Source organism: Amphibalanus amphitrite, unplaced genomic scaffold, assembly GCF_019059575.1.
Source record: "Amphibalanus amphitrite isolate SeventyFive unplaced genomic scaffold, NRLGWU_Aamphi_draft 000613F_arrow, whole genome shotgun sequence".
In the NCBI taxonomy this organism is placed as follows: Eukaryota; Metazoa; Arthropoda; class Thecostraca; order Balanomorpha; family Balanidae; genus Amphibalanus; species Amphibalanus amphitrite.
The window spans coordinates 123288-177070 of NW_024882107.1; the positions used below are offsets into that span (position 1 = coordinate 123288).

The window sequence follows — 53783 nt, forward strand, 5'->3', positions numbered from 1 at the left end:
CTGCACCATTGCAGCCTCAGCCGATACTACGGACAACACGCTCCGGCCGCGTCATACGACCTCCGGTAAGATATCGACATGTCACTTTTGTCCGCGACATGTCTGGCGAGGGGGTACTGTAGGGATCATCTATGCGATTTATCATCTATGCGATGTGTCATCTATGCGATTTGTCATTTCATGTTGTCATTTTCATTTATATTGTCACCGCCTTTTTAATCAATCTGTTACCTGTTGCCAATTGTGCGTCAAGTTTGTTTGTTATTTGTAAACCGGCCTGCCGCTGGCCTCAACCTTCCTAGTAACCGCTGTGCCATACGCTATAGAACGTGTCGTGCGAAGGTCATTCGGCGGCACCCCTGAGGCGGCCGCTGCCCGTACGTTTAGGAGCCCATTGTCGTGACGTCATGACTGAACAAAGGTCGCGGTAAGGGCTCTCCCGGCAGCCGGACGGTGACTCATACGTTAAGCTTGTCTCTCGTCGCGCCTGCGGGCATATTGGTAGTACTAGGGACGGCCAGCATATGACCGCGGCTTTCGGCGACATTGTCAATTCGTTTCTCGACTCTGCTGTTCGCTACAAGACAAATACACGTAGAAAACGGCTCGGGCATTTGGAGAAGAGCGGCTACTCTGAGGCGAGGGAAGAACACGGAGATTCACACAAACGACCTGACTAGGTTGCACCGGCCACAGTCGACCGAGGTGGGCTTCTGCGCCCTTAAAGACGCCTCTGACTGGCCATTGCGCTGACACCCTGGTCGGACCACGGTCATTGATCGGACCCTGCCTTTGGTTCGTGCTCAGGCTGCCTTAGCGGGTAGACCTGCTCGACCAGACGCCCACTGGTGGGCGAGTGCTCGGTTCCGACTTTCACCTCCGGTCCAACAGCGTTCTGCTGGTTCCCGCCGATCCGGTTACGACACCGCAAGTGCCGTACCGACTCGGGCGCCCCAGGTGGGCGTAACGGTTACCACACCAGTTTGCGACCCCCAGGCTCTGTCAGCCGTCGTACGGCTCTCGGACGGACACTCTAATAGATCAGCCACAGATCAATAGATTGTCACAGACCGTCCGTCCAGCCACGCGCTACCCACAGCGCAGTACGACAAGCTCTTCCCGCGAAACCTTTTTTTGGGGTCGAAAATGGCAGAAATTCATTAGCGGCCAACCTATCATAGCCTTTGGAAAAATTTTTGGTCACTATGTGCGCTAGCTACTCCCGGGAGGGTACCGAAAGTTTGGTGACGATCGGCGCGGCGGTTCTCGAGATATATCGAAAAAACTAGGGGGGGGGGGGGCAAAAAATGCCCCCCCCCCACCGCCTGGAAGGTTAAGTTATCAAGAGGCATTTGAAATGATTTCTGTTTAGCCTGGACGGGCCCGAGGGTAATCCCAACCACCGCAGCCCGGGGGCGTCTTTGCCCCCCCCCCCCCGTGTAACTCTGTTGATAAGGGAACTACGGAAACAAAAGCCGTACCAAAGAAAGTTCTTTATCCCGCGCCCCGCCTGGCTGTTTAGCCATAAGCGCCCTGCTGGGGGGGGGGGGGCAGATTCTGCCCCTTGTCTAGCTTGCAAACCGATGGTCGGTATAAAGACGGGGAAAATGGCAATCAAAAGCTCTCAACAAGAACAACATTTGGAGCAAAGAATTAATTTTTCTTCGGAAGATGTCTAATTGGTGGGGAAAACGTGCTGTACCTAACTCTCTCGCTCCTAACCCTAAGCGCTCTGGAGCTATCGCAAATAGGTAGGTAGGTGTAAGGGGCGGGGGGCGGGGCTGAAAACGTTTCCGCGGACTGAACGAGGGCAAAAAAGGATAGTCTCATTTTTATGACTTAGGAGAATGCAGAATAACTAGAGATCACTCTCTGGAGAGAAAGAATAAAGTGGATTTAGCAAAATGGTCGCAAAACAATTAGAGAGCTTAGGACGGTCACTAAAGTAAGAAAATAGGCGGCCTATCCAAGGCGGCCATTCGAAGCAACCTAAGGCCAGGTGGGAGACGTTTTTACACCCCGTCTATGTTATAACATACTTTGTGATCCCTCTGTCCCGCACATTCAGTTTTCAAATGGGTAAATGGGTATCAAATGGGTATTACCCCTTCAAGGGGTTTTTACACGCTTTGGCAATGATATTTACTTGTGCTTGAAGGGAAAACTTTAAATATGGTAGCAAAAATCTTGGTCTAGATTAAAATACTCGCAGTCTGACGGTCCCCACTAAATTTAGACAGCTGTTCAATCGAAAATATTTCAGCCATCAGTTGCTAGGCAGCTTGCTGGCGGTCACTCCAACCTCATCAACGATTGGACGCTTTTTTGGACAAGATTGGTCGTTCTTCGAGGTGAATCTTTTAGCGAACAGGTCCAAAACCAAATGTTTTTCTTCACGCTGACAGTCGCCGAGCGATATCAGTCGCTGAGGGGTGTGGATTATTGTGAGAATGTCTTATTTATTTGATTTAATATAAGTGCCTATGTCACGATGGTTGGGCTTGAATACAATGCAGAGTATGGAGAAGAAGTGTTTCCAAATGATTGTGACACTTCTGAAGCCTCCAATGTGTGTCTTAGCAAACAGCTTGTGGAGAATCAAGAAAAATTTGTTTTTAACAAGCAGTATTTAAAAGGATTACTGGCATCTTCTGTCCAAGCTTTGAACCTCTTCTCAGATTCCAAGCATCATGATCATGACCAGCAAGTGTCACATGGTAAGTAGACTGGTATTTATTTACTTAAGGTCCGCAAAACGGGTAAATAAAAGTCATTCACACGATACTCTAAGACCTCCTGATTTCATTTCTGATACTTATTCCTTCTAGAAATCAATTTGAAAGCACCAGTACACTAGTATCACCAGTATCACCACCAATGGCCCCACCTCCTGACTCCTCCTACCGGAACTGCACGCGTCAAAAGACCGTCTGGGCGGCGCACCCGCTACAAATGGTCCAACCAAGGTTGAGCGAAATTACAGATGATAATAAATTGTAAGGAAAGTGACATCAAAATAATCGCGGCGGAGCGGTGCAGTGCCGAAGGCAATGCCTTAGGAGAGATTACAGGCAATGGTAAGTCAAATATTTTGGTATATGTCAAGTTTAGGTCCTAACTACAACTGTGGCGCTTTTGATACGAATATGAAACAGCAAAAATTTTAGGTTTTTGGTTAGGTTAGGTTGTAGGTTTGTAGGTTTTAGGTTGTAGGTAGGTAGGTTTGTAGGTTAGGTTAGGTTAGGGTAGGTTTGTAGGTTGTAGGTTGGTAGGTTATAGGTAAGTAGGTAAGGTTAGGTCAGGTTTGATTATGTTTTTTTCTTTTATTTGCGAGACATATGAGTATCATTTTTGGATTCAGGATGTCAAATAATGTTATAATATGAAAAATTTATCAATGAAATCTTCTTAGGACTTAAACTTGACATTTACCAATATTTTTAGGTTAAGTGGTTGTGTATCTGGCTTCAGGCCGAAGGCCTGAAGCCTGATGCATAACCACTTAACATAAAAATATTTGACTTACCATTGCTTGCAATCTATTCATGCAAGTCACTTTTTCCTTTTCCCCCAGTAGGCAAACATCACTAGGTCAGGTTAGGTAAGGTTTGGTTATGTTCTGATCATTTTCTCATGCTCTATTACCTTTGCTAAATATTTTCTCTTTTTTATCCACCGTTTTCTTGTGCTTTGGTATTATGACGTCATTTTCATAACGTCAAAAACTAATGAATATCCGCATCATTTTTTTCTTTTATAGGGCAACGTTGTATGTTTCGTTTTCGTCGCGGAGGCATGCTTTCTCCAGTGTGTATTGTGCAGCAGTGCGGTGTAATGCGCTGGGGTTTTAGTATCTTATTTTACATTTTTGATGCATTTAACCCGGCAGTTGCTGGGGTATTTCGCCACCCACCGTTTGCTGGGGGGGGGGGGGGCGTTAAACGCCCCCAGCCGATAACTCGAGAACCAATAGGCGCAGCGAAACGCACGAGGCGGCAAACGAAAGAACGCGACGAGACGCTTCAGATGAGTACTTTAAAGTTGAATTTTGAGGTCACAGGTCAGGTCAAGGTCAGGTCAAACACCTGAAATCGGGCTTTCAGTAGCATGGACTTCAGGACTTCGCAATGGGCGCCTCTCGTCATAAACTCTGTCAAAACGGTGCACAGTCCATCATATAAGGCCTACAAGAGTGTCAGCTCCATGTAGGGGTCAGTCAAGCATAGGTCAGGGTCAAGGTCAGGTCAACCGGGCAGGCACATATCCCCGAAAATAAAAACTGATATTCGCAGCCTGTGACACATGTTTTATGGGTCATTTGGGGCGTAGAACACGATGGTGACATTCATTTTATCATATGTGTACGTGTTTGGCTAAAAAAGTTCAATTTAAGAAATTCATGTATCATGGTCGTGAAGTAGTCACGAGAAATTGCCAAGATTCAGTTCAAGATTTTGGAAAATGCGGAACGATAATCAATAATCGAAGATAACCATTTGATTCTCCATGGTATTGGCAGTCTAATGGCGTTTACGGCATGTCTATATGTCTATTCTGTGATTTTATATGATTTTTTGAACATATGCCGTTTTTGGTCGAAAACTCAGAAATCATGACGTCACTAAAACCTCGATATCTCAAAAATTTTCCGAACGATTTTTTTGAAACTTCGTCACAATAAACTTCAATCAATTCCCTACAGGTACTCAAAATTTGGCGCGCCTGTGGCGCGCCGTTTTTATGCTATGGCCCGGCGAAAAAAGTGGGGGCGTTTAACGCCCCCCCCCCCCAGCAACTCGCGGGTTAAGCATCATATCTGATTTCAGGACATCAAATAGTGTAAGAATGTGCATTTTTTCTTGTTAAGAAAATATTGCGGACCTAAAGTAAACATTTACCAGACTGTAGACTTCGTTGAAGCCAAATTATGCATTTTTTTTTTGTTTCCCGTTACCCATATGAAATGCATTGCCTATTAAAAATACTCACTGATACTAATATTTTTACATTTAAGGATTATTAGTTCTCACCTTAAGTCCTTTGGGCTTTGAGTGTGGTTGTTCTTCTGTGATGTTTTATTTCTTGGTTTGTGTTTAAACAGATATTAGTGATAGGATCAAATTTTCTTTTTTTAGTTGGTATTGCATTTTTAGGTCAATACCTATGAATGCTCATAGACTAGCCCCATGGCATAATCATAGGCTGCAAAATTGTGTTCGAGCTTTTCAGGAAACACAGGTTTAATAACTGTATGTAATTTTTATGGTGTTAACATAGCCTGGATAGTTTCTATCATGCTCACTTTTCTGGCTGCAATAAGCCTTCTAGTCTGTGATTGACAATAGAAGATTTCAAGATTATCATGTCATGCTGATAAGCAATGTTGATGGTTGTTTGCTTGTGTGCATCAGATCATCAGCTTGATGACTAGAAGGCACCTACCTATAATTTGTTTAGACATGCATAAAATACATTGGCAAGCAGACATTGGACAGAATGCAATTTGAGACATGATTGAAATTATTTGATGCATGATTTAAATTATTTGGTCATTGGTTGATCACATTTGATCCTGTCCAATGCCCATCCAATGATGGTACCAAAGATAAAACTAATCAAAACTGACATTTTCTACAAAATTTGTTTGAAAACTCATTATTATTATGCACTCTGCCGATGGGTATGATATTGACTTCTTTGACACACTTTTAACTGTGACCTGACTTGAGTCATTTGTCATTATAAGTGGTTTATATTTGATTCATATAAATCATAATATAGATATAATCAAATATGCAAGCAAAAGCAGGCAACAATGGCATTGCAAGATTGATATTGTATTTAGTTTGTCTTTACCAGAAAATGCATAAATTAACAGCACTAGTGACTGAAAAAATATCCATGGTAACAGTAACCCAGGAAGTGCACGATCATGGCTATGACTCATTTTGATTGATAGGTAGGTATTTAGCTAATAGTTATGGATATTACAGGTTGCATACTTGTACCTATTTGATTTATGATTTGGAATTCCTTGGAAAAGTGATATTGGAAAAAGTTGCTTCGAAATACTTCCAGGCGTGTTCATCATATTCGCGGTGCTCTCAAAAATGGTTTATTGTTAGGTTGAACTGGTACTTGTTACTTTGCATGTATACACTCCACATCCCCTAGATATGGTCCCATCTGCTACTCTACAGATATTCTCTCTTGCCTACAAAACTACTCCTTAGCTGACCCACAGACCCCCACTTCCGTCCACTAGACGACCCGATGTCTGCCGACCTGGCGGCCCAGTTCGCCCAGCTGGAGGAGGACCACCCGGTGCTGCGGCAGCCCGTCTGCTTGGTGGTGCTCGGCGCCGACAACGGCGCTCGTGCCGCGCTGGTGGCCGCGCTGCTCGGCGAGCCGCTGCTGCCGCTGGCGGCGCCGGCCGGCACCGCGCGCCGCTGGCCGCCGCTGGTGGTGCGCGGCGCGTGCGACAACTTCGCCGTGATGCTGGAGGAACGGAGCGGCCTGCGCCGCCAGACGGACCTAGTGGTGCGCGACACGGAGCGCGGCCGGCTCCTGGAGCCGCCCTGCCTGGCTGAGCTCGGACTCGCCGACACGGTGGGTGCCCGGAGGGGCCCTCGGGGTGTATCCTTCCGACCGGTGCAGACCCCGGACACCGCCGGACGGGGATACCAGCCGGCCTGGGACACTCCCTTACTTGGGGGGGGGGGAGGGGCAGTCTGGAGCTGTGATAACCCTTCTCTTCTCTTGGGAGCGGAACACTCAGTAGGCTCAAACCCACCCCAGACGTCCTTTCATGAATTCTCCTTTCCGTGTCCGATTTCCATAATTTTTCTTGTAAGTTCCGGTCCCCCGAATACCCGCAGCGCTGATGGTTCCCAGCGACTGATTGTCGCGAGTATCCAGTCTGCATCGAGCCTCGGCAGACTTCCCGGCTAAACCGGATGTCGGGATACCTGACAGCCATTAATCAATGCTAGCTGATGTTCGTAGGCACGCATCGATGACAGGTTGTGACTGATGCTCTTTTACGCACTGTTGTAAGCATCTGTCATTTGTCAATATAGCTACTCGTTATGGGTAAGCACAATCCCAACTATTTATGTTCACATTTTTGCAAAGTTATGGTAATTGACGTGTACGTGACAATGCCAATTAACTCCTTAATATTTAGCGAACCTTTTACCTAGAAATGTCTACGATATCTCCCGTAGTATGCTCTTCAGGTATATACGGTTGATGTGTGGCTCGATTCGATACGTGAGGCCCGCAGTGTGACAGGTGCCCTCTCCTCGGCCAGGACGGCACGTGTGTGTGGGTGAACGTGGGTCTGAACCACCCGCTGCTGCGCGGCGACCACGTGCGGCTGGTGGTGGCTCCCACCCACCAGGCGGCTACCGTGCACTGCTTCCTCGAGGATGTGGTGCCCGTTTTCCTGTACGGCACGGCCGCCAACTGCCTCTCCGAACAGGTGGGTCTGAGTGCGCCAGCTCAGTGGGGCTCTGTGGGAACGGCGTTAGATGTTTTACGGTCCCTATCTTAAACCTTCAGTTTCTTCGTTGAGGTGTCAACACGGGGAAGAACACACGCCACGCTGTCGGTCTGATTTCAGTATGGATATCGTAGTTTAGCATCACTCACACAGCTGAACCTAGCGCAAGTCTAAACGTTTTGTGGAAAATTGCCTGGCTTGCCTAACGCTAGTCATTTGAGTTGTCGGACATCCTTGCCATCAGTCCCTTCCACTCCTCCTCTGTGTGTGTGTGTGTGTGTGTGGGGGGGGGGGGGCTACTTAAAGGGACCCTCCCACCTTAACATTAGATTTGAGTTGAGATAGCCAAAATGGGGTCCCTGGCTCACAATTACCGGTTTCGGCACTCACAACATCGAGAAATGCCTTAAATCGGAAATATTGAATTTCAAAATTGCAGCATTTTGATTTAGAGGGGCTAATGCTTAGGAATACCCCTCTGAATGTGTGACGTCAGCGCAAATATCTAACGATTTTTAAATGTTTGACTAAAACGTTTTGTAGCACGCGGTGGTATATGCTATTTGCGCGCAACATCTGCCGCAAACGCCGCACTTCTAAAATAAAGTCGCTAGAAACAGCGGAGATACTAAAAAAGTAAACAAAAGTAAAAGTCTAATATCTTGAAAACCGGTTAATATTTTTCGGTGAAATTTGGTAGATATTCGTTTTAGCTCTTTCTGAACCGAGCGACATCACTTTCATGCCAATTCATAAACTTTTTTGAAGGTGGGAGGGTCCCTTTAAAGTAGTTGCGAGTTGGGACGCACCTGAGCAGCTGGGTTTACGTAGTCGAGGTGAACGAGAGGGGCGTCCTTGGCCGACCGACACCGGACGAATGCTCGGTACACGCCTTGCGCCGGCCGACACCGGGCCCATATTCACCACACAATGTGCGTCAAGGCCAGCCGAGTCATCGCTAGTCAGCGGCATCGGAGGCCGAAGCCCACGGAGGGTTCCGTGACTTCTGGGCTACTAGACTACTCACGTTTTAATATTTGTTCGAAGAACATCGGCGTTTGCATCTGGGGAAGTGTTTTCTGCGTACGCACGGGCTACGGATTATGTTACGGTATTGCATATGCTCAACTATCTATTTCAATTTAATCGGTATTCGGCTCACAAACACATTAGCGTGGAATTTGTCGGATTTACATAGGATGTGATCATACGCAAAGCGTGTTGCATCGCATAAAGGATGCAATCAATCAAGTCAGAACTTCAAATATTTGGAAACTTCGAATAGCGACCGAATAATTTGGTTGTTGAACAACCTCTCGCTGCAATTGCTCAAAATCGCCTTAAAGGGACTATCCCACCTTCTAAAATGTTGTTAAAACCAGTTAAATTGTGCCCGACTTTATAGATTGGATGACCAGGAACACGGTTCTGGCATTTATTTTTCATTAAACATCTTAGGCTTCCCATATTCCAAACACAAACTTTCAAATATGTGACGTCACAGCCCAAAATTACCTCCTTCCCCAGGCCACATTACTGTCATAAAGCTGATTCTTTTTACTCTGTAGGCACCACAACAAAGTTCAGACCAAGTTTTAAGCGATTTTTCAACGAACAAACCCATTTAAATCAGAATGACTAAACGAGGTGACGTCACACTAACGGTCGCTCCATGTTGAAGATAGGGCCTTGTACAAGGCCCATTTTCAAATGAAGGGAACGAATTTCTTCAACACCAAGAGGCCGCGGGGGTTGCAACCTAGATAGATAGTGGTTTCTGAACCTCGCCGCAAACTTGGCTATCTCAACTCAAACCCCATGTTAAAGGTGGGATAGTCCCTTTAAGGCCGCCCCACACTGGAACTCGCATGCGGGTTGCGGGTTTGCGGGTTTTAAGTTTGCGAGCATAATACTAATTCATAAAGTGATTAGACCGCTACCTTATGGTAAATTCATGAATGCAGTGAAGCCGGTACACCTTCAGAAACTTACATATAGTCGCAATACCAGCGCAACGAACCAAAATTCGACTCCAACGAAAAACCCGCAAACCTCGCAGAACTCGCAGACCTCGCAGCGAGGAAAATCGAAAGTTGACTCAAAATCAACTTATGGAATGCGATGCAAGGTCGCTCGCAAGCTAAAAACATGCAGACTCGCTTGTTAGATGGTAGTGTGGGTCACTCAGCTTGGATTGTATTATTTGATTTTGAAGAAACCCGAAAACCCAAAAACTCGCAACCCGCATGCGAGGTTCGGTGTGGGGCGGCCTTTAGTTGTGTAACCTTAACCCTCGCCGGCACAGGCCATTTTGCGTCCTTCGACGGCACAAGGGGGGTTGGTACGACCCCCCCCTCGCGTTTGGCCCCTGATCGAGCTAGAGCTTCGCGGAAAAAACGAGCGTGTTGCCCGTCACGAGACGAAGCCGATGATACCCAATTTTAAGGTCCTAGGTCATCGGGTGACCTTCCAGGTCAGGTCAATGACCCGAACACCGGGAAAATCGGGACCTGTTAGAAAGTCGTAAAGTGTGGCTGCTATGTGGTTTTCCGGGGTGCTGATCACGAATATCGTGTTAGTTTTGATCAGAGATGATGTCTTTAAGCATTTAGACCAGGTCGGGTCAGGTCAGGTCAGGTCAACCGGTAGGGGTTGTGACGGGTATTCGTAATACGTGTCAACCGCCTCTGACAGCTTCGTAACATGTTATGAAGGCACCAAAATTACTTCGTAAATGTTCAAATGGTTGTCAAATTCGAATTCAGCTCCAAAAACTAGCCTAGAAACATGTAAAACTCGACAAAGTGAACCGAGGTCACCCGAGGTCACCAAAGGTCAATGACCTGACCTGACCTTCAGGTGACCTTGAAACCAACCCTAATGTATGGGAGCGACATCAAATCACATGTTTGAACGTTTGAAACATCTAAAAGCTTGCAAACGCGCGGCTAATGTTAGCCGACATACGCCGAATCGCGATTCCGGCCAAACATGGTCTCGGAAAAGAGGTCACAGGTCAAAGGTCATTGGGGTCAGGGTCATGAAATTTTCAGGGTAGGTGTAAAATTGATCAATGCGAGGGTACTGAAAGTTTCGTCGCGATCGGCCGCTTTTTACGCGAGTTATTCGCGAAAAACCTTAGGGGGGGGGGTTGCATCAACCCCCCCCCCCCTGTGCCGGCGAGGGTTAAGACTTTTCACGGAGGATCTTCGCATTTATTGATGCGTACGCATGTGCTTTTCATCAGGAACAGGGCTTCGCGGCAGAAGTGGGGTTGTCCCCCTGTTCAAACTCCGACCCCCCCCCCGTCAGGAGCGAGACTGTCCCCTAACCGCTACCCGCTCCTCGCTCCTCCCCGTCAGGAGCGGACTGAGCTGGGCGATCTACACCGCATCACCGGCGGACAGGCGGTGTTCTTTGCGGCCCCTATCGACTCCCCGGCCGAGCCGGCGGGTTCCGCTCCGCCCCCGCAGCTCTCACTGCACTGGCCGCACCAGGCCCGGCCCGGCCGGCGGCCCGGCGTGGCGCCCGCTCGGGTCAGCCCCGAGCCGGCTGTGGTGGCCCGACCGCCGCCCGGACCGCTGCTGCTCCAACTGCGGGCCATAGGTGAGAGGACGGCGGCCGGTGGGGACTGGGGAGGGACGCCGCGTAGGGGAGGTTTAAACAAAGGTCGAGGCCAGCCGTAATGCGCTACGCCCGGAAGGAAACTGTTATCATCCTCATTATGTTTTCCTTTCTTCAGTGAAGCTCTACAGTTATCTCGATTTTTTTTTCAGTCGGTAAATACTTTTTTGTACGTTGTATATTCTGGTCTTAATCTCCTGTTTTCCATGTCACAAGTCATGTTTGCTTATCAGTAAAGAAAGTCGATAGCAGTGCATTCGGATCACTATTTCAGCCATTATTTTCGTTCATGTTTGGCAGGTTACGAGTTCAGCACGTGTCCTCCGGCGTCGCTGGGCCAGTCAGTGGACGAGCTGTTCCAGAACTGTCAGCTAGTGGCCGGCAGTGCCGGGATGCTGGCCTTTGCGCCCTACCTGAGGACCTGTCTGCAGTTGCAGCTGTTGCGGGCCGCGCATCAGGTCAACAAGGTAGGTGACGGGGGCTGCACAGTGCACACTGCTCACCGGGTCAACAGAGTGGGTATCGGGGACTTGCCGCCCACCGGGTCAACAATTTCAGTGACGGGGAAATGCTCACTGATAGGGAAGGTGGGGACAGCGAACCGCACAGCTCCCGTCAAAACAACACTGTTTAGCTTGTGACTGTGCGATTGACATAGCAAACTAAGACGGGGGACTGTGCATTCCTCACCGAGTCAAGGCGGTGAGACTGATTGAGACTCGGCCACTGATTGGATATTGGAGAGAGTAAATCTCTGCCGTATGCACCACCACAGTCGCTCCCCGTTATCGCACGTCATCGCTTGACAGTCACCTCACTGAGGACGGGGTGAAGAACTCTGCTGTCAGGAGGAAGGTGACAAGCTATCTGATAATGTAGCCGATCGGAATGTGTCTGACAATAAATAAAGCAGGGATTATGTTATTGTCGCCTGTAAAGTCAGGTGCCGTTGATCGCGAGGTTTAACAATTTTTAAAGTGGTTTTGGAAAGGAAGTGCTGGCCGTAGTTCTTGGCCGGAAAAGGTGGTATTTATTATGTCATAATTGTGTTGATCAAGCCGTTTCCGTTAGAATGCCGAATAATGTCACTAACTTGCCATTGACTCGGGCACAAATGTTCCGTGCTATTTCGAAGGGGAAAAAACTCAAATGGAGCCTTGCCCCAGCTATATATGTGAATAAGCTGCTATTAAATTAGATTACGGTTCTGGTGAGAACCGGTCGCCAAACGTCGCTATCAAGAAGCGTGATGAATCAAATAAGTTTTTTTTTCTCTAGTGTTTCCTAGTCATTTATCAGATTGACGTAAAATCGTCAAAACTCCTTATTTAGGTCCCTCGTGTCGAAAGCCTTGGAGGTCGTAATTCCATATCAAGGTGTAATGATTTTTTATTGTAATGCTTACAATAGACACGTCTGTCGGTAATTGTAGTTCTGACCATATTTCAAGTCATCTGCGTTTTTCATATTGTCATAATATATGCTGCTAGCCGCCCACAAGGTATACCCGTCCTACTCGTATACGGAATGGTTTATTAGAGAGCTGAAGCTGAAATAAGGAACCGAAGACGAGCAATTAAACCAGCTGTCAGAAGTCGGAACATGCTACCGAGCTCACAATGGTACTGGACTTTAACTTCAAAAGTAATTGTTGCGCTCGCTTTCTCACTAGGCATTGTAGCACAAACCGTAAAGGGGAGGTGTATTTTTGACGTAGGCGCCGAACCGTTACGCAATGTTTCTCCCGGAGCCGGTTTGCTATCTGCTACGCTCATACGTCTGTGCTGCGTTTAAAAACAGCACCTTGTTCGCGCCGGAGAGGTCAGCCTCCCGACCGAGCCCAATCATACTGATGCACAACCCGGACGCAAATTTCCGAAGGATGAATTACCAAATACCGTTTACATTTTTCCCCCGGAAGCTCTGAATGCATTCCTATAAACATTCCAAACCTCACCAAACGTATTCAAACAACCGAGACACCAAACCCATTTCTACGTACGAATCACCAACTTTTAACCTCTCCATCAACAGTCTACGGCGCGGCCGATAGACTAATTGAGAAAACTTGTAAAAGAAAACGCCTATCGCTGCACCCGTCGCAATTCAGTAGGGGAGAGTGGGGTAATTTGGCCGGTGGTGTAAATTGGCCGCCCCCACCTGTACGAAAGCTGATAAAAGTGAATGAAATAACTTTAGTCTCTATTCATTTGTCATCGGTAGAACTAACTCGAGAACAAATGTCAAAATTTTCCCCCTCTTAGTTTTATTCAAACTTAATAAAAGGTGAATTTCGTTAGAAAATGGTAACTTTTACTTCCCTTTAAAAATTTGTATACCATGTAGTATTTGGGCTTTACACGAATTCCAACATTATAGCGCCATTTTTGAGGGTGTTCAGCGGTTCCAAGAGCAATTTCATCTAGTTCTGTACAGCCATGACGACTTTATAGACAAAAATTGTCAGAATGGCAATGTGGGGTTATTTGGCCGGGACTAGCGGGGCAACTTGGCCGGTGCGCTCGGAGTCACTATGCTGGGACGGCCGAGTTGTCATGGTCAATTATACCATAAAGGACATAATTCATGACCAACTTTGACTACCTTGATGCCATATTTCCTATTGGACAGCTGTAAGGGCATGTGACGTCATCAAAAGTTACCTAACGCTTTTTTGCTAATAAATACAGAAAAAAGATACAGCCGCGCAAATGGTCTCATTGTGTTCAGCTCGTCAAGGCGCATCGAATGATATACATGATGACCTTGAACTCACGTAACCTTGAGGTCAAGCGACCTGAGGTAGCGTGACCTGAAGCCAACCTTTGACCTTGACCTGTCGAGGTCAACACATACATGTTTCGATGCGGAATGACGAGAGAATTACGATGATACTTTAAGTTTTGGCCTAGCTTGATTACTTCAAAAGCTATTCGTAAAAAGCTGTCATCGCATCTAAAGCCGCTATTTTGACTATTTTCGACCACTGTGACGGCTGAGTCAACCTCCAAAATGCTTCAAATGCGTCGTAGGACACACGTCATTGCTGAAAGTGAAGCTGACTCGCCTATAACAAAAATCATGGCCTCAAACTAACACCGGCCAAATTGCCCCACACCCCCGGCCAAATAACCCTGCTAGTGGGGCAATTTGGCCGCTTTGCAGACCTTTGTAATACGTCACAATTTCAATATAAATAGTTAATCTATCATTTCAAGTTTACTGTCAAAGAAAGTAAAATGTATGCCACACCTGTCAGCGTTGAGAAAATGCAGAAATGTGTTGTCGATTTTTAGTTACATCGTTTTCTAAAAAAAAAGCGGCCAAATTACCCCACTCTCCCCTAATTAAATCTAGGTAGTCGCGAACGCCTGCTCATTGCTCAGTGCTCATTTTTCCCTGTTCACTGTTGCCGACGCTGTCTCTCGCGGTTAAGAGGTTGAAAACACGGTCATTCCGAATGTTGCATTTGTGTCTGATCGCAATGCACGTGTGCCGCCGCTGGCATCCCTGCCACCATCGACCGCATCACCTCAGCCCCTGCCACCACCAGCCGCCCTGCCACCTCAGCCCCTGTCATCACTCGCGCGACCACCCCATCAGCTATGCCCGATAGTAGTGACGCAGAAGGGCGCCCCGGCACCCGCGCCCGGCCTCAATACACGGCATACGCCCAATGGATGGTCGCGACTCCGCCATTCATACACACCGCACAGGTCTGAAGAAAGGTTGATAAATAGACATTGAACTTTTAGCTGATATTGGTCTGACGTTCACTCGTGTTGCCGGCGTGAAATAAACAAAGAAATTTCCCGAGCTAAAATAAGGTAGTTTTTTATTCTGACGCATGTTTATTTTGGTGACCACATTTTCTGCGCGTGTCAAGGCCAGACGATGGAAGCGTTGGCCGAGGCAATAGGCCCAGTGAGCGAGAGACCACTGAATTACGGAGGGAGCTGGTGACGGTCGTCGAATATGTCTCGCTGCCGCTCATGAGCTTTTACATTCCACTCTACCTAACCCCACTCCACCTAACTCCACTCTGTCTAACTCCACTTCACCTAAATCCAGTCAAAATGGCCTCCCTACTTCTTCATTCCACTCCACTCCACTCCACTCAACTCAATTCAACTCAACTCAACTCCATTCCATTCCCTTCCTCTCCGCTCCCTTCTGCTCTGCTCCACTGTATTGGGTGAGATACGCCACTGGCTTGGCGCTATTCCAGCCAGTCATGGCGGCACCCGTGCGTCCAAAGACGGCTGTGCTGGCAACTATTCACCGTTTCTGCTTTAGGCATATTAATAATTGGAGCTTACTAGGTAGCATTGCTTGGTGCAAACCCCTTCCGCCTGCTTTTAGTGCACATACTGAATAAGCTGCTTCAGGAAATCTGAAGCACGCATAATTCACCAAAATACTCGATGGGGAAAATTATTCTACATGGATTAACCCGCGCCCTAGTGGCGGTCTCAGCCAACTTCGCCCTAGTGGGAGGGGGGGGGGGGGGGAGGGGCATATGTTACCACCCACCTCTAACTCAAAAACTAAGAGGGCTAGAAAGACGCGGTAAAAAGCAGTCGATAGCTCTCAATGCGTACGTTTGAAAGTATTTCGGACTTCGGTCATTTTTCACCTTAGAGCAATATTGGGGTCACTGGAGGTAATCAAAGATCATAATTTGCCAAATGTCATTATATTTTTCAGAAAACATGCATTTATCTCAGGAACTATGATAGATAGAAAAACGCATGGAAAAGCAATCGATAGCTCTTGAACTCTTCTTTTGATAAGGTCATCATCAATATTGACCTCAGATCAACGGTTTAGCCTCCAGAGGGCAAAAACTCCAAAAATAACTGTTTTTACGAAAAGTGTTTTTCGACAATAACTTTCGACTACAAAAAGCCACGACATTTCTATTGCCAGATTCGTGTTCCCCTCGCCGAGACGCGTCGAATGAAATATAATTTGTCCTTGAAAGGTCAACTTGAAAATTTGACCTCAGGTCAAGGTCATGACCTGACCGGAATAGGTCATGTTGCATATCAGTCGATGCGTCTCAACAAGACAAACACAATGAGACCATCCCCAGCGTTCTATCTCTTTCCAATCGCCAGTTATTGGCAAAAAACTGTTTGTAGCCTCAAATGACCTCGGATGACCTTTCTAGAGGCTATCAGCAAAAATAACACCTTGGTCATCACGAGTGGTCTAAGTCATTGTGATTCTGAAATATTTGGACTGTTCCAATGCTTACACACGGATCTAGAGGCATTTTCATTTTTCTCCATTGACTTGTAATGGAAAGGTCACGCCACTGACCTGACCTTAGGTCACGGATATAAAAAATCCGAGATATACAAATTGTAGGCGCCCATAACAGCATGCAATCCACCAAGTTTAAAACCTTTCTGACGAACATTGCAGGCTGGACATGATTGCAAACCTTTTTTTAGGCTTGGTCACTTAACTTGACCTGGTGACCTGACCTGACATGACCTGGGGTCAAAAATTTCACACATTGTCCAAAATTGATGTACCAAAAGCTATCCCAAGCGGCGCGGCGCTACGCGCCGCGGTTTTTTATTCACACGCAAAAAACGCGACAGGGTGGTAACATATGCCACCCCCCCACTGGGGCGAAGGTTAATTGAAAAGCGTGAGAGGAAACCATGCACTGCGATAGGAGGGTCGCGAGAGGGGAAGCCGTCGAACAAGTGCCGGTCACTTAACGATGCGGAGCAGTCAGTAGGTGTTGTTGACTGATTCGTCCCTGCATCTGTCTGCGCAACCTCCTCAGTCCTCATACGACTGAATCACTCCCAGGAGGATGATTCTACGTTTTCCATTCAATGAATGTTTTGCTCGAACGGTTTTTTTTTCTATGATATAAGTATCTCTTACTGATGAATGGAGTTTTGTCTCACATTTCCTAATGTGGAATCTTTTCAACCCTAGAAAACATTTAGACAGGCAGTAAACCATGCAAGAAACATTTTAAATGTGCAAGCGAGTTCTTCATGATGCCAATGAAGGCCATTGTCACTGGTCCTATTCAGTCAAATGAGCATTGAAGGTTAACACGTTTTTTGTGGGCCGTCCTCGATTATGTAACTGACTGGATAATCATGACGATTTCAAATTTGGTTTGAAGGTGAAGGAAACTCCGATCATTGTCGGCTATTGCCATTTAGCACAATGCATGCATTAGGTCGGTGGTATCCGGCAGAACGTTGCCGATTGCTCGCCAGTCGCACCGTGTCAACGTGAAGGAACTTGTTATCGTCTCTGATGTCCGCGGACGGCCGTTCTGTTCCGAGTGCAGTGATATCGTGTCAGATAGTTACATCGAGCTGCAGTGGTTAGCAGGTCAACCGGATCGGCGACAACCCGTGTTGGAGTTGTGCACAAATGCCGCAGTTGCAATAAAAATGATTTGCCTGACCTACATAGAATGAGAGCAGCACCGAGGGAATATATGTATACTCAGGGCAGTCTTGGCTCTGCTTGATTGACAAATTATAGGTAATGTGATTGGTGGTGTAATTTTTATACATATTGGACGAGGGAAAAGGTTATATTATTGTCTCTATATGCTTATTTGTCATTTGTTATCATTGGTAGGTGGTGTCTTTTTACAAAATAATTCATTACACTTGGATTGGTCATTTCGCATTATAGTCACTTTATTATCCATGTCTGTCGGTGGTTGCGTTTGTCAATGGTTTTCGTGTTCGGCGGCGGCGATTACTGTTTTGACAAGGGCTCGGAATGGCCACCTATCGTAGAAGAGCACTACTGGCACGTGATTAATAGATAATGAGTTAGGCATCCATGCGGTGCATTGCTGTGGAACATCAGCTTGGCAGGTCCTTGTGTTCGTCAAAACATTCCTCGAAGTAAATAAATAAGATAATTATTTTTTACTTTATATCATAAAACTGGAGGTCGGCGGCTGCCAGGGGCGCCCGTATCTGGTGAGAACCGGTTCCAGAGGAGGTGCCAAGTGGTTCGTTGGACGTCAGGTCTCGTGGGGCCGGGACCAGTGAGCTCGGAGCTATCCCACTGACGCTGATCTCAACATAGGCGGACGGAGATAACTCAGTGCCACAGACCCGAGTTGTCCGAACGCGATGATAGGTTCCCTTATCACGCTGCTATCTAGTGGACCACCGGCGCAGTTTTTGTGCAAAACTGGCTATCAACGCTTAGATGCAAAAAGTTCCTGCACTCACACACTACCCTCGTAAAGTGTTAATTTTCTTCGGTCAAAGTCCCCTCCATTATCTGGTATATATTCGCCGACCAGTATTTGGAAAAAGACACAAAAAATGATGATTTCAAGATGTTTTGAAGAAGTTACGTGCTTTGGCTTCTGTTATTCGTATCTGACTGTTCTAGTCCTCGTTATCGCGGGCTTTCACCGCCAGCTGCGCCACGGCCGGTCGCTGCGGCACAGCGCTGCGACCCGGCCCCGGGCGATTTGTAACTATTTTCAGCCCCGTATGATCGGCATGTAGCGCCTCGGCCATTGCTCTCTCCCGCATACTTCACTGAACTGGGCGGTTTTTCTGATGGGAAACTGCTGTGGATGAGGTTCAAATGAATTACGAAATTAGGATTATCTCAAATATCTGTCACATTTCCATCACAAAACGTCCGGGTCTTAAAAGTGAATCGCCATGCTGGCATGTGTTCCAAAGAAAACCTGTAGCAAACCATTTTCACCGGCGAATCCAAGGGGGGGGGGGCTTTTTGAGCAAATGCCCCGCAGCGTCCGAAATCGACAAAAATGTGCGTTTTTCGATAATATAACGAAAACTAAATAGCTTATTAGGATTTTTTAACTGCACAGCAGTGCGCAAGGAATCGAAATCCGATGAGTTTTTGGAATTTTGAGAAACTTTGGGAGGGGGGGGGGGGGAGATTGCTCCCCGTAGCGTCCAAGACCGCCTTTTTGGATCCGCCAGTGACCGCTTTATTCTTTTGTGTTTGCCTTTCTAATCTAGCTTTATCCGTGACAAGAGAAGTATGCAAAGGTATGCTGAACTGTGTAGGCGTTGCGGTGTAGTCGCAACTTACAGACATTTCCTATTGTTCCTGAGTTGAGAAGTCCCTTTTTCACTGTCACTCACTAAATACGGGAAGACGCTGAATGGCGGGCCAATTCGAGTGATCCTTGTCCAAGAGGATGGTGCCAAGTTGATACAGATTACCTGCTTTTCGTATATGGTCCACGCACCATAACTTTTTAATGAAACAACAACAAATTGTTCAAAGCCTTCCTAAAATGATGCGTTTTCACAAACAAGCTTCGTCGGGATCTGGCTGTGGTTCAGGAGCGCACCGCGTTGGCCGTTGGGTATGTGTCATTGGCCGTTTGCTAGCTGTCACGTGCTGTTTTCATGCACCTGACGCCTGGCGAAGCTGCTGTTTAGCAGATAGTAGTCATTGACACATGCCTACGTGACAGCATGACAGCCGGAACTCTGTGACTTGCTAGTCGGATTAATGATTTGCGGTATTGGTATTTTGCATCATTCGACAATGATGATCACAGGCCCATGGCGCAACAGTACATTGACCTGTGGTTTGACGCGTTAGCATATGACTCGCTAATCTGCTGCATGCCAGCGGGAGCTTGAATCGCTGGCTGTCTTTTATGACACACAAGCTATGTCACACTGGTCTTTATTACACACAAGCCATGTCAAGCAAGTCTAAATAACACACAGGCTATGCCATTCTGTTCTTTCTGACACATATGCTATGCCACGGTGGTTCTCATGACATCTTGCCTTTAAACTTTTCCATTTGTATAACTCGTTAGTCTGTATGACACTCCAGCCCTGACGGCTCGTATTCAAATGTCCCTCCGCTCTGTGTAGGGGAGGATGGGGTAATTTGGCCGGCAATATAATTTGGCTGCCCCCACCTGTACGATATCTGACATAAATGAACGAAATAAATCTAGCCTCTATTCGTGTGTCATTGGTGGAACTCATCCGTGGAAAATTTTCAAAACTCCCCCCCCTCGTAATTTTCTTCAAAATCAATAAAACGGGAAATCCATTAGAAAATGATAGCTTTTACTTGCATTTGAAACATTGTATAGCATGTACTATTTGGGCTGTAAACGAATTCCGACATTGTGGTGCCATTCTTAAAGGGACTATCCCACCTTTAACATGGGGTTTGAGTTGAGATAGCCAAGTTTGCAGCGAAGTTCAGAAACCACTATCTATCTAGGTTGCAACCCCCGCGGCCTCTTGGTGTTGAAGAAATTCGTTCCCTTCATTTGAAAATGGGCCTTGTACAAGGCCCTATCTTCAACATGGAGCGACCGTTAGTGTGACATCACCTCGTTTAGTCATTCTGATTTAAATGGGTTTGTTCGTTGAAAAATCGCTTAAAACTTGGTCTGAACTTTGTTGTGGTGCCTACAGAGTAAAAAGAATCAGCTTTATGACAGTAATGTGGCCTGGGGAAGGAGGTAATTTTGGGCTGTGACGTCACATATTTGAAAGTTTGTGTTTGGAATATGGGAAGCCTAAGATGTTTAATGAAAAATAAATGCCAGAACCGTGTTCCTGGTCATCCAATCTATAAAGTCGGGCACAATTTAACTGGTTTTAACAACATTTTAGAAGGTGGGATAGTCCCTTTAAGGGTGTTCTGCGTTTCCAAAAGCAATTCACCTATTTCCGTGTAACCGTAACGATTTTATAGACAATTTTTTTCAGAATGGCAATGCGGAGTAATTTGGCCGGGGCTAGTGGAGCAGCTTTCCCGGTGCTCTCAGGATCGCTATGCTGGGACAGCCGAGTTGCTAAGCTTGTGGTGCTTATCTGAGGCCTGTTTCACTAAAAACTTGCGATTACAAGTGTTTGAACTTTACAATTCATAAGTATTTTTGCAAACTATGTAAAATCGGATTTCACTAAACTTCATCACCAGCGGCACCTCCGATAAAAAGAGTTGGTAAATAAACTTGTAAACAGTAAAATTGTTTTTAATCAAGAACTATAACATGTTACAGATATTGCTTCTTTTTATCAACCTATGTCTAGTTTTCATGTCATAAATTGCAGGAATAAATTAAAAACAATGATGCTGTTTCTGAATGGTATAAATGATAGTTCACAATATCTTATTATTGAAAGAAAATAGCACGTAAAGCATTTGACAGCAGAAGACTGTTGAATGCAATTATGGCGCGCGAATGACAAAACATGACGATATTTATTTATTGCTCGTAGCTGGTTCGTAGGGAATGTGCTAAGTGAAAAAGTGCATATAATGACTCAGCATATCATATTTATTTTAAATAATTGATTCCTTTGCATCATTGCACAAAAAGTAATAAAATTCCAAACGTAAGGGCCACTGGAATTTCGGGTTTGTAAGTACAACGTTTTCTTTCAAGTTTTTGGTCTTCGTGAAACAGAAAGTTTGCGATTTCGATGTTTCTTACAAACTTTTTTCTTGTAAAAAAGTTGGTAAATCTTAAACTCAAAATTCATGCCCGAAGGTTTCGTGAAATCCAAATTTCAAATGTTGGTAATTATTTCTTTTAAACTCAAGTTTTTTCTTTGTAATTACACACTTTATTTGTTAGTGAAACAGGCCTCTGGTAGGGTGCACAGCCGCCGGCGGTGGCACTGCGGCACAGTCTGCCTTCTAGGGGCTGGTCAAGACACTGCACAACGTAGTACGACTTGGAAGCTAGGGAATTGCTCAAATCAAACTGATAGTCGCAACTGCATTTCGCAAAAAGTATCGATCACGTGTTTGCGGACATGGGAAGGTTACAAGATGTGAGTGTTTGATACCTACTCAGTTGAGAAATTGATTGCAAAAAAAAAAAATTGAATTGAAATTAGTCGAATATTTCCTAACTAAGAAAATAACATTTTTTCCATTAAAGTTCCCCCTCACTAATTAAAAGTTACATTGTAAAAATGGCCAATGTTTTGACAAGTTAATGCGAATATTTCATTGAACAGTGTGTGCAAAGGAAGCGCATTCTCAGCTGCGCAGGAAAATGTTAAACTCACTAACAAAGCCTGAGTCAAAGCCATTCGAATATAAGTCCGACACCGAGTCAACCTAAACAATGCGTATAGGACGCATGTCATTGCTGACGCTGAAGCTGACTCGCCTGTAACATAAAATCCAGGCTTCAAATTAACACCGGCCAAATTGCCTCACACCACCGGCCAAATAACCCTGCTGGCGGGGTAATTTGGCCGCTTTGCAGACCTTTGTAAAAGGTCAAAATTTAAGTATAAGTAGTTACTCTATCATTTTCAGTGTACTGTACAGCAAAGGAAAATTAATGCGACACCTGCCAGCGTTGAGAGAGTGCAGACATAACTATGTCGCCAATTTTGAGATACAACACTTTCTAAAAAAAAGCGGCGAAGCTGCCCCATCCTCCCCTAACCTTCCCACCCCTGTCCCTTACAGGCGCTGAACCAGCTGCTGCGTGCCTTCATCCTGTCCGCGTTCGACATGGCTCGTGAGATCCAGATCACACCCCGCCGGCTACAGTACGCGCGACAGACCGAGGCAGAGCTCTTCAGCAGCGTCATGGCCATCGCGGACAGCAACCAGCTGCACATGTCGCAGATGGTCAACCGCGCCTGCGTCAGCATGAGGGACGAGCTGCTCAGTCAGGCGGCCATGTATCAGTTCAGAGGTGAGGATTGGAGGGGATGGGACCGGGCAGGGGGGGAGGTGTCCGCTCGGAAAGATACTGGCTTGGGCGTGAGTTAAGTTGGATGTCTCCGGCGACTTGCTAGCATTGGCTGGAAGTGCTATTTGCGTCGGATGAGGAGTCGAAGTATGAAACGCCACCCGCCTGGAACCTGACGGGACTAACAAGGCTTAGGTCGGTGGACCGGTTCAGATGTCGGCACTCAAGACTGGGCCATGCCCGTTCTTGACACAGTAAAGTATGTGATGAAATATGAAGACAACATATTGTTCGGGGATATTCTTGGAAACCGACTGGAGCTAGTCTTACAAGGCTGAATGGTGTGGCAATGCATGTACGAGTACAGACGCCCAAAGTGGACCGGTTTTGTAATTCAAGTTTTTAACACCGTTATCAAAAGTAAACAACGTGCTTGGTGGCCCGAACTCCTAGCTAAACATTATCGCGCTGGCCATTGGGTTCGGATCGCCGTCGGTGGCGGTGGCACGCCATCGGTAGCCATTTAGTGCCTGTCGCCACCCCGGTCCCAGCGATACCCACAGCACAATCAGCGCACCACTCCCGTCCACCCCAGAGGCCAATCGGCTGGGTGTGTCATTTTTTTATAGTGAGATCTGTCTAGGAGTCGCGATAGAGACGCCGATGGCCCGGGCGTGTTTGGTGTTTGTGTCGGAATGGCTGAAGGCCGCGGCGGGCGGTGGTGGCCGGTGGGGTCGGAACATTCCTCGCGCGCTGGGGTGGGGCCGAGCGCCGGCCGCGGCCGGTGCACCTGGCTGTGCGTACGATGACCTTTGGCGGCTGGGGAGGGAGAGAGGGGCGGACGAGGTCAGACTCAGACTCGACGGCCGGTGCTGTCGCCAGGGCCCTGTTTCACGGCACGCCGCTACCCGCCGCTACCAGGTATTGACGTTCCGTTTTCCATGGAAAGGGACCCTCCCACCAGACATGTGCATGGATCCGAGTGATGGATCTATGATCTCAGTGGATCTCGAAGCAAAGTACAGGTTGGGATCTATGATCCCACCGGATCCGGCGTGAAAAATACATCCTGGATCTATGACCTCATATGATCTGACGATAAATTAAGAACATGGATCTATGATCTGAGTGAATCCCACCATGCACCATATTTGAAACCATGTTTTAAAGGGTTTCTATGCCAATAAGTGACACAAAACTATAGATTATGACGTGCGATCACATAAAATCACTAAAACAGAACGTTTGTGAGTTGAAACAAGTTTTTTTTTTATATATGTGTTGACAAAAAATAAGTGAGGATCTGTGATCTCACATGATCTCAAGCAAAAATGAGACTCGGATCTGTGATCCCTACGGATCTCTCGATAAATTACAGAGATGGATCTATGATCCCGTCGGATCCGAGATCAGAATCCGTGGGATCAGATCCCAGATCCATTTTCTCGGATCCATGCACATGTCTGCCTCCCACCTTCAAAAAAGTTAATGAATTGGCATGAAAGTGATGTCGCTCGGTTCAGAAAGAGCGAAAACGAATATCTACCAAATTTCATCGAAAAATATTCACCGGTTTTCAAGATATTAAACTTGTACTTTATGCGACCTTCTCCTCGTTTAAATGTATTTTATGTCTCGCTCGACTTGTTTAAGCACGAGTTTATAAATGAACGAGTGAAACGAGTTCATTTATAAACGAGTGCTTAAACAAGTCAAGCGTGACATAACATACATTTCAACGAGGAAAGGTCGCATAAAAGTCATTTAAATGATTTTTCCAGCCGAGACGTCAGTAAATTGCAAGAAATCGAACCATTTCCTGGTTACAGAACAGTAGAGAGCCAGATGTATTCCGTGGATTAAAAACAATTATATCAAGAAATATAGTACACGTTTATTCGATCACGCTTTCAAATTACTTTGGTTTCCTTCTCACCCCATCACACTAGGGGATATGTGGGAAGCCGGGTTACGGGTGGGGGACATTTATAAACATGCGCATTAACATTCAACGGTAAGCTTTTAACATACATGTAACCAGAAATCGTAGATAGGTGAGTGACATCACGCGCTGATGAAGTCGAATCACTGGCGCAGCGCATTGTATGTGACGTTCACCGTGATGGTGCAGTTGGTGAATGATCCAGCTATAGCACGCTGCGCCAGTGCTTCTGCGGCGGCCGTCTCTTCACCTGCCGCCGGCCTCCCGTCCGCCGTTTCGACGAGTGTTCCGCTGCCGCTTGGTCCCGCCACGGCGCTCCCGAGAACATCCGCTTCACGGCGCAGCTGGGCGTGCGAGCTCCGTCCGATGTACGGCTTCAGGCTCTCTGCACTCTTGTGGCCGGTTCGTGAGATGATGCTGGTCTCACTCACGCCTGCACGAAACAGTTGCGTGATGGTGGTGGCGCGCACACAGTGGTTTGTGTACGCGCCGCTGAGCCCTGCTTCTTTGCTCATGCGGGCCATCATCTGGGCTACGGTGTTCACACCAACCGGCAGGTTTTTGTACCAAGAAGCTTCGGAGCTGGCTTGAAGCTTCGGCTGCTGGAAGAACCAGGGGCACGAATCGTTCAGCTTCGACTGATACAGCCTGATCAGTGCGTGAAATGTCGTTCCTCCGAACGCGCTGTCGTATATCCGGGGCTGAGAGGACACCAGGTCGCCCCGGTTCAGTCCGCCAGGATGATTTTTTTCAACAACGCACTGGTCGATCGAGAAATACTCCTGACCGGCATCATCTTTGTGGAAGCGGACTCCGCTTCTTTGCAGCTGTCTGTATATCTCGCGACCCCTAGCGCCCGTGGAAAACGCGATGATAAACCAAACCGCCTCCTGCAGACGGCGCGGGTTCTCCATCGTTTCTTTCTCAGACAGGTACGCTGCTATTTTTTGCAGGTCTTGTTCCCCTATCTCTTCCTTGTGTTGCGGCTTCGGGTTACCTTGTTTGGCGTATAGCCGGCACTTTGCGTTGAGAATTTTGTTCGCGCGGGTGAACTCTCTATCGTTCACGATGTGCACATCGCTTCTGAGCTGTCCAATGGCACACTGTATTCCTGCTCTCAAACCGTTTAAAGTACTTGGGCTTAAGGATCCAGAAGTTTTCGTGTGTTTCTGCTCACCATAGAACTTATGCAGTATTTTCCCTAAATCGTCTTTTTGAACTGTTGCCAAGTCGCATTGAATTTGTCGTTTTTCAAGCCAGTTGTTGAGTTTTTGCATGGCCCATTTTGTGGCAGATGCTGTGCCTGCCTGTTCCGCTTCTCGTTCCAAGCGCAACAGTTGTTCTTCATCCATTTGTGAAAAACTTCTTCGTCAGATGAATCCATCTCTTCACTCGCTCTGTGACGAAGGGACAAGGGGTCCATCCGTGACAAGAGTCTGTGAACGTATGCCAGACAGGATGTCGAGGACGTTCAATCGTAGACTTATTACTTAAATAGGTCAATGGGTTCAATAAACCCAAAGTCGTTTAAATAATGTTTATGCACTAGTGCTTAAATATTCAGCATTGCTTCAGCATTGCTTGACCTTATTTATCACCCGGCTCCTCCGATTTCAAAGGATTTCCTTCAACATTGTCGAGGCGGGAAAAGTCATTTAAATTTTACTTTTGTTTACTTTTTGGGATCTCCGCTGTTCCTAGCGACTTTATTACGAGCGAGCGAGCGCAGCGAGCGAGCGAGCTCATACTGAATTAAGGGAAAATCCTGAGTATGAGCGGCCAGCCGGCCGGCCGGCCGGCCGGCCATGGGGACGCTCTTCAAAAGCTAATATCTTAGGAACGGGACATCCGATTGACAAGCGGTCTTCTTTACTGAATGTCACTTGGACGTAAAAGTTCTGTGGTGTGATGGCCACCATGCGTTCTTGCCAACCACCGCACGTGGCGCGTGGTAAAGTTGGACATTTTTAAGAACCCCAAAATTGCAACCTCAATAACGGCACAACGGTTGGGCCGATTGAATTGAAACTCGGTACACAGTTAGGGCTCCATCAGATAATTCATCTGCATGTGTTAAGGTTGGGGTGCTACTGCACGTGCGCACGTGCAGGGGGCGTTTCCAGATCTCGAGAACGGCTGGGCCGATTGCGCTCAAATTTGGTACAGGGCTGGGGACCGGTTAGTAGGGTGCCGTGCAAAAGTCATTTTGGACCCCGTTTGCACGTGCGCACGTGCAGAATGCCGCTTCCAGATCTCAGGAACGGCTGGGCCGATTGCGTTCAAATTTGGCACACCGCTAGCGACCGGTTAGAAGGGTGCTTTCCACAAGCCCGTTGGAAGTACCCTCTCGCCCTTCCGCGCGTGCAGGGCTCACTATCTCGCTCGCTCGTTCTTCGCCCAAAAGGCGTTTTACTGGTTAGAAAGTGCGGCATTTGCTGCGCGCAAAGCAGCATATACCACCGCGTGCTACCAAACGTTTTAGTCAAAGATTTAAAAATCGTTAGACCTCCGCTGACGTCACAAATTCTAAGGGGCATTCCAATGCACTAGCCCCTAAGAATCCGAAAACTGCAAGTTTGAAATTCCATATCTCCGAATTAAAGCATTTTTCGATGTTGTGAGTGCCCAAACCGGTATTTTCAGGCCATGGCCAGTGGCGTATCCAAGGGGGGATCCTGGGGGTCCTAGGATCCCCCCTGGAGCCTAGAAAAAAAAGTTTTTTTTATAACACGGAAAAAATTGAAATGACTTCAAGGGCCCTTTTGACCACTTCCCATTTTATTCGCTAAAAGAAAAAGTATTGTAGAACTCTCTAAGGGACCCTTTGAGGATTATTAGAGGACACATTTAGGCCAATGAGGGACCTTGTGAAGTATACAGAGGGCCCTCTCAGGTACACAGAGGGCCCTTTCAGGCACACAGAGGGCCCTCTCAGGCACACAGGGGGCCCCCTCAGGCACACAAAGGCCCTCTGAGACACACAAAGGACCCTCTCAGGCACACAGACGGTCCTCTGAGACTCACAGAGGGCCCTTCCAGGCACACAGAGGGCCCTCTCAGGTACACAGAGGGCCCTCTCAGGCACACAGAGGGCCTTCTCAGGCTCACAGAGGGCCCTCTCAGGCACACATAGGGCCCTCTCAGGCACACAGAGGGCCCTCTAGGGCTCACAGAGGGCCCTCTCAGGCTCACAGAGGGCCCTCTCAGGCACACATAGGGCTTTCTCAGGCACACAGAGGGCCCTCTCAGGCAAACAGAGGGCCCTCTCAGGTACACAGAGGGCCCTTTCAGGCACATAGAGGGCGCTGTCAGGTACACAGAGGGTCCTCTTAGACACACAGAGGGCCCTCTCAGGCAAACAGAGGGCCCTCTCAGGTACACAGAGGGCCTTCTCAGGCTCACAGAGGGCCCTCTCAGGCACACATAGGGCCCTCTCAGGCACACAGAGGGCCCTCTCAGGCACACAGAGGGCCCTCTCAGGCACACAGAGGGCCCTCTCAGGTACATAAAGGTCCCTCTCAGGCACATAGAGGGCCCTCTCAGGCTCACAGAGGGCCCTCTCAGGCACATAGAGGGTCCTCTCAGGCACACAGAGGGCCCTCTAGGGCTCACAGAGGGCCCTCTCAGGCTCACAGAGGGCCCTCTCAGGCACACATAGGGCTTTCTCAGGCACACAGAGGGCCCTCTCAGGCAAACAGAGGGCCCTCTCCGGTACACAGAGGGCCCTTTCAGGCACATAGAGGGCGCTGTCAGGTACACAGAGGGTCCTCTTAGACACACAGAGGGCCCTCTCAGGTACACAGAGGGCCATTTCAGGCACACAGAGGGCCCTCTCAGGCTCACAGAGGGCCCTCTCAGGCACACATAGGGCCCTCTCAGGCACACAGAGGGCCCTTTCAGGCACACAGAGGGCCCTCTCAGGCTCACAGAGGGCCCTCTCAGGCACACATAGGGCCCTCTCAGGCACACAGAGGGCCCTCTCAGGCACACAGAGGGCCCTCTCAGGTACACAAAGGGCCCTCTCAGGCTCACAGAGGGCCCTCTCAGGCACACATAGGGCTCTCAGGCACACAGAGGGTTCTCTGAGACACACAGAGGGTCCTTTCAGGCAAACAGAGGGCCGTCTCGGCACACAGAGGGTTCTCTGAGACACACAGAGGGTCCTTTCAGGCAAACAGAGGGCCGTCTCAGGTACACAGAGGGCCCTCTCAGGCACACATAGGGCCCTCGCAGGCACACAGAGGGCCCTCGCAGGCAAACAGAGGGCCCTCGCAGGCAAACAGAGGGCCCTCTCAGGTACACAGAGGGCCCTTTCAGGCACACAGAGGACCCTTTCAGGCAAACAGAGGGCCGTCTCAGGTACACAGAGGACCCTTTCAGGCACACAGAGGGCCCTCTCAAACACATAGAGGGCCCTCTCAGGTACTCAGGGGGCCTCCCAGGCACACAAAGGGCCCTCTAAGACCAGCATAGGGTCCCTTAAGACGAACAGAAGGCCCTCTGAGGTACGAGGGTCAATGTCAGGCCACAAGGTACCCTATGAGGCCACCAGACGGCCCTCTTAGATCAAAGATGGTCCCTGGAGGTCACCAAAGGGCCCTCTGAGGTGAACAAAGGGCCCTCTGAGATCGAAGAGATCAAAGAGATCAAAGAGGGCCCTCTAAGGCGAATGGAGGGCCTTCAAAGGTCACAAAGTGCCCTCTGAGGCCACTGGAGGGTCTTCTGAGGTGATATGAGGCTATGTCAGACCACCATGAGCCCTATGAGGTCATCAGGCCCTCTGAGATCAAAGAGGGTCCTTGGAAGTCATCGGAGGACCCCTTAAGGCCCATTGAGGCGAACAAAGGCCAGAGGGCCCCCTTAGACACCACAAAGAAGTAAAAAAGGTCCCTCTGAGGTCAAAGACAGCTCTCTGAGATGTAATAGGGCCATTTGAGGCCTCCTAGGGCCCTCTGATGCCACAGAGAACCGCCCTCTGATGCCAAAATAGGGTCCTCTGAAGTTTAAATCCACCAGAGGGCCCTCTGAGGCGAACAGAGGGCCCTAACATCCACCTCAAAGAGGGTCCTCTGAAAATCAACTGGCCCTCGGAGTCAGTGTCCCAAAATCGTATTTTGGCTTGGGTGTCAGAGGGGGAAAAGGTCACCCAAAAGAAGGATAAGAGTGGACAATTGTCAGTCACAGGGCAGTCGGAGCCCTCTGAGAAGGCCACTTGAGCCTTACAACAGAGGGCCCTCTGAGGTGATATGAAGGCTATGTCAGGCCACTGTGGGCTCTATGAGGTCATCAGGCACTCTGAGGAAAAAGCTGGCCCTCTGAGGCGAACAGAGGGCCCTTGGACAATCAGAGGACTTTTTAGGTCAACTAGGGGCCTTATGAGGCCAGCAAAGGACCCTTTGGGACACAAACAGGGCCTCTCAGGCACCCGGAGGGACCTCTTTTCTAAGGCAAACAGGGGTCACCTTAGATGATATGAGGGCTATTTTAGGCCACTAGGGGCCTCATGTATTAGACCAACATACGGTCATTTGAAGTAAAAGAGAACCTTTTGAGGTAAAAAAGGGCCCCTGGAAAGAAAACAGAGGGACCTTTCAGGTACCCAGAAGGTCCATGGAGGCCACTAGAGGACCCTTTGAGGCCAGTGATGGTCTTCAGAGGCCATCAGAGGGTCCCTCTGAGGGTAACAGAGTGTCCTTAAGACGACCAGAGGCCCTCCGTGAAAATGCGGGCGTCACAAGGCCCGGTTTGCATCAAAGGTCAGGTAGCTATGCCCAGTTTTGGCTCTCTGTTGCCTGCCGACGTGTTCCGAGCTGTCGCAAAAAAAAAACGATGTGGTGGCACCCACGCCCCCCCCCCCCCGGCCGGCCAGGGTCCTTCTAACCAGGGATGCGGAGGCGTGGAAATTTCAGACGGCTCCGGCTCCGGCTCCGGAGAAGAAAAAAAATCGGCTTCGGCTCCGGCTCCGGCTCCGGCTTCGACTCCAGTACTCAGTTCATCCTTTATACAAATAAATACGGGTGGAAAAGAAAAGATGAAGGATTGGTTCACGTTGCTTCTGTATTTGCATAACAAGGCTATTTTGAATACCACATATTTTACTGCCTTGTAGGTACTGTGAAACCGAACTAGGTCAATAATGTTTTCCTCTTCAAAAAAAAAAAAAAAAAAACAGCCGGAGTCGCCGCCTTTTTTACCGCTCCGGCTCCAGCTCCGGGCTATATTGTTTCACGGCTCCGGCTCCGGCTCCGGCTCCAGCCTCCAGGCAAAATATGCCGGCACCGGCGGCTCCTCCGGCTCCAGCTCCGGCTCCGCACCCCTGCATCTATAACTCGGCTTCTGAGTCACGTACCAACACGCCTAAAGGCCTGGCTACACTATGCGTTTTCTTCGTGCGTTTTTTGCGTGTTTGCGTGTTTTGCGTGATATCGTTCTAGAAAAAAGAACGATATTACGTTTTTGTGATGTTTTTCACCTTAAATTTTAGTTACATAAGAGTTATATTAGCTTTTGTATATAACCAAAGTAAAAATTATATTGCTTATAACTTTTTCCTAGAACGATATTACGCAAAACACGCAAACCTGCAAAAACGCACGCAGAAAACGCATAGTGAAGCCAGGCCTTAAGGCAGTGTTCGAAGGGACGCAAGCAAACAATAATGACGAAATTACGCCTGTCACTTTTTAGATCAGTTCAAAATTCAGTTCACATAGGTCATCCAAGGTTAAAATTCGCAAATTTTCACGTCCAATTTCGACAATTTTCAACAAACCACCGCATGATTCGGAAATGAATAGAGCTACAGTACCGGGGCAAAGCGTAGTTAATAGCTCTTTTAACACCCCTTTCGCCGTTTCCATCCTCAGGACATTCAAATCCTTCTCCTCCATGCCGCAACCCCTGATCCGGACTGGACCTGGACGGGCAACTTTATTCCATGCGGGCGGCTCCCATTGGAGCGCACTGCAGCTCCTAAGGAAGCACACTCGTAACCGGGTGCAGTGAGCACTTGGGAGGCTGGTCGGCCTGTCCTGTTGGACAGGCTCAGCCCCAGTGACTCACCAAGGTGCCCGCCCAGACCAATGTCTCCCTCAATTCCTATCATCCCTCCGGCCCTGAAATGGTCTCGTCAGACCGAAAGCCGAAAGGGCCTGGGTCCAACCCAACAAAACAAACAAAGCTCTTTTAACGCTCTTTCTGTAAACTGTGCTCAGATTTGACCTAAGCCTGTTAATTCTACACTTTTTATATCGGAACATTTTCATGTTTCTACAGCTCTGTAGGCCTGATAGCTCTTCCTGCTTAAACTTTTTTGGGTCGAAAATGGCAGAACATGACGTCATTCTGACGTAGGTATTTGCGGCCAATCTATCATAGCCTCTGGAAAAAGGTCACAATGTGTAAAATGGATGCCCGGAGAGGTCCTGAAAGTTTGGTGGTTTGGTGGCGATATCTGCAGTCATTTAGGAGATAGCTATGGAAGAGGACAGGGGGCCGTTTCGCCCCCCCCCCCCCCTACGGGGCGCGGGCTAGCGCCCTTTCAACTCAGGCTTCAAGGGCCCTTTTGCCACTTAAGGGCCCTTTCAACCCAGTCAGTCAAGGGCCCTTTTGACTGCGGACCCCCCCCCCCCCCCCCTGAGAGAAATCCTAGATACGCCACTGGCCATGGCCACCAATTTGGCTATCTCAACTCAAAACTTATGTTAAGGTGGGATGGTCACTTTAAGCAGACTGAGCATTTTTGCTTACGTTTTCATGTAAACTGAAGCGTCAGTGCCTAATAGCGGCAAGCGCTGCGAATCAGGCCCTGGCAGCTCTGCCGGCAGCGGAGGAAAAGTCGCGGCCGCTGCCGTGTCATCTGTAATTCGTACACAGTGGCCCGATTAATTTTAGCTTCATTCTCAGCGTATAGTTAGTTTTCAACGTATTGTGTTCTTTGTCCGTAACCTGTGAGCCCTTAGAAGTTGACATGACATGCCATCACATGACCAACTGTCATGACATTTTTTAACACCAATGAATGTTTGGAATATTTGAGGCTTAGCATCATCAGAAGCCTTTAGCAACTGTCAGATTCTTTTGTTGCCTTCGTTTGTAAAGGTATTCTTTTTATACGCTCACACCAGGTCCGGTGTCATCAAGGACGCTCCGCTAACCTCTGTAGTTTTTAGTTCTACCGAATTGGTCCCCTTAAATTGTCTCACCCACCCCACCGACCAATGAGTCTGCCGTTAGCTCCCCAGCCCCGCCAGTTTTTTTTTTTTTTTGTCTCACCGCACTGTCTTCCGCAGCTTTGCTACTCTATAGTAATCCCTGAAACCGTTGTTACCACCCACCCCGGGTCGCTGGGTGACAACTGACAAGGGTCTCCGTCTGAACCCGATAACGTCACTTTGACATGTCGGTGACGTGTTGAAATGTTACACCGCCGCTGGCTGTCGCGTGGGTGGACGTACGCACGTGGTGTTGGGGGGGGGGGGGGGGATCGGCGTTAACTGACTTTTAATTCGCGCACGGTTTGTAGGTCTTGCATTAGACAGCGCTCCAATGCTTTTAAATTTAATTATTTGCATTAGCGTCGGTACTTCATGCCAAAGACGACATTTGTTTAAGATTGATTGACAAGCTACACGAATAAACCAGTATAACGCCTTTTGGGGCGACTAACGGAGCGAGCGAGAGGGTGGGCCTTGCACGTGCGAAATTTCGAGGGGGTACCTCCAGCTGACTTGTGCACGGCACCCTACTAACCGGTCTCTAGCGATGTGCCAAATTTGAGCACAATCGGCCCAGCCGTTCTCGAGATCTGGAAGCGGCACCCTGCACGTGCGCACGTGCAAAATGGGTCCCAACTGACTTTTGTACGGCACCCTACTAACCGGTCCCTAGCCATGTACCAAATTTGAGCGCCATCGGTCCAGCCGTTCTCGAGATCTGGAATCGACCCCTGCACGTGCGCACGTGCAGCAGCACCCCAACTCCGGCACATGGATATGCATTGCCTAGTGGTTGCCTACCTGCATGCCAACTTTCAGCGCAATCGGCCAAGTAGTTACCGAGATATAACAACAATTACAAAAGTGACACCTCTTCGTTTTGCACGTGGCACGTGCATAAGGGGTCACCCACATGCATCGGGAATAGTCCAATACTTGGTAGAAGGAATCAAGCTACCCTACAAAAATTACCGCATGTAAATCGGTCAAGTGGTTGCTGAGATATAAGCGTCGCAGAATCGTGACCACGGCCGGCCGGCCGCTCATACTCAGAAATTTCCGTTATTCTACGTAAGACTCCGCTCGCTTCGCTCGCTCCGTAATAATTTCCAAATCAAATATTAAAGTTTGCACAAGTTTCGGCTGTATCCGGTCACGCTCAGTTCATATAGCACCTATTACGTTTGTGCTTGTTTTTGACAGAGCCTAAAAATAAACAAATATAAACCGAATCCTGCTGACGCAGGCAGCTTTTTCGTGGAAATTGACGTAAAGTTTGGGATATTGGTGAGGCCGAGTGGCCAGATTACGATCTGGTGGTTCCTGTGGCGGTGGCGGATGGCCTGATCGACGCGCTGGTGTAGGGTGGATTCCGTTTTGAACACTTGTGTCGATGTGTTTACTGGCCATACATGACCGCTAATGTGGGCTGGGTAGGTAATGTCCAGACGCTCATTAACCGTCGTGGATGGAGATGGAGAACATACCTAACCCATGCCTTGACGTGGATGTTTGATGTTAGACAGGAATCTACTGGAATGTGGAGGGACGCCACCCATGAACATTGAACAATGTCCCGTCGGGGCTCGATTTCACCAAGTGAATATATTCCATTACGGCGGTGTACCTATTCACTTTTGGCATATTATGACATATTCAGTTTCACCAAATTCCGTACAGGGATACTTATTCAAGACAAAGACAAAGTATGACTGCACAATGACTGCAGAAGTCCGTCGTTTTTTGGCATACTATTACGTTTGAGGTACTTCTGGTACGCCGATCTGCTTTTTCAACAGCTGTTTGCCGAGTTTGCTGGCATTGAAAGTATGCTACTTTTTGTGGCATACTTTGAGAAACAGTTTGGCATACATCAATTTTTTTTGTATGATAATGTTACAAATTTAATGACTTCATCGATGCAACGTATGATAAAAACATGCCACTGGCTACGCAAAAAGTTTTAGAGGTCATAATGGTTATTTCTTGCTGGATATATAGAGTATCGTGTGTCAGGGCTTATATTGAAATTAAACCCAAGAACAGCTATTTTTATAAGGCTTATCTCATCGTGGCATCACTGCGATTAAAATCACCCCATCATGCAGAAACACAACAGGGAATTCCCTTTTTCATTCGCATTCCCGATTACATTAGGGGAAGCGGGGGTAACACCGCCCCCCTAAGCTTTTCGCCAAAATGAGAGAATATGTGTGAAGTCTCTTGGTAGTTTTTGTCTTGGTTACAAGATTTCAACATTTTCTCACGTGTTTAGGTACTTATTTTGCATGCTGCTAAAGCGTTTTTATGCATCACGACTTTTAAAAATACCTTGCATATTTGCCGCCTTCAAATTGTGTGGGTAACCCCGCCACCGGTGCTGATGTTAACCCAACCCATCCCTATGAAAGCTTTTCATTGCTCAGAGATCGCGTGCGATGAGTTTCCTGTCGGTATGTGGCGATTTTCGTAAACAATCGGTGATGGACACCTAAATAGGTATAGGTTCACCAGCTGTTTGCCAGTTTTATACAGCTAGCAGTGCTTGGTCGGGATCCATGAAAAATATAAAGTAAAAAATCAAATAAGCTGCTTATTCCCGAATTGGGAACATCTACGAACATAAATAAATGTGTGTCTTTGGAGTTTAATTACTTATCACGCTACGAACAGAAAACACCGCAACCTCAATTGGGGGAACACCGCCACGGGGTGGCGCTGTTCCCCAATAAGTGATCACAAGCAAAAATCGCCAGCGGCAAGAATGTACTAGAAGGTTCAAGCAAATCTATCTTCCTGGACAAAGCCGATCAGTCATTTTTCGATGTAATCAAGTAAATCAAAACGAGTCTCTACTTAAAGACATTCAAAAGTGCTCCCAACTCATCGAATTTTTATAAGAGAATGTGCATTTTTCTTTAAATGCCCACATTGAGCTTCCATTACACTGAAACATCGGAACACAAATCAGAAGACGCTTACCTTCGTTCGGTTAATAGGAAATAACGGATTTTTACACTTTCCATTTCATACTTTCGCCGCCAGATGGGGTGGCGGTGTTTCCCACAGTGGCGGTGTTCCCCCCGCTTCCCCTATTGAGTTTTCCACTTCAAAAAAAAAAACGACAGTTCACATTGTATTTTGATAACACAAAAGGCCAAAAGCGTTTCAAATCTTTCTCACCGTGATTATTACACCGTGCTCTTTATACAGCGTTTTACCGAAGAGAAAGTAAATAGCTGGCGAGGGCGAGAGGAAGAACTGAAGTCCAGTCTAGCAACGCCTTGATTGACATGCCCAGCATGTTGCATCACAAGTCACAACGCTTCATTACATTCGTTTTCATCGCCCACTTTTACTATTTCTTTGCAGTATCCATATGCTGTCCAATGTCCATATTTCTCTTGTGTTGTGGCCAAATGATGCAATTTATCACCGGCTTCTCGCTTCCGTTTAGGTTCAGAGAATGATTCCGAAATATTCTCCATATTTGAAGTCGTCGGTAGACCCTTCGATTATTTAAAAACTTGATTCAGGTAATATTTCAGATAACTTGTCGGCTAGCAGAGGCGGATCCAGCTCAGAGGTTTGGGGGGGGGGGGCAAACCATAAAAATTTATCGATTCTTTCCATGCATCGTCCATAGGCGCAATGTTAAAATCATGCCGTTTGGGGGGGGCAAATGCCCATTTTGCCCCCCCCCCCTGGATCCGCCACTGTCGGCTAGTCGGCCGTGCCGGCCGTGCTCCTTGCTACCATCAGTGATCGGTAGTTAGATAGGTGCCTCAAGTAATGCCATTTCTTGTTCGGTTTTATTTATATTTGCTCTAAACCACTCCAGAATTGCGTAGAAGATATGAACAAATATTAAAGCAATATTTAATGAGAAGTAACTTGGAAGAAAAAATTAATATTAATTCAAAATCCAATAAAACCCACACACGCCAGTAACTTCAAGGCCATATATAGGAGTAACTTCAACTGTGCTGCGCGGCTTGCTGCCGATTGTTTACATCATGGTTTACATTTTGGCTTTGGAATGTCATGCTCCGAGCAAAAATCAAGAGCATTATTAGCAATATTTCCTTAGGCACTTCCTCTTGTATGATCAGCAAATTTAATTCTTATTAGCGTAGCCAGAATTTTTTTCTCATAATATTGTATATCTGAGCATTTAAGCTCGTCGACTTTAAATACGGAAAAATATACATAGTGACTGCATGTCCCCGACAAGATGTATGCATGCGCGCCGGTGGCTCTCAAACTACGTAAAGCAGGCGTAGTGAATATATTCCTGTGGTGAAATAGAATAGTATTGTCGTCGTACTTTGTCGGTGTACTTTTCCAAAGTACACCAAGAATATATGCACTTGGTGAAATCGGGCCCGGGACGATAAAGAACACAGCCCATGTAGTACGCTTATCTGTCAGGTCGAAAGTATGCGGCGTGGGGCGCCGCCCTGGCATGGCTGAAGTGAGGGGAGGGGAGGGCTTAGGACGGATGGCACGTGTGTTCTACTCATTAGCGTCGCTACGGGGGGGGGGGGCAAGCGGGGCAGCTTGCCCCCCCCCCCCAACCTCCGACCGGGCACCCCCTGAGATCGATACAGATCCGATGAGATTTTGGAGTCGGGAGAAAATGGGGGTACCTTTCTGAGGAATGCCTGTGAGGTCAGACTGTTGGAGCGTGCAGTTCAAACCAAAGTCAGAGTCGCAGTCGCCAAAATCTTCAAGACTCCGACTCCATACTCGGAAATGTCAATACTGTGATTAATTCCATGTTCCTAGTTGGTTCTTTATTACATTTTGTAGCTGATTTTCATAAGTTTTGGAGTGCTGACACATAATCTTCGTTCAAAGCGTGACACGAAACCTTCGGGGCCTTTCTCAACTCTCGTCAAATGTATACGACACGCTCAAGTACCGTTCAAGTGCCGCAGGGTTCATGAGCTTGCTTTTCACACAGGCTCCTAAGGAGCTCCACTGAGCTCTAGGCAGGGGCGTCGCCACGGGTCCCCAACTTGTACGGACACATTCTGTCAGCCGTATATAATACTCGTCAGATGTGTTAACCCACGCGGACCCAGGGAGGGTGTTTTTCGTCCTCCCCTCCCCCCCCCCCCCCCACACACACACCTCGGACGAATAGTTGCGATAGCCCCGAATGCCTAGTGGTTTCGGGAAAAAATACAAACACATTTTTGATACCAACCTACATTAGGTCAAAGGGCTAGCGACATTAGGTCAAAGGTTAGGTTAGCGACCCCGAGCTGCGGCTTTTTTGCAGATTTCTTCACCAAAAAAGGTCCTAGACCTAAAGCAGTGGTACCAACGCATTCGTCATGTCAAGACGCGTCGAATGACATATAGGTTGTTTGAAAAGGTCAAGTTTTATGTTGACCTCATGTGACCTGGAATGGCCTTTGGTTGACGTTTACACATGATCAGTCTCATTTGCTGTATTTGAAGTCACTGGCCACGATTTTGTCATTCCTTTTGATCTAAGCATTCATTTAGAGCCTCAGGATGACAAAAGTGACATGATTAAATGTAATATGACTGAATACCAGTAAAATAGCATTTAGAAGGATACAGGGTGTAACGAAATTATCCGGTAACCTTCTTCCCGCTGCGATTAAGAAACAAGACAGCCTGAGGTTTTCCTTTTGATGAAGATATCGCCAGCTTTCATAATATCATAATTAAAAATCCCTGGAACATTCCAGCTACTGGGTTTTCAAGCAGTAGGTTTGATGTGGACAGACGCCGTATTAGCATGTGCTCACATACAGTTGGGCGGTCCTGCAGTGCCGGGTGTCCCCTTATTCACCTCCCGCTGGACAAAAATCCTTAAGATCTCTATGAAATCAGGATGACAACTATTTCCAAGTCGTAGCCCGTTAGTCCAGAAGGATAAGAGCTTCTCTCGGCGTCACTTCTCATTCTCCTACGGACTTAAATGTAGCGCTCCAGCCTGCACGAAGGCAGCGTGGCTTGAATCAAACATCAGTGCGCTTTTAGAAATGGAGCCCTCTCGTGCCGTCCGGTTGAGCGGCTCCAATTATTTGTTTGCCAGGATGCTGCTTCAGTAATAATCGTCACTGAAGGTGGTCTTCTGTGACACAATGCACAGCTGGAACATCGCACATAAGCTGAACATGTTCCAGACCTGGATCTTGGCCGGATGTTTGACGCCGGTGACTGCCGGCACGTTTGAGTTACTGGCAGCCAACACAAGGCCGCTTTGGCGGCTCAAAGGACAATACAGCGCGAATAGCTGCCCACTCCAACAAACGCTCATGTCTTCCTTCGACCAGTGCAGTGGATGTGTCTTGGTGTGAGGCCAAAGGTGGTGCACTAGCTATTTTCCCGTCCATTGCGCTGTCTTTTTCAGTTTGATGGGCAGAAGAACCAAGTTAAGGAGTGGATAGTGGTGGGCCATGATGTGGGCCTTCTTATTATCTGCCTTGCCAAGAATACAAGTCAATCTGCAGATTGATTGTTGTCGTTTCCTTGTCGCTATCTTGACAACTCTCCTAACCACTAGCGTTCGCGGCCGGGCTGAGTTCTAATAAAAAAGATGTCCGAATAATTTCGTCACACCCTATACCTATACCTACTCTTGCCTGACATTGACTTTGGGGCGGCCTTGGATCGTAACTTTAACCACAAATAGGGGGTCTGATAAGCTTTAACCTGCTTCAAACATGTGCGAAGACTGCATTTTTGCGGTCGACGAAACTTGTACGGACATTCCGTACAAGTTTCCGGGCCTTCCAAAACTTGTACGGACACTGTCCGTAGTGTCCGTAGTGGTGGCGACGCCCATGGCTCTAGGAAGCTTTCGGAGGGCCCAAACCGGCCTCTGAGAGTCCCACTGGTATCCTGAGGGCCCATACAGGGATCTTTGAGGACCTTATACATACGTAGACCTCTGAAAGGCCACACGAATCTTTGAGGATGCCTTTGAAAATTTCTGAAAACCTCAACTGACCTCAGATAGTTCAGCCGAGCTTTTGAGGCGGCAGACTTTATTAACCCCAAGCCGGCGGCGGCATCTGAGGTCACAACTCACGTGTCCCTCTGAGGGCCGCAACACATGTTTCTTATGTCCCTACCTACGTAGGGTCCTTAAGGATTCGACACAGACCCCGACGTTTCACACTGTTATTCGAGGGCTCCAGGCTCACCCTGGGCCTAGTCTCTTAGCGCCCGCCGCCCACACAGGTTTCTGAAGACTCGTGTGCGCTAAAGGGCTTTCCGAGCCCACCTTGGGCTCGGAAAGCCCTAAAGCACCACATACACATAAATATTTGGGGTGACCCACGCCGATCTCCGGGATCCTAAGCAGGCTTCTGAGAGTCCACACTGACCCTGAGTGGCTTGAAATGGCCTGGAAGTCGCAAGCCTATCTCTAAGGGATCCCTTGCCGCTATGCCGCGCGTAACTTTTGGTCCCGTTAAATATTTTTGCTCGCGTTTGCAGCGCTTCCCTTCACACGAAAAACGAGAAACTTTTTGTTCACACTCGAGTGAACAAAACACTTCACTGCAGCAAAGATGAATTATGTACAGTCCACAGCAGAAGTAATGTGTGGTTTCAGTCATCGGTATGTTCTGCTTCTGAAGCCTAGGAACGATTAGCCAGACTGCAACGAGACTTTAAATGTAGCTTACATGTATCTTCACCCTTGCAGCTACAACTTTATCTATTGACGTCTTCTTTTCAATCAGTTCGCATTTAAAAATCGTCGGTCAAAGCCATCCGTTGAGATTGGTAAAACCACACATTACTTTAGCGGTGGGCTGTACTTCCGATTCACACTTCCGACATTCACTCTCAGTCTCCGCCGAATGCCCAATTCTTAGCCACAATCGGCGGCTGGGATAAGCCCGATGCATTTCTCGTAAAACCTCGGCATGCATGCGTGAATGGATGTTTTAGCAGGGTGATCACTGATCAGATCACCCTGGTTTTAGACAGGGGCCCACTGCAGTGCGTCGGCAATCGCATCCACTGTTATTCTACCGGTCGTTTTTGTCCATAAATTTTCAAAATTTTGTTTGTTTTTTTTTTGCAAAAAAAAAATCATGCCATAGCTAGAAGGAAAACTTTGTCACCATCGGATTCCTCGCACCATTGCTCGTCGAATGATATGTAAAACGAGTGAGTAACGGCTGGGGAAAGGCAAGATTTAACACAAAACTTGATTTTGCCCCCCCCCCCAACCGAAAAGGTCTGGCGACGCCTATGGCTCTACTACTGCTAAATCAAAGTCCCGCGCCGTGGGATTTTCAATAAAGATTTGGAGGGCAAAGGAAAGATTCCAACTGGGCCTCGGCTAAGGAATTTTGACTGGTGGGCCACTTGGGCAGCGACATGGACTGACCTTCGTAGCCATAGCCCCCCCCCCCCAATTTTCGATTTCTCCCCAGATTTCGGCCACTTTATTCCGCAAAAAACGTCAGGATGGCATTTAAAAAATGTAGAAAAAAAACGGGGCTCGACCCCCCTCCCCCGACTCTTCAGAGAGGAGAGAGTATAAGGGACCCACAACCCTCTCAGTGGTGATACTCCGGCGGTGCACATAAAATCGCACAAGTATGCACAAAATATTGACGCAGATTATAAAACTTTGGACGATAGCTTACGGCCGGTCGGATGTTAAAAATCAGCGAGCCCTGAGTGGATCGCTCGCCGACTATAAAGGAGATTCGGAAGCGGTCGGACGGGATCGGGCGTTGTCGGGTGGATTGGGAGGAATTGTGAACAGCACGAGTGCAACTTTATATATAAAGTGGGTTGTAGCAGGAACCCCAAAAAGGGGTTGTAGCAGCAACCCCAACATCTCTGAAAATGATCATTTACATAAGCCTATTGGTGTCGCATGGAAAAGAATTGACTCAAAAGCCCAAGCGCACTGCGCAACCCTAATATTGTTTTTTTAAAGTTATGTACACTTCTGGTGAACAGTTCCCATACCTGCTACATTGCATGATTAAATCGAGACATCCAGGCATTTTAATGGCACGTGCACTGTACCACACTGTTTAATGCAGTGCTTTAATATTGCCAGCCATGTGGTTCAAGGGGTGTGGTTAAACGCGTTGAACCACACGGCTGCTGACGTCACTATCAATTATAGTTGTGAGCTTTTTGGCAGGTATGGGAAACACCTTCCAGCCCTAAGGCCGGGAATTCAATAAATGTCACCTCGCTTTTTTGCGAAAAGCAACTCGGGCCTAACGGCCCTCAGAGTTTTCGCTAAAAAACCTCGGTGACATTTATTGAATCATCCCGGCCCCGGGCAGGAATATATTGTCCCAAACTTCAGATTTCTCTTGGGTGTCTGAGTGGAAAATTCTAGCCACCCGAAATGTGAGAGTGGAAAATTATCCATTCTTATTCTTGAGTGTCATCTTCAGCCCAAATGAGAAATTTTTGGAACGCTGACTGTGAACGGTTCGAAATTCGTCTGACTGGTCAGATGTGTGACTGCAAGCATCATACCGGTCGTGAAGACGCATAATATCGCTTGCAGACTTCAATCGGCTGGAAGTCGCCGACACTACCTCTAGTTTGACTCTCGCTTATATCGTGTCTATCGGCGAGCCGTCTACTCTGAGATCGCTCGCAGGCTTATCCCCGACCGTCTGAACTGGTCTGTTCTTTATTCGTAGTTTTTCTTGTAACCGACTGCTCTGCGGCAGATGCTTATGTGACTGCAACCACTCGATCGATCGGAAAGCTTGCAAGAACTCTCGCAGACCTCGATCGGCTGGAAGCCGCCGACACTATCTGTAATTGACAGAGGCAGACGTCTATCACGATTATTGCATAAAATTTTAAGCCTCGGTCACACTTCACCGGATTGGACCAACGGACGAGAAACGGACGAGAACTGTCAGCGTCCGGTGATGTCCGTTTGTTTCCGTTGGACGTCCGTTTGTCTGTCGAAATCAAAGTAAAAATCATACAGCACAGACGTATAGGTGGTGGATTTTTTTTTTTTAAGTTGCGGGTACTACAGTCCACTTTTTACCCCAAGGGGATATTGTAAACAATAGGTTGAAGTTTTTCACAAGAATATGTTTCACCGATGGGTACTTAACAGCCTGAAAATGTACGATAAGATCTGCTAATTCAATGTGAAATGTGAAAAATGTGAAAACTTAGATTTTTCGGAAAATTACTGGTGGGCCAAATCTTGGAGGCTGGTGGGCCATTTTGGGTCACTGGTGGGCCATTTGGCCCACCAGTTAACATGTTAGCCGAGGCCCTGGATTCCAACAGGTCTGTTGGCAAGTGAGGTGAATATAGCAACGCACAAAACTGAGGTAAAAATGATAATAATAAGGTCAGGTAAAGTGAGTGGTGATGCGTAGGGACCTTTCACCTCTCACGCTCCAAGAATTATCTCGCTCAGAACTAAGTCTCACATTTCTAATTGAGGTAGGAACACGAGACTATGCGGCCATATGTTTTCATATGTTATCCTGTTACCTTTTTCTTTTTAACACATGAGTTCGGACTGGTATGATGATATCCACCGGCGGCTACCGGCCCAATTACCTATGGGTATTATTAGTGTCCCTGGTGACTGTATCACTGTATCAGGGCGATAAAGTTAATATCAGCCAAACATCAAGAGATGGATATGGCTTCATCACGCCTAGAATATACTGAACTGTGTGCATTTGAGATGTCAGTTTCCAGAATAAAAACAGGGGCTACAGCGTGCTAAATCACACTGCCTTTGACGGGCCTTGCTTTTTATACCGAACAGAGCGAAGGTCTTAGACACGTTGTGATAAATTTTATCCCATGCTCACTGTCTCATTACTACGCAGTGATGTGTCTGTATTGACCTCCTCCAGTCTTTTTCGCACGAGTCTTACAAAAGTTGCACTTGTGATCTGTCTCTGCACTTGTGTCACTCAGCCCTGCAATGATATGGCTACTTTACTGTAAACACGGACGGCCCATCGTCCCTGACCTGTCCTAGCTCCTCTCCCACTCAACACGAGAGCCTGAGTGTGAAGAAACGAGCGTTCACATATCACGATCCGCCACTTCTCGCCCGCTGCCTAGGTCAACAGTTTTCACTTGCGTCGCCTGGGTATCGTACGAGCGAGCGAGCGAGCGGCGCGGCGGCGTGCGCGGCTGGGTGGCTCGCGTGACCTTGAGGGTGCTGGCCGCGACCTTTCCCCTCCTTCCCTCCCTCCTCCGTACGGTAGGGAGCGGCAGAGCTGGTGGTCGCCCTGCCGACCGCAGGTGAATGCGTGTGTAAGGCGGCTACCGGCTAGCGTATGGTGAAAAATTGGCATCTTTTCCGCACCGTACTAGATTAGAAGTCCTCCAGACTCTCAGACATTGCTTCGCATTTGTTTACTTATTAGTACAGAAGTACTTACAGTTCGGTAGGCTGAAAATACCGATACCCACTGATGGCGACGGAGATGGTTGTCAGTGCTTTTGATTATATGTCGAATGCAGTGACGCCTTCTTGCAGGACTAATGTGCCAATTCAGGCATAGGCAAGTTACATCCGTGTTTCTAATATGGTCGGTGTCAGCGTCAAGAAGCGTATGCCATTTGCTATGTCAAAAACATACTTGTTGCATAATTGTAATATTGGTTTCAAGATAACGGTTCTTACGACTAGCAGTTGAAACGTGATACCCAAGTTCCGACGATTCATATGATCACAGTTTACCGGTCATGTTACGTTAACACCGTGCCGGCCCTATAAATACCATCAAAGCGGTAACTTATTTGGATGGGCTGTATCTGTCGGAGATGTGGCATATCTGGCAAAGTTTGTTGCATATTAAACTCAGCCCATCTCAGAGTGCTATATACGGTGTAAGGTGACCAGTGACCATAGCCGGTTTTACCTCATTGTTTGTGTACGAAATAACAATTATACAATAATAATTACCATTGTTAATAAACCCCTACGACCAATAGTCCCTACGCCATTCATTCGTGCATTGAGGTATATAATTCACTTAACTTTTCACTGATTTAGCAGGTCTTATTGTATAAAAATTACAGCCACCATTTAGGTGGCTGCTATGCGTATGCGGTCAGTAACCTTCACGCCTCCATGCGTACGCCGTCTGCATATCTGCTGAGTAGCACGATATGACACCGTATTAGAGTGAGCGATAAGCACGGCTGCATATCTGCAATGTTGCTCGATATGGCACATTAATATTAATGTCGCTGGGCTAGCAGCCTCAGCAGACGCTGCAGGCGGTGAATCACTAGGAGTGGCGAGCTCGCCGGCCGTGGCGACGTTTTTAAGAAGAGAAGAGAGGTCTGGGAATGTATTTATTGTCTTATATTAAGCATGCTCTATCCGTTCATAATATGAGGTGGATGTAAATGGATGTGAAATGTCCATTGCTCATCCATGCAGCCAAAGGTGAAATAATCTGAATTGGAGCACGTTTTCTTCAGCCTGTCGAGATAATTTGCCCAGAGTTAATTCGATTCTGTTCATTCGAGTTCACTGCCCTTATGTAACATGGCCCTATCACAACATCCTGAATATTCTGGCGTGGGAAGATCATTAGTATGCCGACTTGACTTACGCCTTGGCGACTCCGGCGTAATTTTGAGCGAGAATAGGAAGGGAACCTTGGCGTCTCCTCTGACCGACCGTGACTGCTCAGAAGGCAAAAAGTTGTCCTTGTTCGAGGCGATGATGTAACGTGGCGCTACCGCATATGAGAGGTGACTTCCGACCTTGACTTGTTATTTCTGCCAGCTGATGTGTAAGATATCATTGGTACTACCAAATAGGTATATATATTCTGGTCGGAGATGCCAGGAAAAACTGGGTCTCTTTTTTAGTACCGTGATTGTGATACATTTGGATGCATTTCACTTTCCTTGCGAAGTTCCGAATATAACATTGTCTCACGGATTGTAGCACTTGAGTGCCGTCCGTTTCCTTTACCCGACTCTTTTCCATTGCCCGTTGTCCCCCTCCCCGTCCACCCCCCCCCCCCCACACACACACTCACACTCACAAACTTCTCCGGACCGATCGCTCCCCCTCTCCCCCTCCCTTCCAGACGTGGAGGTATCGGAGACGGGCGCTATCCGCTCGGCGCGGCAGCTGCAGCAGTGTACGGCCGAGATCCAGAACCTGCTGCTGGCCGCGCTGAACCGCGCCGTGGCTGGCCAGCTAGTCGGCAGCGTCGACTACATGCAGGAGAGGCTGGTGGGCACCCTGCAGCGCTGCCTGCTCTCGTTGGAGGCGCATGATGATGGTGGTAGCGGAGAGGCCAGCAATGCCCTCAAACAGGTACGGTGGCCGGCGATGGGGTGTAGAGGAAGAAGGATTTCAGGGCTGGATGAGGGTAGGGGCTAAGAGATGTGAGGATGTGTGGACCTGGACCTGGATATGCACATTGCACCACATTACACATTTGCTGCGGAGAATATGGTCCGTGGATACTGTAGAGCTGCTCTATCTGATGTTAGCTACCTACATGATCAAAAGCAAATGTTCACCGGTTTCCTAGAGAAAAACGTAAACATCATTTAGCATGTGAAATGTTTACGTTTACGTAGCATGTGAAGTGATGTTAACGAAAGCATTTAGCATAATATTACGGTCAGGATAAATTCCGCCGCCTCGGCATTCGATCGCGTATTCCACCATCCCCGTGTTCGACCACCGTCTAACGTAACCGTTGCCGCTCCGCGCAGATCCTGAACTCGGCGTACAGTCTGGAGATCTCTGTGGAGACCTCGTCCAGCGTCATCACCTCGCTGTGGGAGTGGCTGAAGCAGCTGCTGGACGTGATGCCCTGGAAGACGCCGCCCTGCGTGGACGCCCTCTGGCGCCGGAAGGTGGCCACTGAGATGCTGGATAACATCAACGAGCTCCGACTGAGCAGGGTCATCTGCTCACAGGTGAGGGGTGGGACCGTGGTAGGGGCACTCTGACGGCCGGGTAGGGTGCGCGCACAGTCCGGACAAAGCTTCGCTCGTGCGGGGTGGCATGTTCCTAGCTTATATAAGTGGTTTCTTATTTGTCAGTCTTGCTATTTTAGGCACGAAACTGTACCCGGATCTTGAGAGACGCTATTCCACTCGGCTGACTCACTTTGTCTCTACAATGATTCTCTGTTGCTTCGAATTTCCTTGTGTGCAGTGTCTACATTTCCTATCTGCAATGTCTACAGTACATCTTCCATCGCCGATGAAGCCTCTACAGCGCACCATTTTCTATCCTATCCCCATCTAACCGCTCCCCTATGCTTTCTACCAGCTCCGCGACCGTCTACGGAGGGCTCACGAGGCGTTTGTTCGCTCCATCGGCCGGCTGGAGGCGCAGCTCGACGGCCGACTGGAGCAGACCGAACGCGACCGGCTCCGTATGAAGAAACTGCACGCGCCACACGTGGCCCGGCTGGCGCTACAGGCGGCCGCCTATGTGGACGCCGCCCGATTCGGTGAGCGAGGAGGGTGTAGCTCTCAGTGTTGTGGGCAAAGGTTTGATGCTGGACGGTCATGGAGGAGTGAGAGAGACTGGAGATGTGATGCGGAGGACACTAGGAGGACCTCAGCTGGAGGACCAGCTCTGGAGATGTGGGCAGTACGACGTTGTGTATATTTGTGTCTGTATGACTGTATTTCAATGAGTTCCGGATTATCCTAGCTTGCCTGGGAAATCGGTCTTGGTCGTTATGCTGAGGTATACTGTCTGCGACCTGTATGCCTGTCTGCGTGTGTAGGCGTGTACTTCAGCCCGCCCGGGCGATGGGCCACGGCCAGTGCAGTGCTTTATTCAGACTGTGATCTGTTTGTCTGTCCGTGATTTCAGGCGTGCCTCAGTTGGCCCGGGAGATCGGCCGCGGCCAGTACGGCGTCGTGTACAGCAGTGGGGAGTGGGCCGGCCGACGGGACTGGGCGGTGAAGTCGGTCATCCCGCCCGACGACCGACACTGGAACGACCTGTCCATGGAGTACTTCTACACCAGGTCACACATGGCGGATGGCGCTTATCGGCTGGACAACCAATAGAAACATTTGCAATCGGCTATCGGCTTTTCAAAGGAGTTATACAAATTTTAAGCGCTCGTTTAGCTGTTTGCACGCCTGTGTGATTCTGAAGTCAGCATGATCGCATGAGCTGCTCGCAAACAATGTTGTAAATTAGCAGCTCATGCATCCCAATAATTTGTGTGTTTCTATTGCCACTATGTTATCAGTAAGAGTTGCGACATTGTCATATATTGATGTACATTGTACAGTTGTACACTTTGCAAATTCAGTAGTGATTTTGATGTCTACAATTATGTCAAAGCTTTCCGTTTAGGTTGTGGCGGTGACTTGCACCATTAGCTATTCTTCCATGTTGATCCCCGTTCCACACATTTTGTCTCCGCGTTGTCAAGCGTTTGTTCCGCTGTGTAACGCTCTCTCCCTTCCATCAGATCTCTGCCCGACCACGAGCGTATCGTCAACATCCGGGGGCTGGTGATCGACTACAACTACAGCCACAGTCGCATGTCCGCCGCGCTGCTGCTGATGGAGAGGCTGCAGACGGACCTGTACCTGGGCATCCAGGACGGGCTCGATCTGCCCACCCGGCTGCGGGTGGGTATACTGATGCTGACATACTGGTACACTGACACATTGACACACCGACACCGACACACTGCAGACTAACACTGGCACACGGACACTGACGCACTGACTTTGACACCTTTCTCTGCGGTCCGCGAGACGGACGCTATACCTGACAAGACGTCCGAGAGAGTAGAGACCGCAGTGTTTGCTCTTCGACACTCTCTTGCTGAAGCTGATCGGGACGGACGTGCCGTCGGTCGAGCCGGACAATGACACTGTGACACTCGCAAGTGACATCACTTCGTACATCTGACAACGACAGCTACCTCTGACAACGACGCCGATACTTAACACCTGACATTTGCTGCTGTACTTCATTCGCTTTGAGTCTAACTTTAGGGATGTGATCTAGTTTCAATAATATTACCTACGAAGCAATGTGGTAATAAGTGTGTTATCTAACGCCGTGCTGTCCGACGCTGTGCTTTCATATCATGTATTTCTGACGCGCCCTCTGACATCTTTTTCTGCCGTCGTTCTCAGATCGCGCTGGACGTGGCGCAGGGAGCTCGGTTTCTGCACTCGCAGGGACTCATCCACCGCGATATAAAGCTGAAAAACGTCCTGGTAAGCTACAGTGATCCCTGCCCACCTACCGGCGCGATATTTATAACGTAGCTGCACCGGACCTGACCCAACGCTGATGTAATGTGCACTCTCCAACTCTGTAAATAGAGGCGTTATTGAGGTAGCGTGGGTGGAAGGTATGGTATATGGCTACTATAACGAGGTCGTGTCTTATATAATATGTGGCTGTTGACCTTGGCGACAGTATGTGGTCCCGTCAGCGGTTTGCTGCTGTAATATCAGCATGCATCTGTTTGTATGTACGAACTAAACTAACCATATCTGCACTCATTCCGTAAGTGAAGGGCAACTTTTGCCATCCCCGCAGCTGGATAACGCGAACCGGGGCAAGCTGACCGACCTGGGCTTCTGCAAACCAGAGGCGATGATCTCTGGCTCGGTGGTGGGAACGCCCATCCACATGGCGCCAGAGCTCTTCAGGTACGCTCGCGAGCGGCGACAGCCACGCACTTTTTGGGCTGTCGGGTTACGGTAGCAATTGAGCACGTTTATATAGGTGACCCTACGGTTCAGCTGGGAGGCTGCCTATCGGAGTGGTTCTCAGAGCATTTCCATTAATATGTATTTGGCTGAATTGAGTGTTACTCCTGTTTTCCTGTTTATTCTACTTTCTGGTCATTGGAACAATGCACCACCTCTATATTTACCGTTCGATACGCAGTTCAGTCCAGAAGTAGCTTTACAAAATTGGGTGATGCTTCATCCTGAAGACGATACCAATGTCGAAATATTATCTGCAATGCCTGCTACTGTTACATGAAAGGGCAGCTTGTATCTAAGCGGCCCTTTCCTTCAGCCCAGTGGATCTCCGCTGGGTCGGCTGCCGGGCTGGTGCACTGAGCTTCCTCCCGTTGACGTTTCAGCGGCCAGTACGACCACAGCGTGGACGTGTACGCGTTCGGCGTGCTGCTCTGGTACATCCTCTCCAACGACGTCAGGATGCCCGACGTGTACGAACAGTGCGACAACAAGAACGACCTCTGGAAGTGCGTCAAACGAGGTGAGCCCACCGTCATGACTTGGCCACAGGCCAGATCATCAAGCCAAACTGAAATCAAGCGAAAGCCAATCGAGACTGAAGTAAATGTCGCTGATATAACGTCATGAGTGCGAATTCCTTGCGATCTCTTCAGTAGACGAACTAAAATCGAGCTTTGGTTTGGGCCCATATTTTATTCATCGGCGTTTCACTGCGTTCCTGTACCGATAACTGCCGAGTGCTGCTGGCTGTCGCTTTCGATTGCCTGCTATAACTGATGCTGTTTTCTGACACTGCCTTCTGCTAGCTGTCCGTCATGCTTCCTGATTTGTCACTAGAGCTAGACCCTAGACTGTTGTGACCGTCTTTGGCTGTCTTTGAGTACCTTCGGTTATCGTCGCCTCGCTGCCCCCGTCCTCACCCACCGGCCTCCGCTCACTATCGCCCTCTCTCCCTCCAGGGCTGCGTCCGTCCCGGCCGCGCCACTGCAGCGACCTCGGCTGGGAGCTGGTGACGGCCTGCTGGCGCGGCGAGCCCCGCCACCGGCCGCTGTTCGGCGTGGTCGAGCTGAAGCTGCACCAGATGTTGGATCAGCTGGAGGCGGTGCCGGCCGACCAGCCGCCGTCGCCGCCGGCCGCCGAGGCGCCCGCCGCACTCGGTGAGAGACCGGTGGAAGTGCCGCTGGTCATTGGGGATCAGTGGCTGGGGTGTGAATTTTCGGGCGCATTGCTATAATTGATGTGGACATGGTTTAGTCCATGGTAATCCCCTTGTACTATGTAGATCATTAAAAAAAAAGATGAGAGGCATTTGCAAATTGTAGCCAAATTTCTTGTCTTTTATTGTTTTCCCGTATATACGAGCTTCAACGTCGAATAATAAAAGAGAACGTAAATAAAAAGCGTATGTACATCTAAATAAGCATAGATGGCGGCACTCTGTCTCCAGGGACAGTCCATGATGGCTGTGATGTGATAACAGTCCATTATTCGACGGTAACGCTGCTCCCTCGGGCCGTTGCTATGTGGCAATATCTGACGTCCCCTCCCCTCCCCTTACAGACGGGAGTGCCGTCATACCGTGCTGGTCGTGAGGCGGCCGGCGCGCCCTGCCGCACCCTCCCCTGGCTGTGACTGGACTCTGTCCATGCTAACCCTGCGTCCTGACGGTGTTAGGAGTGGAATCGAGACTGGCGCTACACCGCGTGTGTTTCAAGGAGAGTGGCGCTTTTGAAGTGTGTGAAACTGAGTGTGCAATGAAGGATCTGATGGCTTTGGTTAATGAAAGGAATCAGAAATCGAGGTTTCTTGCTTGGATGTTGGATGATTGTAAAGTACCTGTCTTAGTTTTGTTCGATGACTTGTGTATCATGTTCTACGATTAGTGTTCGACCTCAGTCTAGTTTTACACTATATTTCATGAATTTTTCTTCATGATTGCCATTCCGATTACTTGATTTAGTGCCACCTGCCAATTGCCATGGTGGCTAACCTGTCCATAAAGTGTCATGTTTTCTACTGTGGGAAATCTTGATTGTTCCTCTGTGAGCGCTAGTTTGTATGTCTGTGTGTAGCTGTCGTATCTTGTAACCAGTGCCTAACACGGCAGTGAAAGCTGTGCGACTCAGGATGAAGGCTGGATGACCACGGGCCTCTGTAGGTGGCAGGACGCTTCAGGCTTTCTGCGCTGGACTGAGGCCGTCCTAGTGATTCGCGACTGCTTGCTGGCGCCACAGTCGTATCGCACGGCAATACTGAGGTGTTCCTTCCGGTTGATTGGATGTTCCGGGCTTCCGGGCTTCTGGGGGCGCCGTCCGTGCCTTCTCAAGTGCCGCTCGCATGGAAGGATCATATGGCCTGGCTGGCCCGCGTTCAAGTGTTGTTCTTTCGAGGTAGGTACTTAAAGGTCTGACTGGTGGCTCGCGAGAGAAGCTGGTTCGATTGTTGTGGCGTTGTGCGTCCGTTGTTGGTGCGTTACGAGAGAGACCGATATTTGAAATCAACGATCTGCCGTCGTGCGCGTTCCTTTTATCGGGTGTTGTATGTGTGAGACAGTGCCTCCCTGAACGGTCGCACGTATGGGCCTAGGAGTTGATAGCCACCTGACCGCCAGCCGCTTTTTACATTGTTTGGGGGCGAGTTTTACGTCGGGCCGATGTGTGCCTGCCCACAATATACGAGACAGTGAGTCCAAGTGTGATAAGCTGAGGAAGTTTGGTTCTAAAATAACTCGCCCTGTGCCTTCCGTCGCCGTCTCATGATCCTACTAAGCTCTAGCTCAGGGGTCGGCAAATGGTGGGGCATGCCCCCTTTGGGGGTAATGGAGCCCTTTCGGTGGGGGTAATGAGGGATTCTGAGAAAGCCTATCTTTTTAGAGTTTGTAGCTCCAGTGATGGAGCCATCGTGACTGTTGCATCCCAGGGTTCAAAGATTAGCCCAGGCCAAAGGCACAGCACACATTGATTAGATACCAATTTTCACGTTTCTGCTCGCCTCACCATCTCACCCCTCCGTACAGTCGTACAAAAGCAGCTGCAAGTTTTAACCGTCGCCCGTCTGTTGGCGTTTCAACAGCCGCTAACGTAAAGGGGAGGAGTCGATCGGACCCCCGCGGCCTCTCGGACTCTGATATGGAGCTGTGCATAAAAAAGACGAGCGTCGAGCGTGCTACCCGTGACAATAGGAAGCCGCTGCTGCCCATTTTTAAGGTCCTTGGTCATTCCGTCTCATTCAAGAGGGCAATGACAAGTGTCGAGAAAATCGGGACCCGCTATAACTTCTTGAAGTGAGATTTTATGGCTCAAGATGATCTCCAGAAAAAGCTCATAAGCCAACGGTCATTATGGGTCCAGAGGCCAGTTTTACCAACAGAAAAATAGCCGCCTGCCGGAATTTTTGCCTAAAGATCGTTTCACATATGGAGCGTAAACGGTAAAGCCCTATCCGCTTACGAGCCAATCGCGTTTACGCTCCGTATGTGAAGCGGTCTTGAGGCAAAAATTCCGGCAGGCGGTTATTTTTCTGTTGGTTTAAACTGGTCTCAGGTCATGATATTTTCCGGGCTGGTAAAAAAAAAAAATGATGGGCTCGAGGGTACAATTTGGTCGTGATCCAATGCCTTTTACGTGAGCTTTTAACGAACAACCACCCGCCGCCCCTATACGTACAAGGGTTAAATGGGATATAGCATAGGCGGCGGAACGGGGGCACCGGGCGGCGGGCACCGTGCACCTTTTGATTTTTGCATTTTAACATTAGCCCTATGGGCGTTGCATGGAAAGAATGGGACCAAAAGTCGGCAGTGCCCCCCCCCCCCCTTAATTGAAGGTGTTCCGCCGCTACTGGGATATAGGTATTAAATGTTTTGTGGAGGAAGTGTCATGTTTTAAATTTGATGCATTGGAAATGCACAAATACCCAAAGAGTTCCAGGACGGTATGGAATTTCAGTAAACTTGGTTGTGTCAGCAATGGGGTCTGGTAGGTAGGGGTAATGGCCCTGCCTGGCGCCCAAAAAGGGGGCACGACCCCGAATGACCTGCCGACCACTGCTCTAGCTATACTCTAAAGGGCTCTG

At 48.3% G+C, this 53783-nt stretch overlaps 1 protein-coding gene across 1 annotated transcript; it reads left to right on the forward strand.

The window, feature by feature from the left end:
* Positions 1-2383: 2383 nt before the first annotated feature.
* Positions 2384-52396, forward strand: LOC122363288 (dual serine/threonine and tyrosine protein kinase-like). Its single transcript, XM_043332374.1, has 16 exons — positions 2384-2717; positions 6266-6609; positions 7313-7483; positions 10867-11110; positions 11429-11595; positions 22601-22832; positions 46073-46305; positions 46713-46919; positions 47278-47461; positions 47833-47989; positions 48446-48608; positions 49125-49208; positions 49537-49649; positions 50093-50229; positions 50669-50866; positions 51270-52396. Exons 1-16 carry the CDS (start codon positions 2492-2494, stop codon positions 51299-51301), a joined length of 2892 nt encoding a protein of 963 aa, XP_043188309.1. The 5' UTR covers positions 2384-2491; the 3' UTR covers positions 51302-52396.
* Positions 52397-53783: the final 1387 nt, after the last annotated feature.

Excerpts from the sequence above, each read along its gene's own strand:
- LOC122363288 (XM_043332374.1), top strand. The coding sequence starts at position 2,492 with ATGGTTGGGCTTGAATACAATGCAGAGTATGGAGAAGAAGTGTTTCCA. Across the intron at positions 11,111-11,428 it reads GCTCCAACTGCGGGCCATAG|GTTACGAGTTCAGCACGTGT; the intron begins GTGAGAGGACGG and ends CATGTTTGGCAG. Across the intron at positions 47,990-48,445 it reads ATGGAGTACTTCTACACCAG|ATCTCTGCCCGACCACGAGC; the intron begins GTCACACATGGC and ends CCCTTCCATCAG.